This window comes from Pan paniscus, chromosome 7 (assembly GCF_029289425.2).
Source record: "Pan paniscus chromosome 7, NHGRI_mPanPan1-v2.0_pri, whole genome shotgun sequence".
NCBI lineage: Eukaryota > Metazoa > Chordata > Mammalia > Primates > Hominidae > Pan > Pan paniscus.
Window position 1 is genome coordinate 151014782 of NC_073256.2, and position 72089 is coordinate 151086870.

General features: G+C 44.9%; 1 long non-coding RNA gene and 1 other non-coding gene across 2 annotated transcripts; both read right to left on the bottom strand.

Moving 5' to 3' along the window:
• Positions 1 to 19420: 19420 nt before the first annotated feature.
• On the bottom strand, positions 19421 to 19548 carry LOC112440767 (small nucleolar RNA SNORA40). Its single transcript, XR_003028780.3, has one exon. It is a non-coding gene; the product is annotated as a small nucleolar RNA SNORA40 (small nucleolar RNA).
• A 19016-nt stretch (positions 19549 to 38564) lies between these two features.
• Positions 38565 to 59010, bottom strand: LOC130541779 (uncharacterized). The gene is made up of 4 exons (XR_008955898.1): positions 58764 to 59010; positions 58010 to 58090; positions 39506 to 39779; positions 38565 to 38737 (listed from the first exon to the last, which is right to left on the bottom strand). It is a non-coding gene; the product is annotated as an uncharacterized LOC130541779 (long non-coding RNA).
• Between the last annotated feature and the right edge of the window lie 13079 nt (positions 59011 to 72089).

Sequence of the window (72089 nt, forward strand, 5' to 3'; positions counted from 1 at the left end):
AGGCTCTGGGGGCTGCTTGATCACTACTTAGGGAAATGTGCCCAAGGCTGAAGCTTGCTGAGAGCGGAAAGCCAAGCCAGGAGGTGGAGAGAGAGCTGCCGTGGGGCCTGCGAACAGGCCTTTCCTTTGGCCAGATTCCTTGGGTCCATCCATGCCTCAGGCTCTACCTCTAGACTTGTTTACTTGGGCCAATAAATTCCCTTTTTTCGTTTAAGCCAAGTTGAGTCCGGATAAATTTTTGTTTAAGCCAAGTTGAGTCCAGATAAGTCCCCGGCAACAGAAAGGGTCTTGAGTAGGCCGGGCGCGGTGGCTCACGCCTGTAATCTCAGCACTTTGGGAAGCTGAGGCGGGCGGATCACGAGGTCAGGAGATCGAGACCATCCTGGCTAACACAGTGAAACCCCATCTCTACTAAAAATACAAAAAAAATTAGCCGGGCGCGGTGGCGGGCGCCTGTAGTCCCAGCTACTCGGGAGGCTGAGGCAGGAGAATGGCTTGAACCCAGGAGGCGGCGCCTGCAGTGAGCCGAGATCAGGCCACTACACTCCAGCCTGGGCGACAGAGCGAGACTCTGTCTCACAAAAAAAAAAAAAAAGAAAAAAGAAAAAGAAAAAGAAAGGGTCTTGAGTAGTTTCAGGTAAAATGCTTCCTTCCTGGGGGAAGCTCTTCTCTCTTCCTCTTCTTTGCCTTCCTGCTGTGTATCTCTCCTTGAGTGCGCTCATCATTGTGTTGTAGTTTATAATTGGCTCATTGTGTTGCAGGTTATGATTGGCCTATCTGATTCCCCACTAGTTGGGGTGTTCCTTGAGGGCTGGAACCATATGGGAGTCATTTCTAGACGTTCCATGCCTGCGACAGTCAAGCTCATAGACGAAGCCCAATAAATATTTGTTGAACAAACAGTTGAGTGAATGAAATCGACTTGTTCCATTCCTCTGGCCAAGCTTTATTCAGGTGTTCATCCATTTTCAAACATATCCGACCCAAACACCTTCTTGGTGATGAGCCTCAGACTCCTCCAATCTTGATGTGTTCCCAAGTGTGTAGCCTCTTAAAGAGCTGATCAGAGCCAGCTGAGATAGCTGCTTAATTCTCTACCAGATGCCAGCCCATGTCCTATAGAAAAGCGGCATTTCACACAGATTAAGTTCAGCAAGCTGAGCCCTGCAGTAAGTTAGAAATTTCTTTTGATTAAAAAGTACCTTTTATTACAAACACATAGAGGCCAGGAGTGAGTTTACGTTTTTAATAATGTGTTCCATGTTCTGAATCTGATTTTATTTCTCCAAGTGGAATGAAAGGAAAACTGGGGATTGGGGAATAATTTATTAATTTTTGTCCACGTGGCCAGAGGGGAGTAGGTGGGGTGAGAGTGGGTAATGTTTGGTGGTTCGGCGGGTACGGCATGCCCCTAAATCATAGACCAGTGAGCCAGCAGCGGGAAGGGGGTTGCTGTCTTGTTTTGAACAATGGAGCAATGGGCAGCTTCCGGACTGGAGGCTGCCTGTGGCTTCTCCATTCTCCCATCTTCCATTTTTCTTTAGTCACTAGAGTGCTTTGTGCAAATTCTGAACTTCATCACTTAATAATTGCCTGGTCCCACAGTCGATCCAGCCCTATGTGTTTAATGTGGCCTGTATGGCCCTGACCACCTCTATAGCCTCACGTTGCGCATCCTCTCCGGGTGCCGGCCCTGTGCCTGAGCATACCCTGCTCCCTTCCACCTTAGGGTCTTAGCTCCATCTGAAGATTTTCTCACTCCATTGGCTAACACCTGTTCATCTTTGGATTTCCTCTCAAATGTCTCTTTTGCAGAGAACGCTTCTGTCCTAGAATCATGAAACAGTTTTCTTTCCATAGCATTTGTAGAGTTACTACAGCTGCTCATATACATTTGTGTGTACAGTTGGTTGATTATTATCAATCTCCCTCACTATGGGGATAGGGGCAGTGTCTGTTGAATTATTGTCGTTGCTGTTTCTCTGCTGTTGTCTGTCCCAGTGTTTATCACAGAACATGACACGCAATAGGTCCTGCCAAGTATTTGCCATGTGATGAGTGGATGCAGCATGGAGCTCTGGGTCTGGGGCAGGGGTGGCCCACACCTGGATGGAGAATGGTCCGTGGGTCCTCTCTGCTGGTGCACAGCGGCACAGGGATGGGATGAGCTGATGATGGTTAGGAAAATTCCCTCAATTGTTGACAAATACACAGACAATGAGGGTGAGAGTAGGGATAGGGCTGAGGTGGGGGTATCAAGCTGATTTTCACTTTTCTTTTCTGTCCTGTTCTTTCCTTTTTTAAAAAATTTTTTTAATTTTTGAGGCAGATTGTCACTCTGTTGTTCAGGCGGCAGTACAGTGGCACAATCTTGGCTCACTGCAGCCTCAGACTCCCTGGGTTCCAGTGAGCTACTACCTCAGCCACCTGAGTAGCTGGGATTATAGGCACCCACCACCATGCCTGGCTAATTTTTTTTTTTTTCGGAGTCTTGCTCTGTCTCCCAGGCTGGAGTGCAGTGGCGTGATCTCGGCTCACTGCAGCCTCCGCCTCCCAAGTTCCAGCAATTCTCCTGCCTCAGCCTCCCGGGTAACTGGGATTACAGGCTTGTGCCCCCATGCCTGGCTAATTTTTGTATTTTTAGCAGAGACAGGGTTTCACTATGTTGGCCAGGCTAGTCTTGAACTCCTGACCTCAGATGATCTGCCTGCCTCGGTCTCCCAAAGTGCTAGGATTACAAGCATGAGCCACCGCGACCGGGCTCATTTTTATATTTTTAGTAGAGATGGCAGTTTCATCATGTTGGCCTGGCTGGGTCTTGAACTCCTGACCTCAAGTGATCCGCCAGCCTCGGCCTCCCAAAGTGCTGGGATAACAGGTGTGAGCCACCATGCTTGGCCAATTTTCACCTTTCTTTTTCTTTTTTTGGGGGGGTGGTGGGGGGAGGGTGGAGTTTCATTCTTGTCGCCCAGGCTGGAGTGCAATGGCTCGATCTCGGTTCACTGCAACCTCCGTCTCCTGGTTTCAAGGGATTCTCCTGCCTCAGCCTACCAAGTAGCTGGGATTACAGGCATGCACCACCACGCCTGGCTGATTTGTGTATTTAATTCGTGTATTTTTAGTAGAAATGGTTTCACCATGTTGGCCAGGCTGGTCTCAAACTCCTGACCTCAGGTGAGCCACCTGTCTTGGACTCCCAAAGTACTGGGATTACAGGTGTGAGCCACTGCACCCGGCCAATTCTCACCTTTCTTAAGGACCCACATTCCAGAACCCGCTACATTACTGTGAGGAATCACACATGCACATAACTTAGAGTCAAATCTTTTTTTTTTGAGACGGAGTTTCGCTCTTGTCTCCCAGACTGGAGTGCAATGGCATGAACTCGGCTCACTGCAACTTCCGCCTCCCGGGTTCAAGCAATTCTCCTGTCTCAGTCTCCCGAGTGGCTGGGATTACAGAAGCCTGCCACCACGCCCGGCTAATTTTTTTACTTTTTAGTAGAGACGGGTTTCGCCATGTTGGCCAGGCTGGTCCTGAACTCCTGACCTCAGGTGATCCACCCGCCTAGGCCTCCCAACATGCTGAGATTACAGGCGGGAGCCACAGCGCCCGGCCGAGTCAAATCATTTGTATCCACTCACTCTAAATATATAGGTAGAAATAATGCATATATGCATGCTTCTATAATTTATTTCTACTAACTGGACATGGACAGTATTTGCATCTGTTGCAAATAGGTAAATTATTTGTTTTCTTAAATTATAGGTGGCATATTTATGACAAGCACATATAAATTGTGAGTGCACATTATAAATATATAATCCTGTTTGCAGACATTTATGGGCTGTATGCTGTGTGCCAAGCTTTGTGCTGAGCACTTTACAGTCATTATTTCATTTTATCTTCATTGCTGTCCCGTGGAGAAGATAAAATGCACTGGCTTTCAACTTTCTCTTTGTAAAATAGAACCTATTTTAAAAATAAAATATAGCACAGAAACTTCAACATATAGAAGAGACAGAAGCTTTGCAGCATCCTGGAGATGCTCTTAGCATTCCTGCCTCCATCTCTACCCTACCCTCCAAGGCAAAGAGGCAGAGGCAAGAGGACTGGATTCCCAGGCTAAGATGCTCACCCCTTCCCAGCTGTGTAACCTGGGGCAAGTTGCTTAAATATCTGAGCCCCAGTTTCCTTACCTTTAAAAATCCCCAAACATTAATTATGAGAATACAATGAGATAATGTATTAAAAATAAGAAAAACATTATAACTCAGTGACTGGCACTTAGCGGGTACAAAATACCTGTTATCTGAATTTCCTTCTGCCTTAGGTTGGCTTCCCCAGAAGCAGATCCTGAAATAATGAATGTGAAAGTGGTGCATTAGGAAGTGTGCACCTGAAAACACTGGTGTGGTTTTGGGGCAGTGGGCTTGTGTAGGGGAGGAGACCAAGCAAGGCTGTGATGTCAAGCAAAGGCCCGTGGAGGTTGACTTTGGCTCAACTCCACAGAGGAGCTCAGGAAACAGTGTAGGTCATACTTCGGAGCTGCCCTAGGCAGGGGCCAGGGGGCTGCAGCATTGATAACCTATACCCATCAACCCAAGGCTATTCCCAGGGACTCTGTCCGTTGCATTGACCCCCAGAGTGGGTTCCAGCTGCCGCAGGGCAGCCTTTTATCAAAGTGAGGGAGCGATGTGGGTTCTGTTGAGAGTTAAATGCACTAGGAGCCGCATGCCTTGGATGGTCAGAGTTCCCTGGGTGAGGTGGGCAGAGTTCTGGCTAATGACCCCCACAGAGTCCTAATATGTGATGGTCTGCAGAAGGCTCTGGAACCATTTAGAAGAAGGGCTCTCTTCATCATCTCTGCCTTTACTGGACCAAGTCCAAGTGCCAAGTACAATCAGAGCCCTCCTTACTGTGGATTCACCCCTTGGTGTCTAGCAGCTCCTTCTCATTGGAGGCTTGCCTGGCAACACAGTGAAAGACCCAGTATCTCTGGGTACCAGGGTGCCTCTGCATAAAGTACCAGTCCTAGGGCACTGGAGATACATCTGTGCTTTTTGCTGTAGATTAGAATCAGGAGGGTGCATTTCTCCAAAGGTACCTGGAGGACAGTGACCAGACACACTCCAGGACTGTGCACATGGAGACAGCCCTTTCCCGAGGGCTCACTTCATGCCTTTTCCTGGGATATCACTCAGTCCTCTCATTTCACACTAACTCCAGGAGGCATTTTGCTGTTTTCATTCCCATTTTCCAGATGGAGATACTGAGGCTCTGAGAGGCTCTGCAACTTTAAGGTCTTGGAGTTAGTTACTGCCAGAACAAGAATTTCAGCCCCAATCTTTCAGACTTCCTCTCACCACTCTGCCCTTCAGTTAACCTAAGAGATTTGGGAGCCAGGAGGAAGATTCTGACATTGCTAATTAGAGAGATACTACAGGGATTATAACAAATCTGGAGAATGAACTCTAAGATCACCAGGTGGTGCCCCTGGAACTTGTCCAGCTGCCCAAATATGGAAGAGAATGAGACTTCAAGGAAGGATGGTCTCTTTTGTCTATGGAATTAACCTATGTTAATTTATTTCCTACTAAATTTCAAGCTACAGTGTAGAAGCTTTAATTAACACTCAGAACCAAGGATGGGTCCAGTGGGACTGTCCTGAGAACGTGTGCACACAAGCTCATCTCTAAACTCATCCCTAATACTAATTAGCCGCACAAGTTCTCCAAGGGCCTTGTCTGCTAATTTGGAACCTGGCGATGAGCTCTATCTCTGCCTAGCCTTGGAGAACAAGGACACAAATCTCTTCATCTCCATTATCAATGTCATGCCAACGGCCCAGGGGGACTCTGGAATCATTAATGACTCCTCATTGGTTGGCAGAGCAACTTGAAGCCCTTCACAAAGTGACTCTGCCTGGTTTGCTCCTCCACATCCAACTGTGACATAATGGGGTTAGTTCAGTGGACAACACTGCTGCAGTCTGGTGAGGACATTGGCCTCACCCCCTACCATGCTGACCTGGGATGGAAATGTACATTCTTGAGGCTTTGAACACAAAGATGAACACAAGAACACTTCAGAGGAGTGTGGGGCTGGCAGTTGGGAAGCCCAAGACCTCTTCCCAGCAGCACCAGTTTTTTCTCCCGTGGAGTTCGTCATTACTTCTCTGTATCCCAGTTGCCTTAGCTGTAAAAGGGGGCTGTAATTCTTACAAAACCCTTGTCCCAGGATGATCATGAGAATTCCATGAGTTAAAGCATCTGCAACACGTAGAAAAGTGGCAGACACATCGTAAGCATAAAAAATAAAAATAAAAAATAATAAAGTTAACCCTTGCTGTTATGATTCTTCCATCTTGGCCTCTGAGTTCCCCCCCAACTAGGCTTCCTGCAGGGACAGTGACCAATGTCTGTGCACCAGGACATGCCATGTCAAGGCTCCCAGACCCCAGGGACCACTGCTTCAGAGGTCTGCTCTATCATCTCTTGCCACCTGCCTCTCAAACTACATTGTGATGTCTTTCAAAAATCAATCTAATAATGCCACTCTCATTACTTGGAAGTTTATCCCAGGTCCCGGTCTACCTATAAGACCCAGCCTAGCCTAACCTGTGACTGCCTCTCGCCTCATTTCTCTTTCTCTTTTTTTTTTTTTTTTTTTTTGGAGATGGAGTCTTGCTCTGTCACCCAGGCTGGAGTACAGTGGTGTAATCTGGGCTCACTGCAACCTCAACCTCCTGGGTTCAAGAAATTCTCCTGCTTCAGCCTCTGGAGTAGCTGGGATTACAGGCGCTTACCACCATACCCGGCTAATGTTTTTGTATTTTTATTAGAGATGGGGTTTTACCAGTTTGGCCATGCTGGTCTCGAACTCCTGACCTTAGGTGATCCGCCTGCCTCCGAAAGTGCTGGGATTACAGGCGTGAGCCACCATGCCTGGCCCTCTCACCTCATTTCTGACTGCACTCTGCTCGGCTCATGCTTCTGTTGCGGCACTGTGCTCCTTGCTGTTCTAGGAGCTGTGAGCATGCCTCTGCCTCAGGGTCTTGCCTCTGCCTTCCCCTCCTCCTGGAACCTTCTCACAGTTATAGTGTTGCTCATTCAGTTCTTTCATCTCTCAGTTTAAAGCTGACCTCATTTGAGAGGCCACCTGAAATACATTCACAAGACAGGACAGGATGAACAGGAGGTTCAAAGTCATGGCTTAAAATAGCAGTTGAAGGGCTGGGTACAGTGGCTCAGCCTGTAATTGCAGCACTTTAAGAGGCCAAGGCGGGTGGATCGCGAGGTCAAGAGATCGAGACCATGTTGGCTAGCATGGTGAATCCCTGTCTCTACTAAAAATACAAAAGATAAGCCAGGTGTGGTGGCACGCAACTGTAGTCCCAGCTACTCGGGAGGCTGAGGCAGGAGAATCGCTTGAACCCAGGAGGCGGAGGTTGCAGTGAGCCGAGATTGCGCCACTGAACTCCATCCTGGGTGACAGAGGGAGACACTGTCTCAAAAAACCCCCAAAAAACAAAAACAAAAACAAAACAAAACAAAACAAAACAAAAAAACAGTTGAAGAACAAGGGCAGTTTAGCCCAGGGAAGAGGCACCTGGTAGTTGGGGGACAGGACTGAGTTGGAATTATCATGCTTCTTAGGGGCTATCGTGGAAAGACAGCAGGCTTGCTGTGTGAGGAAATTTGGGGAGAACAAGGATGAAGAGCTAGACACCACAGGGAGATAGCCACATCTTTAAGGTAACACTAGGAGAGAATATTCTCCCCATCACACCTGTCCAGAGCTGAGTTGAGCAGCCTCAGGACACTTGAAAGTGGAGGCTGAAGAACCACCGGGCAAGATAATCCAGCTATTCCAGTTGGAGGATGGAGTGTTTGTACATGGATGTAGGTACTGAATTTGGTAAAATTCCAAACTGGAGCTTCTGGGCTTCTTCACTGTTTTCCTAGGCATTTTGTCTCTGGAAGCCCTCGATGAGACTGTCAATGACCCCAGGAGGGGGCAAGTTTCTTGGCCAGGATCAGACCTTTGAACTTCACTTGCTGCTGAGACTGGGGAAGCGAGTGCAACCGCCTTTATTCTCTAAGACAATGGTCCTTCTACACTTATTAAAAGGAATCAAAATATTTTGTTTCAGGGTTTCTCAAACATTTCAAAGACAGGAAAATCTGTGATCTAAGGCACTGCACTGCCCCAGTCTCTCTCCCATGACCTTCCACAGCATTTTGCTTTGAGGTCTATCTCAGGAATTGTTACAATGTACTGTAAGGATGTATTTGACCCCTCCAAAAAATGAGTCAATGAGTTTTTTTTTAAAATTTTTTAATTTTTTTAATTTTTTTTTTGAGATGGAGTCTCACTCTGTCGCCCAGGCTGTAGTGCAGTGGTGTGATCTCGGCTCGCTGCAACCTCAGCCTCCTGGGTTCAAGCGATTCTCCTGCCTCAGTCTCCTGAATAGCTGGGATTACAGGTACATGCCACCACACCCGGCTTATTTTTTGTATTTTTAGTAGAGATGGGGTTTAACCACATTGGTCAGGCTGGTCTCAAACTCCTGACCTCAGGTGATCCACCCACCTCGGCCTTCCAAAGTGCAGGTATTGGGATTACAGGCATGAGCCATCGTGCCCAGCCCCCCAAATGAGTTTTTTATGTGTAGAGTTTATGTCTTATTTATTACTGTATCCCCAGTTGAGTTCAATGTGTGTGTGCGTGTGTGTGTGTGTGAGAGAGAGAGAGAGAGAGGCAGAAAGAGAGACAGAAAGAGAGAGCTGGGGGGTGAGGGGGTGGTTTATTCAATCTGTGTGCAGATTGCATAAGCCAGATGACATTTGAATGATAATCAAGATGCAACTTTTCAACCTTAGGCAGTTTTGGTTCCTGTCCTCTGACTGGGGATGAAAATGATAGGCTAATAATTTCTTTTTACTCACAGGAAAATTAGCAGACATTCCCTGCATTGCTTTAGGTTTTCACTTCGAAATCTGAGACTTCGAAATGTGAGAGTTGTGGTAATTCCAGTCCCACATATTCACCAGAACTCCCAGATGCCTTGGTGCTAAATCTCTTTTCTCATAGCTTGGGTTGGCTTTGGGGTGCAGCCTGCAGTGGCAAATGGGGGTGTGGCTGGCTTCCGCTTCTGTTCCATCTCTCTACCTGGTCTGCTCTTTTCTTTCTCTATGACTGGTTCTGATGTGCCATAGAAAATGCAAACAGACCTTCCGAAAAAGTCTCCCTAGAGCCATCCTAGTTATAAACCAGCTTTGTCCCCTCGGGCCTGGCTGTTGGCCCAAAAAAAGAGCTTTTCCTCCTGTGGGCTCTGGACGGCCCTCTAGGGCCTCCCTGCACCCCCCTGACCCAGGGAGGTGGCCTCCTGAATCCCCTTCTTCGGCCACCAGGTGCTCACCTGCAGCTTCTTGTTCCTCCTCTTCCCACCCTCCACTGAGAAGGATCTGAGGCTGTTCTAAGCTGCCTGCCATAGCCCACGTTTTGCAGAGTCACCGTCTGACCACAGCGTGCACTTACACCCCTGCCCGTCTATGAGCGAACATACTCCAATGAAGCAGTGCACTCATGGCCCCCAGGGCAGCTGCTCATCTTCTTTAATCACTTAGGCAGAAGTCAGACCTAGTTTATCCTGTTCCAGAGGGTAGAATAGAACAGGTCCTTGCAAGCCCCGTTGAAACCCCTCTTTCTGGAGCTGGGGTGGAAGGTAGCATCCTGTCCAGATGATGGGATAGGGGCTCTCACCTTATGGACTCACATCACTCTCTCCAGAGGTTTCTCCACTACTGTCTTTTCAGTTTCTTTCTCACCTTGATGTTTCCCACCGAGGGATCCAAAGAGCAGTAGAACAGGCTTTCCTTCATTCTTTTTGTAAATTTTGCAGCTGCCTGTGTTGGTGTGGGCTTTTCCCCACATCCCCTTTGGGATTCTGTTGGCCTTGTCCAGGCATGGTGTTTAAATTGAGGCAGGAAGAGTACCACTGGAACAGCCTGTTGCTTGTTTGATCCACCATGTGTCAGGCTCTGGGGAGTGAACAGGGCTGAAAAGGGGAATGAGGCCAGGCTTGTGCTCTAGAGGAGTGCTTAATCTGGTGGGTGGAGGGAGGGAGAGGGACAGAGAGAGACAGAGACAGAGTGCTTCCGTCAGCCCGTATTTACTGAGTGCCTACAGACGTCAGGTATGATGCTAGGTTCTAAACATGCACAGGTGAAGAAAATGGGCATGGTCCCTGGCATTAAACATAACATTGTAAGGTCCAGAGGGCATGCAAGGGAGAGCAGTAAAGCTGAGGGCAGAGAGGTGAGGGGGCTGGGGAGCAGAGCACTTACGTTCTTGTGGGTGATTGTCAAGGACTTTGGCTTTAACCATGATAGGGAGCCATTGGAGGGTTGAAAGGTGTATCATGATCTGATCTATGTTTCAGAAGGGTCATTGTGGCTGCTCTGCCCTTATAGGGGCACAGGGCAGAAGCAGTGAGACCAGTCTGGGGGCTAATGGAGCAACGCTGTTGAGCAATGTGTGAGTGATAGGAATGATGAGAAGCAGTCAGCTACGGGGTTTATTTGAAAGTACAGCCAACATTTGCTATGGATTCCATGTAAAGGGTGACTTCAGGTCTTTCCAAGCTCCAAAAGAATGAAATTACCATTAACTGGGATGAAGACAATTGTGGGAGGAGGAAGTTGGAAGAAGGGTGGGAAATCAGACATTTTTGGACAGGTAAAGTTTGAGATGCTTTTTATGCAATCCAGTGGAGATATTTGGGTGCAAGAGAGATATCAGACCTCTCCACAATAAAACTGGGGGAGTCATCAAGGAATAGATGATATTTAGGTCATTATCTTGAGGTGCTGACCTCAAAGGTGCATGTAGAAAGAGAAGAGGTCTGGGGAGTAAGGCTTGGGTCATTCCAGTGTTTGTTAGTGGCTGACATGGGGAAGAACTGGCAAGCGAGAAGTCAATGGAGGAGGAGGACAGTCCAGAGCCATGTCCTAGAAGCCAACTGAAGAAAGGGTTTCAAAAGGAAGCAGTGATTAACTTATCAAACATGGCTGGTACAGTAAAATATAACAAGACTGAGGCATAACTGTTGGATATAGCAATGTGCAGGCTATTGGAGTCCTTGACAATGGTTCTTTTGTTGGATTAGTGGAGACAGAATTAGGGTTGGTTGGAGTTAAATAGAGAATGAAAAAATGGTGAATGTAGACAATTCATTCCAAGAGGGGGAAGGGAGATGCATGGACAAGAAAGAATATTTGAATTAATATTCAATATTAATTCAATATTAAAATATTAAAATAATGATGCAAAAGAGAAAGATGAGAATGGTGAGAAGATGGGATGTAGGGGAACTAGCTTTATATAGGAGCATAGACAGTCTGTAGCATTTGAAAGGAAGGCAGAGGTTGGGAGTACAGGTGCAGGGAGGTACATGAGGTAGTGGCACTATGTGGAATTTATCTTCTAATTGCCTAACTTGCTCAGCAAAGTAGCAAGAAAAGGGTAAAAGTGGAGAGAACTTTTGGAAGTCTGAGAAGAGAGTAGACATGAAGTAGTCTAAAATAGTAGGAGATTGGATTGATGCGGGAAAGGCGGCAAGATAGCTGGGTAGCCTTAAAGACTCACTTGAGGTTGGTGGTCAGGTTGTCATTAATTTAAAATCAACATTGCTTTGGGTTGTCTTCCAGTGAAAGACAGTTGTTTGGGTTCAGGCAGAGAGTGTGAGCAGTGAGGATTTAACAAGAATTGTAGTTTTTCCAGGAAAGTACAATGACAAAGAAAAGGGCCGTGGAGATAAAGGTGTATGAAAGAGATGATTATAATGGTGCTCTGTGACATCTATGCTAGGCTGCAGGGAAGTGGCCACGTGAGTGGGGTAGGGGACAACAAAAATGTGGTAGGGTCAATGGATTATAGGGTTGTGTTGAGGCCAAGGACTTGTTAGAGTTAACGTAGTATATAGCAGATGGACTGCAAATAAGAGAGGTGGTGGTCTGAGAGAGAGATGCTTGAGGTTGGAATTCTGGAGGGGCTAAAGTCACTGTAATGACAAGGTCTAGGAGTGAGTAGGAGGTAGTAGAGGAAGTCAAGTTCAAAGGCCATGGCCATTGCCTAGGCAAACCATGGTGGTGGCTTGAGTTGAAATGGCAAAAAAGAAGATGGAGAAAAACATATGGTGATGAACATTCCAATATGATCACGGAACTCCATGCAGCATAACATTTTCAAGAACTCCAGAGTCTGATCGCTCGGGTTCTCTTCCTGGCTCAATCATGTACAAGCTCTGTGATCTCGGGTAAATTATCTTCAAATGTGATGTGGGTGGACAATAGCACCTACTTCATACCTTTGTCATGAGGATTAAATAAATTTGTACAGGCAAAGCACTTGGCATGTAATAAAATATCAATAGCTGATAATAATCTGTAACTCCTAGGCCTGGCCCCCTATTGTGGATCCCCATGGACTGGCCTACAGCAGAGGTTCTACAGGAGCACTACCTGTTCCCCTGGGGACTTATATCCTAAGAACAACTGGTATTTTAAACAAAAAAATGACATGGGGTGAGTTAGTTTTTATAAAGATTACTCTATTTACTGCAAGGAGAATGGTTTATTTCAAATTTCAGATGAAAAAAGGGCTTGGGACTTTGATGTTCATTGAAGTGAGACGAGCATTGTAATGCGTGTAGAAATGGGCCTATAGATAGGAGAAGGTGCTCCTTGTTATGTTGCTCAAGGTCCTTCAGAGTTGCTACCCTGCTTTTCCTGGTAGCTGGATCTCCAGCCACTGTCTCTGCTCAGCATTAGGCACAATTCCCCCAGCCAAACTCACACCTTGGTTTATGGGAGACCTCTCAACCCTTTCACTGGCCACACTCTTATTCATCCTTCAAAACTCAGTTCTCAGATCATCTGTGTAGACTTCCCTAGTGTCCAAAGCTTGAATGGTTCCCACTTGGTCTCTTCATTAGGATGTCCAAACTGGTTATATTTGCTGTATTCATAAAGGGATGTATCATAAGACTTAAGATTTTTAGGCCGGGCATGGTGGCTTACCCCTGTAATCCCAGCACTTTGGGAGGGCAAGGTGGGTGGATCACAAGGTCAAGAGATCAAGACCATCCTGGCTCACATGGTGAAACCCCATCTCTACTAAAAAAAAAAAAAAATGCAAAAAATTAGCCGGGCGTGGTGGCAGGTGCCTGTAGTCCCAGCTACTCAGGAGGCTGAGGCAGGAGAATGGTGTGAACCCGAGAGGCAGAGCTTGCAGTAAGCCAATATCTCGCCACTGCACTCCAGCATGGGGAACAGAGCAAGACTCCACCTCAAAAAAAAGAAAAAAAAAAAAAAGACTTAAGATTTTCCTCTTTTAGGAATAAAGTTGACCCCTAAAACTCATTGGCCATTTTACTCTTTAGCCTTGGAGGAGTCAAGCTTCCATGTTTGTTCAGGGAACACAATGGTTGATTCTTGTGAATGCACATACCCCATGGTCTTTTCGAGATCATGGCAGAAAATATTGACTCTCTTTTTGTTTCAGGGTTTTTCTCAGTCTCTGGAGGATTGAAGACAGTTGGTAGTCCAATGGCAGGGCTCTTATCTGGAAGCCTCTATCAGATTTCCCACTGAGGCCTAAGGCTGAGAACCCTTTTTTTTCTCTTTCACGCTTCAAGTTGGGAGTGATTTGTGTCTGCTGTCTATAGCTCTCAAAGACCTGTGGGTACTGTTTCTCAAAAAATAAAAAAAAATCACATTATTTCAACAGGGAGATCATGCAGAGCTGGTGCAGATTCAGTGAGATTGTCCTCGAAATCTTATGCCAACCTGCTGTTGGTGTTTCCAAGAGAGAGTGTGGGAGTGGCCTGAGACCCTCTTCCCAGGAATATATTGCGGTTATGGTCAGACTTCAGGTCCCAGCTGCAGAAGCCCTGGGTAGCAAATGTCCAGTTGTAGATAAAACCCTAAGGGTCTTTCCTCCTTCAAGTAGAGGTGGCGGAGGAGCGGTGGTGGCTTGAGATTTACTGGGACTTTTGAAACCAACGAACTTCCCTAAGCAGAGGGCTGGATCCTGGGGGTGATGTTTGAGTGCTGTCTAGAGAGAATAGAGGGGCTGCAGGAGAACCTTCTGGGGACTGCTCATGGCTTTTTTTTTTTTTTTCCAAATGGAGCTTCACTCTTATTGCCCAGGCTGGAGTGCAATGGCACAATCTCAGCTCACCACAACCTCCACCTCCCGGGTTCAAGCAATTCTCCTGCCTCAGCCTCCCAAGTAGCTGGGATTACAGGCATGCGCCATCACGCCCGGCAAAGTTTTGTATTTTTAGTAGAGACGAGGTTTTACCATGTTGGTCAGGCTGGTCTCGAACTCCCAACCTCAGGTGATCCACCCTCCTTGGTCTCCCAAAGTGCTGGGATTACAGGCGTGAGCCACTGCACCAGGCACCTCATGGCTCTTTCTGCTTTATTCTTTATTTGTTAAATGCTAACATTTAAAAAACTGTGGTAAAATCCACATAATGCAAAATTTACCATCTTAACCATCTTTAAGTATCCAGTTCAGTGGTATTAAGTGCATCCACATTACTGTGCAACTGTCACCACCACCTCGTATAAATGGAATCACATAATATTTGTCCTTTTGTGACTGGCTGATTCCACTTAGCATGACGTCCTCAAGGTTCATGCACGTTGTAGCAGGTGTCCGAACTTCCTTCCTTTTTGAAGGCTGAATGATATTCCGTGGTATATACATCCCACATTTTGTTTATTCATTCATGCATCCATGGACACTTGGGCTATTTTCACATTTTGGCTATTGTGAATAGTGCTGCTATGAATACAGGTATATTTTACTCTTTATTATAAAAGAATAAAAATTAGGCCTATTCCTAGTGGAGAGATACATCTGACTTTGCCAAGTGTGTAAAACTGGCCTCTGAGAAGGACTCAACATGGAGGGTTGGGGATGGTTCTCATCCTAGAGCCTTCCAGCCCCAACCCAAGAGTGACCTTGGAAAAAATGGCTCCCTGCATGGTGTATGGGTGTGGGGGAGAGTTCTGGAAAGCTGGACCATGAGGGCTACAACGTGCAGTGAACTGTCCATGACCAAGCACAGTAACCTGGAGAGAAGAACCCGTGACCGTCTCAGTGCACTCCAGTAGCCCCCTGGGGACTATGTGCTCCCTATAGAGTGGCAGAGGAGGGTACTGGGCAGTGGCCAGATGGAAGACAGGGGTGTAGCCAGGCAGCCTGTGTTGGTGTTCTGGCTATGCTGTCTGCTACCACCAGGACAGCTTGCCCACATGTTTAGCTCTCGGTTTCCTCATTTGTAAACAGGGATGATGATCACAGTGCCCAGCTCACCGGGTGGTTGTTAGGATGAAATGACAACATATGTAAGGTAATTAGCATAATGTCTAGGCCAGAGGACAATCTCGGTAAATATTCACTGTTTTTGTCATTATTATTTCCCTCTTCTTTGAGGCTGGAGACTCCAGGATCCACTGTGCCCTTTGGACAGATTAATCAGCCCTGGCCTGCTGGCCTGTTAGGCATATTCTAGGAGCTGGGGGAATAGACACAGAGTCAAGTGGGTTTTTTCATGAGCAGCTTAGAACTACTGAATGACTAAGTAAACCTTTCTCTGCCAGGCAACGATGGGCATATTAGTGCGTGCTGGTGGTGCTTCATCATCACTTTTTGCTTGTGTTCTTTTTTTTTGGAAACAGAGTCTCGCTCTTGTCACCCAGGCTGAAGTGCAGTGGTCCAAGCTCTGCTCACTGCAAACTCTGCCTCCCAGGTTCAAGAGATTCTCCTGTCTCAGCCTCCCAAGAAGCTGGGATTACAGATGTTTGCCATCACCCCTGGCTAATTTTTGTATTTTTAGTAGAGACGGGGTTTCACCATGTTGGCCACGCTAATCTCAATCTCCTGACCTCAAGTGATCTGCCCTCCTAGGCCTCCCAAAGTGCTGGGATTACAGGTGTAAGCCACTGCACCTGGCTGCCTGTGAGTGTTCCCCCCTAGGCCCCCAGACAGTGGTCCCTTGAGGGCAGGACCTGGATTTTATTCATCTTGTGCCCTTTGTGCCCAGGACAGAGCTGGCCACAAAATGGGCAACTTACACTCAAGGACTTCGGGTTTGGCCTTTTGCTTTCTGCGAGTCTTGCCCTTACCTGGATTTGGCCTCTGTGGGAAGAGCAGGCAGGCCTCAGTGAACATCAGCAGTGCTTTTTCCTTGAAGAAGCTCCTCAGCTGCAGGCCTCTCATAAATGAGAGAGGAAGACTCCACGGGTTTAGAGATTGGGGCCTCGGGGATGATTTTACAAAATTCTGAAATGTTCTGGGGATGGAATCTTCTCAGGATGGTTCATGGGGTCGGGGACACCTGGAACAGGGCCTAGATCTGGACATCCCATTGTGGAAGAGCCTGTTGCACCCTGTCCTGTCTGTGCCCAGGGATTTCTGTGTCCCTCTCCTAGAAGCAGGGCCAGCCCCGGCTATTGTCCAGCGAGGCCACTCCTGACACCTGTTGCGTTTGCCCAGCAGAGTGGGGAGTGACGGGTTTTGTTCTTAGGCAGGCACAAATGGGCCCTGTGTGCAAGGCCAGACTGGCCTGAGGCCCAGGCTAACTTTCCAGCACCATTTCCCCCTCTGTCCACGTGTCTTAGAGTTAGGCCCAACCTGAGTTCAGTTCCCAGCTTTGTTTTCATCACAGGTCAACTAGCCTCTCTAAACCTTATTCTTCACCTGAAAAAAAAAACAAAAAACAAAAACAAAAAAAGAAAAAGAAAAATCCCAGAGGCTTTTACTACCCTCCCGAGGCTGCTGTGAGGGCCAGATGGGAGAAGATGCCCAAAGCACAGACCCCAGGGTCTACACCACAGAGAAAGGGCTGGGTGGTTTCTTTCCCTTTCTCAGCTCCCAGCACAAAATGTGTCTCAGTATACGAGCGGCCCTTGTGCATCTCCTGCTGGACTCAAGCTGCTCCCTCCCTCCAGGGCCTGCATCTTCCATCGCCCCTAGAGAAACTGTGCTGAGTCTCAAGCTCCAATCCCTCTGTAAAGCCTTCTATGCCCGGCCCAAGCATAACTGATGGCTCCCTTCTTTCTGGCCTGGGCCTTTGGTAGACCCAACAGAAGATTTCCCTCCAGGTCTAAAATCTGGCATTTTCTATATTGCTAGGATTTCCAGAGTTTAGGCATTTTTAACTGAAACCCTGCCCAAGAGTACTAAAAGCTTCTTTAAGCATATGAGGTAGATATTTGCACACCAGTGTATACACACAAATGCAAGTCAATATTTTAAAACATTATTTCCTGTACGGGTCTTATAAATGACAAACATTCACCTCTCCTGGTAAGGAGCACCCATCCGTTGTTATCTGTAGCTCAGCAGAACACACACATCCTTGTGTGTCACTCATCAAAGCAAATTGCCTGTCCTTTCTTTTTTCTGACATTACCAAACTGTGATTTACGATAATAAAATATGCATTTTTCTATTGTGTAAGAATTTGGATGCAATCCCAGTGTGGAGAACAAAGATTGATTTGAGCCCTGACATTCAGAAGGGAAGTACAGGCCCCACCTGTGGAAGGCGGAAGGGGCTGGTGCATGGCGGTGCCTTCCTACAGTGCAGGTTGGAGGAGGCCAGTGACTCATGAGGGACATTCCAAGAGGTCAAGAGGTGTTGATTCCTCTTGACCAAGGTGTCATTCCAAGGTGTCAAGAGGAGATCCAGAGTTGGGCTCTGAGAGAACCTCACTAGAGATAGGAGGAGGAGGAGAAAGGCGGCTGAGCACCATCAGGGCGGATGCTTGTGAGCCTCTGTACACCGAGTTGTGAGAGCATGGAGTACTGGAGAACCTGGCATACATGTCCCAGGGTCCTGGGACAAACATGGAACACAGGCAGGTGGCACCTCTCACCTGGAGAAGGGAGAGGTTGGAGACAAGCGGAGCTGCGAGGAGACAAGGGGAGTGTTGTGTGAGCTGTATGAGGCAAGGATAGATAAATGGGTTTCCTGTGCAGCCTACTCAAAAGGGCTGCCCGCTAGGTGTGTGGAACCCACAAGAAGGTAGCTGCAGGGGGACTGGCCAAGACAGAAGCTGAATGCAGGTCCTCAAGTGTCAGGACATGGTTTGGTGCAGGGATGCTTGTCAGGGTCTCTAGAGAACCAGTTCAAGGGGCAGCAACTGTGAGCCTGACAAGCAGACACCCACTGCCCCAGCTAAGTGAAAAGACTTTTGTCTCTTCTGTCTTTCATCCTCATTCCTCTTAGCTCCTGACCCTGGAGGGCCCAGAGGCAGCAGAGAGAGTGGGAGCCGCAGCTAGGGGAGTGCCCAAACCCACTTGTCCCTGGCCTCTTGCTGCTGGTTCCCAAGGCGGCCCGACTGACTCGATTTGCATGAGATAGAAGTTTAAATATTACTCTTAAGTAATATTTTTTATTTTTTTAAAGTTAAAGTCAATAAATTTTTATTCAAGGAATTCCATGTTGTGATTTCTTCCACTGTCCATCAAGGTCACTTTAGATCCTCTAAAGAGCTGGAGTCAAAAGATTTATCTTCAAGTTAGCCCTTTTTAATGAAACTGAGGCTTATTTTAATCCAGTTGTCCTGTCAGTCCATAGTTCTTTTATTTCGGCTTCTTTCATCTCGTGTTAATATATAAATACTGATGAAGACTTCAAAATTCATCAAGAATCTTTGGGATCTATGTTCTTCAGCCAATTTACTTTAGAGTCATTTTTACTGTAGGTGATGGATCTCCCTGGTTCTCAATTTGACACCCTCTCTTAACATGAATGAGTTCAAATTATATTCATTCCTAAGCGATCACACTCAAGAATAGTGCAGATGTGTGGAATATGCCAATACCTTTAACTCCAGACATCATGTTCTGAAGATAAAAGCCTTTAAAACAAAAAGCCATGTATGTATCATGTCAACATGAAATTGGAATACAAAATTAATACAGCTGAGGCGTTCCCTCATATCCCATGCTGTTTAACTATCTATTCTACAGTCCTAGAATCAATCTTTTCTTTTTTATTAAGAGACAGGGGCTGTCTGTTACCCAGGCTCCAGTACAGTGGTGCCATCAAAGCTCTGTGCAGCCTCCAACTCCTGGGCTCAATCCTCTTGCCTCAGCCTCCCCTTCCTGAGTAGCTAAAACTATAGGCACATGCCCTAATACTCAGCTAATTTTTAAATTTTTGTGGAGACGAGGTGTTTGTTACTTTCTTGCCCAGGCTATTCTTGAACTCCTGGCTTCAAGCAAAACTCCCACCTTGGTGTGGGGATTGCAGGCATGAGCCACTGTGCCTGTCCTGGAACCAACATTTATGGCTATCAATACTCCCATCAGCTAACTGTCTCAGGTATCATAATTTCCCTTGTTATATGTATTAAAACTCATACTGAACAATGAGTCCTGGGTTGCAAAAGAGGATTTATTTTTTGTACTTATCCATAAGTCTTTGTCCACAAGTTAAACAAAAACATACATAAGTGCAGAAGTAATATTTAAATATTACTCATCAAAGTATATTTCCCGTCTTTTTTCCCTAAAATTACTAAAATATGATTTATGATAACAAAATACTGTTTTTCTATTATGTTAGAACTTGAATGAAATCCCAGCATGGAGAACAAAGATTGATCAGAACTCTAACATTCAGGCTGGGCACAGTGGCTCACGCCTGTAATCCCAGCACTTTGAGAGGCTGAGGCAGTCGAATCACTTGAGGTCAGGAGTTCAAGACCAGCCTGGCCAATATGGTGAAACTCCATCTCTACTAAAAATACAAAAATTAGCCGGTGTGGTGGACATGCACCTATAATCCCAGCTACTCAGGAGGCTGAGGCAGGAGAATCGTTTGAACTTGGTTCAAACATCCTCCCTCCGATGTTGCGGTGAACCAAGACTATGCCACTGCCCTGCAGCCTAGGTGACAGAGTGAGACCCTGTCAAAAAAAAAAAAAAAAAAGGAGCCCTGACATGCTGATATTCAGAAGAAAAGTGCAGGCCCCACCCATGGAAGGTGAAGGGACTGTTCCCTGGTGGTGTCTTCCTACAGCACAGACAGGAGGAGACCAGTGACTCATGGTGGAGGCTCTGAACTGTGAGCCTTAAGTAATACTTAACTTCCACCTCGAGCAAATTGAGCCAAGTCAGTCAGGCTGCCCTCTGACTCAGATGTTGTTCCTGAAGGGGAGCTCGAAGCCATGGTTTCTGCTGGAGCTGTCACTCGTGGGTGGGGTGGGGAGTGATGACAGGCTGCATCTGAAGAAGTCTATTTTGTAATTGTACCTTACCAAATTCAGCCATTCAACAGAGTCATTACCAAATGTCAATCATAACAGCATCCACCCTGAGTGAGTCTACTCTTTGGATGCTTCCAGCTTTAGGCTCTGGGATATTCAAACATGTCTATTATAGCATGTATCCATTTACAAAGTATGCATTTTTTTCATGCCCTCCTGAAACACGACTTTGACGATTCCAGTATGCTATGTGGATGTGAGAATGACAAGTGAGCTGACAAGTGAGGGGGAGATGGGACCTCAAACAGCAGGAAGAGCTCCTGGATGCTGTCAGGGCAGAGGGCTCTGAGTCACATAAGACAGGACCCTAATCAAACCTGGAGCAGTCAGGGGAGGCTTCTTGGAAGAGTAGATTTCTAAGTTGATTTCCCTCCCACAAAAAGGAATTATTCAGGAAGAGAACAGAGCACACGCATAGACTTGGAGGTGAGAAAGCCACCGGGTTTGGGGGAAGTGTCCCACATGGCTGGAACGTGAAGTGAAAGAGTAAAGGAGTGGGAGGGGCAGGAGTGGTGAGCTGGGGATGGGCTCCAGGTCTACCCAGTCCTTCTTCAGCATTCCGCCTCCTGGTGGCAGGTCCCTTCTACTGGAGACAGACTTATGAAGGCGCTTGACAAGGCCAGATTACATTGCCAAAAGAACACTCCAGCAACAATGGGTGGTGTGGGATGGGAAGCGAAGAGGCAGTGAGGCTAATTCTAGAGGGTGGAAAACAAGATAGGCCACAGCTGCAATAATCCAGGAGGGAGAAACGGCCTGAGCTAAGGAGGCGGTAACAGGCACAAAATAGATGAGGTTGGGAAGTAGGCATTACTTATCCCATTTACAGAGGAGAAAAGTGGTTTTTGGAGAAGATAGGAAACTTATTCACAGTCATAAAATTAAATTAGATAATTTTATTCTTATTCCTATGGTCTTTGGAGAGAAGGACATAGAAAAAAGGGACCAAAGAGGCAGAAAAGAACTGAAAGGAAAAATAAATATAATTTCATCAACAGAAGCATGAATTCATCAATGCATCTACAGGTTTATTGAGAGACTTCTGTGTGTGTCATAACAAAATATGGGAGATCAGTGCATGTAAAACTAAATCCAGTCCTTGGCTAATCCCATTTCTGACTCAATCTCCTCAGCTACCTAAGATTTAATTATTATTTTCATGTTGTCATATTTCTATGCTAATAAAGAGGGCAACATTGTCTGTGCAAAGAATTTTTCTTTTTTTTTGACCGAGTCTTGCTCTGCCCAGGTTGGAGTGCAGTGGTACAATCTCAGCTCACTGCAACCTCCACCTCTGGGTTCAAGCAATTCTCTTGTCTCAGCCTCCCGAGCAGCTGGGACTACACGAGGCTGCCACCACGCCTGGCTAATTTTTGTACTTACAGTAGAGACAGAATTTCACCTTGTTGGTCAAGCTGATCTAGAACACCTGATCTCAGGTGATCCACCCGCCTCGGCCTCCCAAAGTGCTGGGATTACAAATGTGAGCCACCACACCTGGCCTGTACAAAAGTTTAACATAAATGAGTTTCCCTGTAGAAACAGAACGCCCCTCTCCCCAGAGGTCTTCAAATGATTATGAATTATAAAATTCTGATATTCCGTTGACCCTAGAATTTTTTTTTTTCCCCCTAGATAGTAAGGTATTTGGAGATGAGCTTCAGGAGTAGCAAGTTGGGTGTAAGTAGGGAAGCCGTGATTCATTTTGCTAGTCATTACCTTTTAATCTCAATATACTTACACTTCTAATTGGCATCATAAGATGTCTCTGGAGACAGAGAAGCCCAAAACACTTAATAGCTATCATGGTCCTGGATACAAAATAATAAGCTGAAAAAAACTTCAGTTTAAAAAATATGCTCTTCCTTAAATGGTAAAATCCATTAGAATACATGGAAAGGAGCTCTCATTTAATACACAACTTCTATGAGCCAGATGTATTGCATATATTGCTCTGGAAATGATTCTCAAAACAGGATTCTAAGAGAGACAATATTATTCCCGTTTTAAAAGGACAAAATTGAGGCTCAAGAGATTTGAGTGACATACTCAGAGTCAAGCTGTTATAAAGTAGACCAATGTGACCTCAGAGCAAATGTTCTACTCATGAGACTCTACACATTTCCAATTGGGGCCACTGTCACATGGTAGGTTGTTGGTTTATACATTCAGCAGCAGTGGAGAAATTTAGGTAAGATGTAAGGAAGGACCTGCTGAGCATTAAATGGTAGAATGGATAGATAAGTTATAGATGGTTGCTATCATTTAGACATTCCTCTGCCAAGCCTCATGTTGAAATTTGATCCCCAGCATTGAAGGTGGGGCCTAAAGGAGGTGTTTGGGTTGTGACGGTGGATCCCTTATGAATGTCTTGGTGCTGTCCTCTTGGTGATAATTTATTGCTCTATTAATTCCTGCAAGAGCTGGTGGTTAAAAAGAGCCTGGTACCTCCCCATCCCTTAACCCTTGCTTCCTCTCTCACCATGTGATTTTTGCACAGCGAGCTCCCCTTCCCCTTCCACCATCAGTGGAAGCAGCTGGAGGCCCTCACCAGAAGCAGATGACAGTGCCATGCTTCTTGTATAACCTGCAGAACTGTGAGCCAAATAAACTTCTTTATCAATTATCCAGCCTCAAGTATTCCTTTATAGCAGTGCAAAATGAACTAAGACAATGGCCTTTGCTTATTATTTTGATTATGACTATAGGTGTTTGCCACAGCTATTTCCTTGCTAAAAGTTTTGTACCATTGTGTTGTTTTACTGGTATATCTCTATCCTTATAATAATTAATAATGTGCTAGACATTGTAATATTAACAATTACAAAGATTTTTAATCTGGCAAAGATGGTCTCTTTCTATTGTAACAAACTCTTTAAAACAGGTTTTATAGTTTCATCTAAATAATAAGGAGCCTGAATCTCAGAGATGCCAACTGACTTGGCTAGGGCCACACCATTTGAATACAACTCTCTATTCTGGGAGCTTATGTCTTTTGCAATGTCAAGAGAAACTGAATATGAACTTTCCTCCCATGATGGCAGGAAGATGAATGAAATAACCCATTAGTTGTCCATTAAGTCTTTGTTCTCTAAAAGTAAGATGGTGGCAGTCCAATGACAGTTTCCAAATCATAAAATTATGTCTAAAGATCAGACATGGACCTGACTTACCAGAGCAGAACCTGAGTGGGATACTGGTGTTGGGAGTGAGGATCCAAGGAAGCAACTTCTTGTAACTTTTCTGCACTCAAAGATACTCTTACAGCCTTGTCATAGAGGGATACCCTCTTCTGCAGGTCAGAAGGGCCTTCACATCCCTCAGTGCTGGCCCAAGGTCCATGGTCAACAAGAAGCCTCCTTTTTCCTGACTCCCCACCTCCTGGGGTGGCCAGTCCTACCAAGTCCAAGTCGAGAGGACTGGATCCAGCCTGCTCTTGCCCCTTGCCCCACCCCGTCACTGCCCTTTTTCAGGTTCATTTTCCTCCTTGAGCCTCTGACACACTAATTTATCTTCCCCATGCTGCCAGACTCATCCTTTTTAATAGAGTGTTTTTAGTCTTATAGTCAATAAATACACATTCATTCTAGAAAATCTGGAAGGTACCCCAAAAATCATTTCAGAGGAAAAAACAAAATCAGATTTTGGATAATTTCCTTCCAATTATTATGACAGGAACATCGTTGTGATAGCTAGAATTAAGTTATCAGTTGCTACTAGGGCAGGAGGCCACTGGAGCCCAGGGAGATAGGAGCTCAGAGGAGGAAGGCAAATGAGAAACCGAGTCATCCTTCCCACCTCCCCCACCCACAGGGAACCAAGATGTGGGGCATTATAGTTAAATGTTTTTTCTATGTACAGCCAGAGTGTTCCTAAAACCAGGAGGAGGAACTCTCAGTGGAAGACTATTATTTGTTCAAAATATTTTCTTGAATCCATCCATGCAAGAAGACTGTACTTCCCACTGATATAACGTTTGACCATGTGATTTGCTTTGGCCAATCATATTTAAGTGCAATTAATGTATATCATCTCTGGTGGCTGTTTTAAGGTTTTCTCTTTTTCTTCTCACTGTCATGAGGCAGGTTTGTGCTGGATAGGAGCTGCTCCTTAGTCCTGGAATAAAGAGGTGTGGAGCAGAGATGTTGCCCATGTGCATCTTGAGATGAATGTGATTGCAAGCAAGAAATAAATCTTAGTTGCTGCAATCCACCAAGATTCTGGGGGTCATTTGTTCCTTCAGCATAAGCCTAAGCTAACTGATACACCTCTGTTGATGGCTGAGCCAGTCATGCAAGGTGGTTACCCTCAGAAGATCTAAAAGCCGAGGGCTAGGAGCATCAAAAATAAAACATTAGTATTATGCAGTTCAAGCAGACATAGTAGTGGCGGTGGTGATACAGGAGTACAACATTCTGGGAGAGAGCTGCTCTTGTTAAAGTGGTGGTTACTCTAATGAGGACCAAGAAGATGAGATACACCATTAACAATGTGAGCCACCATTTATATGGTGCTTCCTGTGTGCCAACAGCCCTGCAAAGTGAGATTACAGGCATTATATCATTTGATCCTTCCCCAAGGACTAGAAGGGGGATATCCATGATTAGCAGCATTTTAAAGCTCAGGAAATTGGAGCTTAGGGAAGTTAGTAACTGACACACTCATGTAGCTCATACACAGTGGAGCAGTAATTCGTGTCCAGGTCTCTCTGATGCCAGCATCTACCTACTCATAATGGGTGGATTCCGGGCCAGGTTACCTGCAGGGCTGCCCATTAAATGGTAGCTCCTGGCCAGGACCTTGTGGGGAGGGAGGTCTCAGCGAGCAAGGTTTGTTAGAGCAAATTGCTCTACTGGAGTACCCAGAAAGCACGGGTTGTCCATCTTTCGTTCTGAGAGAAATCCCTCAAAGCAAAGTTTGGTGGGTTTGTCGCAGTTGCCGAGGCCTAGATCTGAACTACAGGAAAGGCAAGAGGCTCCAGAAATTTAAATGACATCCACTCATGTTCTCAAGATATTTTTGAGATTGTAAAAGGAAATCAAACCTATGAATTATAATCAGTTGGAGCATGAGTGGAAGGAATCCAACTGGAGCTTGTTTTTGCAAGAGAGAGAGAGTTGCTGGGAAGCTACTGAGGCAGTTCCCAGAACCAGGGACGGGAATATGGCAGTTCTTGGGAACACGAACTTCAGAAGCCAGAGCCTGAAAAACAACGGGATTCTTTCTAACCTACTCTTAGAGCTACCTCTTTGGAAAATAGCTTCTTTCTTTTCTGTTTCAGCCTCACCCAGCTGCCATCAACTCTCAAGCTCTCATACCTCATGTTTCAACCACCTGGAAAGGGTCGTCTCAGTTTCTTTTCCAGAAACCCTGTGGAAAAGACTTCGATATGGTGCAATCTGATTCATGGGTCCATATCTAAGTGGTGGACAGTAGCCTGGTGTGTGGTCATGTTGCACACGTGGCAACGTTTATGTTACTGAACTCATGAAGTGGAAGGTTCCAAATGAACAGCTGAGGATGGGGCGGGCAACTCCATAAAGGTTCAATTGACATGTGCACCAGAGAATATCTGGACCAAACAGAAAATAATTTGAACCAAACACAAAGAATCCTATCTTCCAGAGGCAACAAACTGGAATATCCTAGTATGTTTCTTTATTATTATTATTATTATTATTATTATTATTATTATTATTTGAGGCTGAGTCTTGCTCTGTCTCCCAGGCTGGAGTGCAGTGGCACAATCTCCGCTCACTGCAACCTCTGCCTCCCAGGTTCAAGCGATCCTGCCTCAGCCTCTTGAGTAGCTGAGATTACAGGTGCCTGCCACCATGCCTAGCTAATTTTTATATTTTTAGTAGAGATGGGGTTTCACCATGTTGATCAGGCTGATCTCAAACTCCTGACCTCATGATCCACCTGCCTCAGCCTCCCAAAGTGCTGGGACTACAGGCATGAGCCACTGTTCCTGGACTATTATATTTTTGGAGTACAGAGTTGTACTACATCGTTGAAACTGTATGGCATACACTAAGTTAAAGTGTAGTTAGCAGAGACAAATTCTAGGTCTTAGGCTGAAGATGACATGAAGAGGGTTTCATTGCCAGAGGCTATTCAGCACCAAGGGGCTCATTTGTTTTTCCAATTAAAAACTAGACAAAAAGCACAAAGTAAAAACTCAGTACATCAGTGATAAGTTTAAAGTCTCAGTGCATGTGCTTATGCCAAGGGATCACTTTAACACACTGAACTTAACACGCTCTTCCCCTGGCCGATTCTTTGTTGCTCTCAGCTAAAATCCTAACTCCTCGACACAGCAAACATGGTCTTTTGTCACCTTGCCCTTATGCCCTGCTTCATTCTGAAACTCTAGGCAGATTCATCTGACTGAAGTGTGCTCACTGATTTGTTTACTTACTTATTCATTCATCACACATTTATTAAGTTAGGCAATGCAGATACAGAAATGAGTAAGACTTCTTTTTGCTTGAGAAGCTCACAGCCTAACAGGGAAGGAAAATGAGTAATCAGGAAATATCTACAAGGTGACAAATACCAGGATACAGGGAAGCCCAGGGTGCTTGCAGCCATGCAAACCCTTGAAGAACTTGCAGGGGTTTTCAATGAGGAAGTGAGGAAGGTGTAATTGTAGTTGCCTCACAGAGCCAATAGCTAGTATATATATCACAGTCTTTTGCTGTTCCAATATTTCCACAAAACTGGCACCAAGACTTCCGTGCCAACTCCCCTGTGGACTGGCCTTCCTCTTTGCTGTCCATTTCTACAGTGTCCTCAGTCCCCAGTAAAGGAAGCGGCATGGAAGAAAGAGGAGCACCTTTGCTTCATAGTCACTGTCACCCCTGCTCTCCTGGGCCTGCTCCAGCTCGTGCTGCCCACTGGGTTGGCATCAATCCCGCTGTTTCCTCCAGCCCGCCTCCCCGCAACCCCGCCACCCCATTTTCAATGCCCACCAATATTGCTAGATGTCATGAGTCAGGCCTGCCTGCCACACTCCTGGGCTGTTATGCCATTGTCAAAATTGACATCTCACTTTTCCAGTTGTTGAGTTGCCTTCTGCATGTGTAATTGCAAAAAAAGATCTTCCTCCTTTTGGGTTCACTGCTTATTTAATCCTAGAGTCACAATAAGAAAATGCGTCTAGTCAGTGAAATTAATTATGGAGAACATTTAGTGCCTCTGCCGAGGTGTTTGTGCAGAGATCGTTCTGAGTGTAGCAGAGAAAAGAAGCTCCCGATTCTCAGATGAACAGGAATTGAGTGATTAAGTCTCAGAGTCAGGCAGGTCCCTGGACTTCAGCATTAGGTGGGAGTGTGTGTGCATGGTCTGTCTTTGGATGTGTGCACATCTCTGTGTGTCCATGCATGTGTGTGCAGGTATGCTTACATAGATACTTGGAGGCCTGAGGACTGGCTTACGTGTAGGTGATGCTGCAAGCACAAGGGATTCAGGAAGGTGAGAATTCATTCACTCATACATTTATTTACCAGCAGCAAAAGTATATTGGATGACTACTCTGTATAGGGTTTTATGTTTAGGTGTTGGGGATTTAAAAATGAGTAACTTGAGATTTCTACCCTCAATCAACACCTAGTCAAGAGCAGGGTTTCTCCACTTAGCACAATTGACATTTTGGATCAGTGAATCCTTTGTTAGGGACGGAGGTTTGTTTTGGGCACTACAGGATGCTTACCAGCATTCCAACTCTCTACCCACTCAACACAAGTAGGAAACCAACCCCCTACCCTGCAGTTGTGACTATCAGAAATGCCCGTTAGAGATCCCAAATGTCATCTAGGGGGCAAAATCACCCCCAGTTATGAAGCAGTTATAAAAAATGTTGAAGCAGGTAATTTTGATAAGGTAAAGGGAGTCAAATTTAAAGGAGATCTTCACCGATGCTTGGGAGCTAAGAGGAGAGGGGGTAAGAAAGCATAGGAAGGTTGAAAAGGAAGATAATATCATCACAGGTGACTATAGCCAATTGGCAAGCCAAGCTCCAGACACAGGGCTGCTCTGTAGATGGCGGACAGGACAAGATGGGATGGAACAGCACTGGGCCTGAGTAAAGACAGAGCTCAGTTGCTCGCTTGGTGCAGGGTAGGGCCCGTGTCATGGAAACTCAAATATCAGGTGCTCCCATCCAGGGTGGGGTCTGGGGTGGGGTGTGGGTGCAGGGCACAGGGAGAAGAAGGGAATGAATTCACATTACTGCAATCGTAGGAGAAGGAAAACCAGAGAGGGAAAGGAACCCCGCTGTCCTTCTGAGATGGACTTCAAGTGAGCTCCAAGGGGATGGATAGGTATGATTTTGGCCATCATCTGACAGTGGTGTCACGCACGATATCTGCATGGCCTCCACTGATGAGTGGAAAGCACGTGGCTCTTAGTAGGTGACAATTAAGCCAGAGGAGGGTGATATAGTTTGGATATTTGTCCCTGCCCAAATTTCTTGTTGAATTGTAATCTCCAGTGGTAGAGGTGGATTCTGGTGGGAGGCGTTGGGGTCATGGGGGTGGATCCCTCATGAATGGCTTGGGCCATCCCTTTGGTGATAAGTGAGCTCTTGCTCTGAGTTCAGACAAGATCTGGTTGTTTAAGTCTGTGTCACCTTCCCCTGCACTCTGTCTTGCTTGCTCCTGCTTTTGCCTTGTGACATGCCGGTTCCCGCTTTGTCTTCCACCATGACTGAAAACTCCATGACGCTTCACCAGAAACTGAATAGATGCCAGCACCATGCTTTCTGTATAGTCTGCAGAGCCATGAACCAATTAAACTTCTTTTCTTTATAAATTACCCAGTTGCAGGTATAGCAATTGAGAACAAACCAATACCGTGGGGCTGAGCAGATTCCAAATCTCCAGTCTGGATGCTGGTGAAGATTTCCACTTCCTTGTGTGAACTGTGAGATAAGGTTGCCTCATGACGGAGGGCTGGAGAGTTGCCATCAAGCCTGCTGTGTATTCATCCTCTGCTTGGGGCCACAAAGTTGCTATTTTAGGTTCTCTATCTGCCTCCCATCTGTTTCCACCCAGAAGGCTGCAGGGCGACCCTTCCCCATTGCTTCCTGAGAGTTGTTCCTGTTTTCTAAATGCTCTGGCAATGACATCACACCAGGTGGTTTGATCTCAGCCCATGAAGGTCACACCAACTAGGGCAGAGGTCACATCAACTGGGGGCCGGGGCAGGTATCACCTGTCACTGGGGGGAAAGGCGGGTCCCTGGAAGGAGCCCAGCAGGCAGAAGGGACTGGGTTTACTCTGTTTCGATTTTTCTCTTTTTAACATGAAGATGTCTGTGGTTATAAAAAGAAGGTAATGCATGAGTCCTCCTCATGGCCCCCAATTGTGAATGGGCCCCATCTACTTGAACGCTGCTTTTGATTTTTATTTCGTAGATGGGTTAGGATAAGTGCAGGTGGATTCCTCAAGGAGATCCCACAGACTTAGAGGAAAAGTCCCCTTCCTTATCCCAAAGTCCCAGTGCTCCTGTGGGTGGGTGAGGTAGGTCTAAGGTCCGTGACGGGGGCGCCATGAGGGTTCTAGTGGGAGGTCGGTTCCAGGGAAACTGCCCCCTTGGAACTGCTGAGGGCTGCACAGTTTACTCTGCTCAGAGTAACAAAGTGGGGGACCCCATAGGCCTGGGAGATACCCACACAGTCTGTGCAGGGCAGAGGGCAATATGGCCCCCATATCTGTCTGCCTACCTGGGACCAAAACTGTTCCTGGCACATAGCAGGTGCTCAGACGACATGACAACATTGCACTAAACAGACCAAACTGATCCAGTCTAATCCAAGGCACTAACCCCTTGTGTAATCTTGGAAGAGCCTCATTGTTCCCAGCTGTAAAGCAGGCATCTCAATAACATTAACTTTGGACTGTTTTAAAGTTTAAATGAGAAATGGGCATAGACACTCTTTATGAACTTTAACAAAAGATTAGAAAGCTGCCTCTCAGTTACTACTGTGCAACTCTTCCAAATGTTAATTTAGAGTCTGAACATGTCAGTTTCCCCATGGGAATTGCTCAATCCTAATAGTTCTCTATGCTGTACAAACATACATTATCTGCCTAGGGCCCGGTAAAGCTATTTTCATTTTGAATGAAAAAAGTTAGAGCTTGTAAGTATTTTAATTTTTCCTGAAGTAGCTTTTGTGTTAATATAGGTTGTTCTGAATGTATTAGAATGTCAGTATCTGGAGACAACATATGGAAAGGGAACAAGCTGGTGGGGAGGGAGCAGAATTTGTTCTTTGCAAGTCAGACTGTTTAGTTCCCTGGTATTCTCCTTAGTTATTGGCTAACAACATTTTCAGATCTCCAGTATGTCCCAGCAATACTTGACGGAAACAGGGCTCTAGTTTTAGGCTCTCCTGAGGCTGAAATGCAGGTGGCTAAGGAGGGGGTCAGAGGGTATATTGCAGCTTCCTCTTGCTGCTGTAACAAATGACAATGAACTTAGTAGTTTGAAAGACACAAATTCGTCTTTTTACAGTTCTGCAGGGGAAAAGTCTAAAATCAAGCTGTGGGCAGAGCTACATTCCTCCTGGATGCTCTAGGGGCAAATCTGCTTCCTTCCCTTTTCCAGTCTCTAGAGACAGCCTGTCTTCCTTGGCTCATGGCCACATCACTCTGACCTTGTTTCTGCTTCTTTGACTTCGGCCCTCCTGCTTCCTTCTTATAAGGTCCTTTGTGATGACATTGGGCCTACCCAGATAATCCAGGGTAATATCCTATTTGCAAAGTCCCTTTGTGTTATGTACTGAATGCTTGTGCTCCCTCAATATCCATATGTTGAAGCCCTAACCCTCGATGTGATGGTCTTTGGAGATGGGGCCTTTGGGAGGGTTAGGGTTTACACTGGATCATGAGAGTGGGCCCTCACAATGGGATTAGTGGCCTTGTGACAGCGATCACAGAAAGAAGGCCATGTAAGGATGCAACAAGAGGAGAGCCAGCCATCTGCAAGTCAGGAACAGAGGGCTCTGGTGAGTGGTCAGTTACAGGGAAACCTGCTCTCTTGGAGCTGCTGAGAGATGGACAGTTCACTCTGCTCAGAGCAACAAAGAAGCAGGACCCCATAGGGCTGGGAGATACACACGCAGTCTGTGCAGAGCAGAGAGCCACATGGTCTTTATATCTGTCTCCCTACGTGGGACCAGAACTGTGCCTGGCACATACCAGGTGCCCAGACAGCATTGCGTTAAATGGAGCCAACCGATCTAGTCTAATCCAAGTCACTAACCCCTTGTATAATCTTGGAAGAGCCTCACTGTTCCCATCTCTAAAATGGGCATCTTAATAACATCGACCTTGAACTGTTGCTGCCAGAAACTGAGTCAGCTGGCCCCTTGACCTTGGACTTTCCAGGCTCCAGAACTAAGAAAAAACAAATTTGTTTTTAAGCCACCCGTCCATGGTAGGTTGTTAAGGCAGCCTGAGCAGACTAAGACACCATGGAAGGCCACATAGTCACAGGTTCTGATGAGGGATTAGGACATATACATCTTCAGGTGGCCTTTATTCAGCCTCCCACCGGGCATTGTTTCCAGACAGCCCCAGGGCGAGGTAGGCTTGGGCAAGTAGCCTGGCCCAGAGAAGCTTCTCTCAGCATTAAACTGGAAGGTCTCAGGCTGATCCGCCTAAGGGGGTTCTCACTTCCTCAAATCTTGCTTCCATCCCTGGCCTCTATGTCTCTGGAATGAGTCTCAGAGACAAAGAAGTCCTTGTTCGTTCTTCTGCTCACTGAGGTGGAAACCCACATGCCTGGGAGATGTTCAGTCTGTGCAGGGCAGGGAGCCACACGGTCTTCATCTCTGTGTCCTCTCCAACCCCAGGACCAAAACTGCACCTGGCACATACCAGGTGCTCAGACTCCCACCAGGTTGGAGTCAGGCACAGGCCATGAGTTGAATCCTCTGAGGGCTCCAATTTAAAACTTGGGGGCTGGGTACTCTCATACTCCACCCCCACCCAGCTCTTGCCATCTTTCCATCATTCACTTATTCATATATTTCTTTGATGTATATCATTGGGTGCCTACTCTGTACTAGGCACTCTTCTAGGGGCTAGAGATACATCAGTGAACAAACCAGGCAAATAATTAATGTCTGTGCAATAAGCACACGTATCAGTGACAGCCTCCACTTAGAGGTTCTTAGTTCCTCTCATCACCAAGAAATGGAGGCCGACAAAAAAGTCCCAAAAAAAACAGAAAAAGAAAAGAAAAGAAAAAAGAAAAGAAAGAAAAAATAAAAAGAAAAAAGCCAAACAGTTCTTTGTTTCCCAAGGTCTCCTTGCAACTGGGGCCGCCAATCCTCTTTCATGCAGACCCAGCTTCCTGCACCCTCAGCTCTTCCTGCAGAGAGCTCATTCTAACCCACAAACCTGACCCTGCCAGATCCTTGCTTCAAAGGCTCCCCATCGTGGGCAGCACAGAGTCTGCAGTCCTGGGCAAAGTCAAGGTCGCCGTGGCTTAACCTCTGCTTCCCTCCTGATGCCCCCACTTCTGACTCATTTTTCTACATCCCCATGGTACCTCATATCTTATCTCTGCTATGGCACCTCTCCCTTCAGCAACACCGGGATTCTGAACTGCTGATACAGAAAGAGCGCTCCAAGACTGTCCTCAACATCTGTATTCACATCCTCTGGCAGGTTTCTCCTACCAAACTGCTGGCCTGTGGGAGGTTCACCTGATCCCCGTGTTAGAGTCCTGGTTTGCTGCATCACGGACTTCATCAGGGGCTGAGTTTGCTGGTGAGTAGTACTTGATGCCGTGGGGTCTGGAGTCAGCAAGACCTAAAATGTAGACCAGATTCCACTCCTGACTGGCTGAGATGGACAAACCACTTCAACTTCTTCACCTAGGAAGAAGGGATAGTGATCCCCATCTCTAATGAATCTTAGGGACACTGGATCCAACCACGTTTTCTGTTTTTGAGGAAATGAGGTCAATTTCCTCATCTCTGCAATGGGAAGCATGAAAGCGCTCTTGGGATGAATGGAGCTAATATGAGCACAATGTGTGACACATGGAAGGTGCTCCATAGATGAAAGTTATGATTGCATAATTATGTTTGTTGGTCTCAAGGATGTTCTGTATTTTGCCATTCATCTGAGCCTCTACAAGCAAAGTGTTCAATGGCCACAGCAGAAACTACTCTAGTTGTGCCTGAAATAATAAGACAATCTCCCTGTATCTGAGTTAGCACTGGTTATATGCATATTTGCCATTTTAAATTTCTGCAAACTCTGAGTGAAGAGACGGATTCTTTTCTCAGATAGCATCTAAACAACCACCTGGTAGCCAGAATTTGCCCAATTTGAGCTCATCAAACACATTCATTCTCAAGATCCTTTTCCATTTGAATTCAGCTATCATTCACAGACACCCTCCGGTGCTTGGGGCTGTTTGGTAGACTTTTCACGCCACGTGGATTTAACGCTGGTGAGCGCCGGTGGGTCAGGTGTTAGTCTCATCATCTGACAGGGGAGGAAACGGAGCCATGGACAGATGCTCATTCCACCAGGCCTGGTCTTCCAGAGATGACTGAGGGCAGAGACAGGGCCTGGGGAAACTGCAGACAGGGATCGCTGGGTAAAGTCCTTTGCTGCTCTTTGTCTGATGTCAGAAACACAGAGAAGCCTGGATCAGCAGCCAACACAAGTGCATTTTCCAGGTGGGAGAGTGATTTTGGTCTCCTCACTTCTACAACTGAATAAAATGCATCTGTTTCCTCACCCTGGTGATCATGGTTTTCATTTCTTCTTTGAAAATGCTTCTGGAGCAATAGCTATTTGATAAGAGTCATTGCTGAAATGAAAACTCCAAGGAGGTGAAATTAGAAAATATCTTCTGGGCTAGAGTGGAGTTTCTTGCAGTAGAACTGGCCTGCTGCTTGGGCAATGCTGGGGTTTAGTGGATGTGGATGAGGAAGAGGCATGGTGGAGACCCCCAACTCCATTCACAACTGGCATTGGCACAGCGTCCTTGGCCTCCCTGCCACACAGACAACACAAACACACACACAATCTTACGAAGGTTGTATTTTCATCTCTTCTCTTCTCAGGCTTTTGTTTTGAGAGATGATAGGAGGCCATAGTTGTACAAAGGTAGCAACTGTCTTGAAACAGAGACACTGTATAATCCTGAGCCGAGAAATTGTGGCTGACCTTTAGAAGAAGGGAAGAAGCATGAGCAGAGAGAAGCCTCTAGAAGTGGTTGGGTGGATAGATCAATAGAAATTGAAGGACATAGGCTCTCAAGCTGGACTTGTAGGTTTTGGTCCTGCTCCTCACCTCCCTAGAGGTATGACCTTGGGAGAGGTACTTACCTTTCTGTGTCTCAGTGAATTCATCTGTGAAATGGGGGTAATGATAATAGCACCTGACTCATCACATTACTTAGGACTGAATATGAGAAAGTTCAGAAAAAGGAACCTGTTAAGAGCAATGCCTGGCATATAGCAAGTGTTAAGAAAATGTGAACTCTTATTATAAGTGAATTAACATATCTAGGTAAAGCTAACAAGAGCTAAGAACACTGAGGCCTAGAAGGGTTTGTCATTTGTGTAGTCTCAAGATGACTCTTGAAAGAATATCTATGATGCATCTCCACTTCTGGACAGTCAGAGGGAAGATGTAGGAGAGGGTGTATTATTCTATTTCCATAATGCTGTAAAGAACTGACCATGGCTAGGTAATTTATAAAGAAAAGAGAGGTTTAATTGACTCACAGTTCAGCATGGCTGGGGAGGCCTCAGGAAACTTACAATCACGTTCTAAGGGGAAGGGGAAGCAAGGCACCTTCTTCATAAGGCGGCATGAAGGAGAAGTGCCAAGCAAAGCGGGGAAGGGCCCCTTATACAAACATCAGATCTCATGATAACTCACTCACTATCATGAGAAAAGCATGGGGGAAACCGCCCCCATGATTCTATTACCTCCACCTGGTCTTTCCCTTAACACACGGGAATTATGAGAATTATGGAGGTTATGGGGATTATAATTCAAGTTGAGATTTTAGGTGGGGACACAGCCAAACCATATCAAGGGGGGACAGGGAGTCTGCCTCCATGGACTTTGCCTGCATGAGAGGAAGGGTCAAGTGTAGCCCAGGTGGAGAGGATGAGGTGTTGAAGTTTTTTAGCATACTCTAGACTGGTATAAAATGGGGCCCAAATCCTGGCATTCATAACAGTATGTTATTTAGAGTGGGAAGGGACCTTTGCCAGCCTTTAATCCAGCCTCTTCTTGTTTTCTATTTTAGAGCTGAGGAGATAGACTCAGAGGTGTTAAGGGACTTGTGCAGAGACACAAAGCCTGTGGGTTGTCACAGGTAGCACATGGGCCCTGGGTACCTCGTCTCCCGGAGCACATGATTCTTGAGCTGAACCTCAGATTTTTCCTCCTCTTTTACCAACCCCATGGGCTTTAGGGCACCCACACCACAGGGTGCAGAGGCAGTTCCCACAGGGCCTAAGGACCACATGCCTAATGAAGACATGGTGCTTGAAAAGTCAGTGATCTTTCCCTCCCCAACTAATTATGAATATCAGAAAAACTTAAGTGCAGTCCTGTCTAGAAACCATAAATAAACCCATTTTCCTGACGCTCCTTCCCTCTGGGTTATTTTATTATCTAGATGCATTTGGTTACTGAGCAAGAGACAGACAAACAGAAAGACTTTCTTCTTCCACGAAGGCCCTATCTGCTTTAATTCTCAAATTTGGTTGTGAATTCTCAGTGGATGGGTTCTGAGACGGGGCATTGCTGTGATCAGGTTGGAGGGAGACACATGGTTTGGAGTGTGCGTGTTGTAGGTGATCCTGCTTGGCCAGGTGAGGAGGACAAGTCTCTGGGCCATGTTGCAGGATGGATCCTGGGGCTGAGATGACCCTCCTGGTCCCCAGGCCAAACCTCAGATTCCTCCTTCACCACCAGCCCCACAGGCTTTGGGGCCCTGGCACCACAGTGTGCAGAGGTGGTCCCCCTGAGGCCTGAGGACCACATTCCTAATTAAGGCTCAAGCTGTGTGGGAAGGACTAGGGCTGCCTGGAAGGACAGCTCTCCATTTCTGAATGGCCCTTCTACAGCTGCAATCCCCTGCAAGGCTGCCCCCGTGATCAGCCACCTCACGCGGCAGGGGCGTGGGACAGGTGGGCCCTCTATGCCCTATCATCAGCCCCTGTCCCTCTCTGTCTTCATTCTGACCTTCTTGGTTATTTAATGTTTGTTTCTCTCCCTCTCCTTTTCATGCTTATTTTTGCCCTTAATGTGGAGTGCTCCTCTGTATTAGAACCGTGGAATTGGTTTTCTGTGATGGGGTTCCCCAAGTACCAAAAAAGAGATCATAAAGTTACTCAGAAGAGGCACATGTGTGATTCTAGAATGTAGGGCTTTATGGGAAAAAGAACAACGGTGGCTGAAGTCCTTGAGTGCAAAGATAAATGCCTTCATATATAAATTAAATTACATTAAAAATAAAGTAATCTTAAAATGTATACATTTCTATATAACTAAAATGTGACTATTTTAAAATTCATGTATATATTAATAAAAATTATTAAGACAATAAAGATAGACTACAGGTAACAAAGTGTGAATAGGATTTGCTGTATCTGAAAATTGCAAGAAAAATAAAAACCAATTACACATGGAATACCCATTTAGCATCCTTTGTGCCCTGAAAGTCCAAGAGCTTCCTCTTCTGAAGCCTGAAGGAGACGTTCACGAATGCGGTTGGTAGTAATTAACATTGATCTTTACCAAGTATTTCTAGCTCTCAGCCCTCTGGTAAGATTGTATTTTCTTTTCTTTTTTTGAAATAGGGACTCACTTCGTTGCCCAGGCTGGAGGGCAGTGGTGTCATCTTGGCTCACTGCAGCCTTGACCTCCAGGTTCAAGCGATCCTACTGTCTCAGTCCCCCAAGTAGCTGGGACTATAGGTGCATGCCACCACACCCGGCTAATTTTTGTATATTTTGTAGACACGGGGTTTCTCCATGTTGCCCAGGCTGGTCTCCACCTCCTGGGCTCTGCTTGTTGAAAGTAAGTATGGGGAAGTGATCTGCCTGTCTTGGCCTCCCAAAGTGCTGGGATTACAGGCATGAGCCACCATGCCAGGCCAGATTGTATTTTCTAACCTTTAGGTGTGGCCATGGGATGGGTGTTTGCCAATTACAAGTAAGCAACAGTGACATGTGTTACACCTGGGTGGGAGCTTTGAGGGCCGGTGAGCAACTTGCCAACTCTTTCCCCTGCAATCACGGTCATGAATCTGACAGGGGCTGCCCTATCGGCCTGGCCCTGGAGGGAAGACAACACGGAGCACAGCCCTTGATGGGCAGCCAACCTAAGAGGGAAGTAAAAGTCGGTGGCTTTAGGTCACTGAGATGTTGCATTATTTCTTACACAACACAACCTCATTTATTCGGACTGATACAAAATACTATGATGTTTGCGTAGACACATAACTCTTATTTTGTGTGTCTGGCTCTTGACCATATATTTGTTACGTTTTTGATTTCCCACCACTCTGCCTTCTAGAAAGCAATGCCCGTTCATGGTCTGAAGGCCCTCAACACAAATTTTCCTTCTTTCTGCAGCATTTCAGGGAAAGTAGACCCCAGGATGAGAGTGTGTTTTGCTTCCTTTACATCCCAAGATCTCACTGGAAAAAATCTCTACTCTGGCTCTGACCCCAATCCCCTCACTGCCATCGTGTCAGTATGTTTTGTGAGTGCCCTCCCCTCTACACACTTGACCCACAGCATTGTTTAAAGTAACTATGGAGAAGTAAAGGTGAATGGATTGTAATTTCCCTGGATGGGAGTTTGAGGTTGTAAAGGGATTACCGTTGTTTCTTTTTTTTCTTTTTTTTTGAGGCGGAGTCTCTCTCTGTCACCCAGGCTGGAGTGCAGTGGCGCGATCTCAGCTCACTGCAAGCTCCGCCTCCCGGGTTCACACCATTCTCCTGCCTCAGCCTCCTGCGTAGCTGGGACTACAGGTGCCAGCCACCACGCCTGGCTAATTTTTTGTATTTTCAGTAGAGGCAGGGTTTCACCGTGTTAGCCAGGATGGTCTCAATCTCCTGACCTCGTGATCCACCCACCTTGGTCTCCCAGGATTCCCGTAGCGTCTTAATTTCCTAGAGACATAAATTTTTCGGGGACCTGTTGTTGTTTCCAGAGTCAAGTTTATTAATGCACCTTTTAACGAATCAATGTTGTTCTGGTTGAATCATGGGCATACAGAGTCAGCACCAACAATTTGGTAGGTGTTGTGCCAACGTTGGGGCACTTTCGTGAGAGGCACCATGGGTTCCAGAGAAAGTCTTCTGGCTGGGGTCCTCCTGAAATCAGAAGGAGCTTGGATGAAGACTTCTACTAGATGGTTTATTTGGCAGGTTATCAAGGGGTAAGGAAGCAGGTAAGAAGGGAACACCAGTGCCAGGTGTGTTACCAAGGATGCTGCTGTGGACTGTGGAGTGCGGTCTCTCCAGGGCTGTCTGTGAAACACTCAGGATGCTGCTGGGAAGTGACAGCAGGGAGGGAAGGAGGCTTTTGGTTCCCACCTTGCCTTCTTAATTGAGGGCACCCCCAGGGCTGCTCACACCCCTTTATGTCTGATCTATGCTTGTACATATAGCCTGGAGGAACATCATTGTAGGAGCAGTGCCCTTCCAATGGCACAGAAAGCAAGGCCATGCTGTGCGTGTTTGAGGCAAGGTGCTGCTAGCACCAGGGGAACAGAAGTCCCCTGGAAACATCCACACCAGTGGCAGCCATCGTCAAAGGTGAGGAAGAGAATGACAGTCACAGTGACAGTGACAGTCATGTCTGCTTCCATATTATGATGTGATTTGCAATGAAACGTGTGTGCCCAGTAGTATTGAACATGCTTGTGTTCCTGGAAAGGCAAGCTGGTTCTCAGTTCTGTTGCCAATGTGCGTGGATGTGGGTGAGGTGATGTGGGATGTGGGTAGGGTAGCGCATGCTCTCTAGAAGGTAGCAAATCTACCTTACCTTTCATAAGGAAGTCATCAGATCCTGAATGTTTATGACTGGGGAAACTGAGGGAATGCAATAAACTTTCCAGGCACTATGTTCTTGGCACTTACCTGAGGACAACCCTGCTCCCATTTGGCCTGGATTTGGGGTCCCTTCCTCCTCCATGGTCCGTTTAGGCCATGTTGTGTGTCAGTACGACCTACACGTGAACTCCAGAGGAAAGGCCTGCCCGGGATGTTGCTGCTGTTCTGATACAGAAACAATTGGATGCCCTTAAACGCACATGCCTTCCCATGTAATGTCTTGGCAAAGTGGAAATGAGCACTCAGAATTGCCGCTGGCAGGAGTGCTGCTGGGTTCGCGTTTCTTTATGCAATGTGCCATCTGTAGGAAAGAAATTGATTTTTTAAAATAAACAGGCTTTGTGTAAAATGTATACATATGTATGATGCCATAATGGCTTTGCAAATGCCTTTCTCCCACTGAAGAATTGCCAGCGCACGGGGCTCCTCCGCTGATGATACGCAGGCACTCATGACTGGGGTTTGCATGAGGAAGGAGGCAGGAAGTTTGTGACTCCTTTCACAACCTTCTGAACCCATGAGCCTCAGAGAAGGGAGGGCCCTGGGTGACCATATTACCTGAGAGGTATTTAATGGGGCTTTTCCAAGGCAGGAAAAGAGCAGTAAATGCTGTTCTGCTCTTGGGCAAAGGCAGACATAACCTGAAACATCGATATTGATATGGGCACTGGGCCGGGCACAGTGGCTCATGCCTGTAATCCCAGCAGCTTGGGAGGCTGAGCCAGGAGGATCCCTTGCGGTCAGGGGTTTGAGACCAGCCTGACCAACATGGTGAAACCTCATCTCTACTAAAAATACAAAAATTAGCCTGGCGTGGTGCCACATACCTGTAATCCCAGCTACTCGGGAGGCTGAGGCAGGAGAATCTCTTGAACCTGGGAGGCAGAGTTTGCAGTGAGCCGAGATCATGCCACTGCACTCCAGCCTCAGCAACAGGAGTGAAACTCTGTCTCAAAAAATATATATATATTGATATGGGCACTTGGGGCATCTGGGATCAAAACAGAAATGATACCCTAACATATTGGGGTCTTCATTGACCGTAACCACAAAATGGGTTATTAGCATGATGTGGCTGCTTACAAAAGTGGAGTAGCAGAATTCTAAGATGATCTCTGTGATGGTGACTTTCATGTGTCCGCTCAGCTAGGCTATAGTACCCAGTCATTTAATTGAAACCTAATCCAGGTGCACTGGGCAGGTATTTTGCAGATGCGGTTGACTTTAAGGAACACAGATTAGCTTTGGTAATGAGGGTGGGCCTCATCCAATTTGTTGTAGGCTGTAAGAGCAAACACTGAGGTTTCCCAGAAAGAAAGAAATTCTGCCTCAAGACTGCAGCATCAACTCCTGCCTGAGTTCCTAGCCTGCTACCAAGCCCTGTAGACTTCAGATTTGCCAGGCCCACAGTCATGTGAGCCAATTCCTTAAAATAAATCTCTCAACATCTATATATCTATACATAGAAAAATAGAGTATATGTCTTAATAGATATATCTAAATCTATGTCTCTCTATGTAATCCACACTCATTACTTCAAATCACTTCCACTGAATATTTATTTCCAGCCCAGACATCTATCTGATGCTCTCAATCAGGGGTCAGCATGCTGTGGCTCTCTAGCCAAATCCAGCCTGTCATTACCTTGGTAAATCAGTTTTACTGGAATACAGCCACATCCAATGATTTACACATCATCTGTGACTGCTTTCCAGCTGCAACAGTGGAGGTGAGTAGTTGTAGCAAGGATTGTACAACCCGCAAGACAAAAAACATCCTCTCCTTGGCCATTTTCAGAGTTTGCTGACTTCTGCTCTAGACCCAAATATGCAACTTCTCTGTGCAATTTACATGGCCTTCCCATGAGACCACAAACCTTCTTCTGTATAAGACCAACTACCTTCTTTTTCTTTCTGTGTCTCAGGGACAGCATCTCCCTCCACCATTTGTCCAGACCTGAAGCCCTAGAGTTGTCTTTGACTTTCTCTGCATCTCCCCACAACCCAACACCCAATACTACATCCAGTCCAACAAATCCAGTCTCCTGAGTAGCCCTTGGATATCTTCCCCAGCACCCTGGCACTCTCCCTGGGTCCCCTCTAGCCGCCTGTGACAGCCTTCACAATATCTTCTGGCTCCTTCTCCAGCCTGGTCCCCTCTTGTACTGCCATCAGAGGTTCTTCCTGGAAACAACAAAACAAAACAAAACAAAACAACCAAGAGGATCTTCTTGTCTCATTACAAGAGACTTCGATGAGACACGGTTTAGAAGTCTAGCTTCTCATTGTTCTCTCCGAGGCCATCCCTGCCTGGTCTCTCCTCCTTCCTAGGGATTCCCCCCAACCCTGTCCAGCACAACCCTGTGTTCCAGCTTTGGTCATTGTCTCTTCGTTTCCAGGATCTGCCATGTTCCTGCTGAACTCTGAGATTTGCACATCCTACTTCCTCCCTCTGTTCTGCTTTCAGCTCTCGCTTTGTGGGGAGACTCCAAGGGAACCTCAGTCCCTCTGGGGACATTGCTTTCTTTCTCTGGGGAACTTCCCATGTTCCTCTAGACTTGGCTCCTGCCTTGGGCTTTTCTTGTCAAAGATTTTATACCCCACGTTGTAACTTCCAGTTCTCTGCCTGTGTCCTCCAGTAGTCCACCACCTCCATCAGGGCGGGGTTCATCTGTTTGCTTGCTGTGGTACCCACAGGCATTTTTTGAGTAAACGAAAGGGTGAACGGATGGGGGTTGGTCCTGCCCAGCTTCTGAGAGGCAGAGGGAAGGACCGTTTCCATATCACTAAAGCACAGAGGAGCTCAGTTTTTCTCCACGGGACAAGGTGACAGGACGATAGGGAAATAGACAGAGATGTGGCTTCTGTGCCTGGGGAGAGGTCCAGTAAGATGCGGGAACTCCCTCTTCCTCCTCCTCCCACTCTGGAATCTTTAGGAGCAGAGGCTCCTCTTTCTGGTCAGATTGATAATCTCTTTGGTCTCCTCCCCTCCTCTTCCCTCCCCTTCATCTTCTCTTCTTCCCCACTTCTCATTTCCCCTTCTTTCTCTCCACTCCACCTCTCCCTTCTCCCTGTCCTCCTCTGCTTTTCCCATTTCCCATTCCCTTCCCTTTGTTTTTCACCTCTCTTCTTATTTCTTGCCTTCTTCCCCTCTTCCTTTCCTTAGTCTAGTCTCCCTTTCCTCTTCTACCTCTCCCACAGGTGGGCAGTGCTGAAACATGTCACCCCACTACTATGTAACCTTTAGCAGTTTTGTCTGCTTTGAACAATTTTAATCCAAGTTAATAACCTTGTATTACATTTATGTTGAACCCTTCCATATACAGGCGTGTGCTGAGCCATTGACATGCTGACATGTGTTGCCTAATCACATTCACAGTATTCCTTTGAAGTGGATATTATTATTTATAGATGAGCAAATTGCATCACCTGTGATTCAGTAGGTGCAAGACACTGTAGAGAATGGAAAAAAATGATTTAATACATGGTCTACTGCTCTTAAAGGACACATAGCCCAACAGAGGGCTACAAAAGCCCCCCACAGTCTAAGGCAGATTCTAAGAAGGGGGGCATGCCTTAAGCATGTATCCTGCTGTGCCCCCCCCCCACCTTCTCTGCTGTTTGCTTTTTCCTCACTCACATCATGGATCTTGCAGCTTTGACTGCTAGATTCTCATCAGAAACCTCCAGCCCCAACTTCTACACGAGATACTTTTGGGAATGCTTTTTTTTTTTTTTTTTTAATGAGATAGGGCCTCACTCTATTGCTCAGGCTGAAGTGCAGTGGTACAATCTTGGCTTACTGCAACCTCTGCCCTGAGCTCAAGTGATCCTCTCTCCTCAGCATCCTAAGTAGCTGGGACCACAGATGTACATCCCCATGCCCAGCTAAGATTTTGTAGTTTTGGTAGACACAAGGGTTCACCATGTTGCCCAGGCTACTCTCGAACTCCTGAGCTCAAGCAATCTGCTTACCTCGGCACCCCAAACTGTTGGGATTACAGGCGTGAGCCACCGTGCCCAGCTGGGAATTCATATAATTTTCTCTCCAGTTTTGTGGAGTTTCTGTAAGACATTCTCATTCCTTTTTAGAATAGGGGGTATGATAGAATCAATAAATGAGTAAAACAGTCATTTAGGCACCCGGAGTGCAAGGCATGACGCTGACACTCTGGGCTGAGCTGGAGAGAAGTCCATGCCTGCCGCTTGCCGAAGTGTCAACCTGGTGGTCATTTCCCAGCTCCAAGCCCCATTTCTACAAGTTGCATGGCACTGCTTCTCAGCAGATTGGTCAGAGGATTAAAGACCTGGTCAGGCACCTGGTGCTATCTGGCATTTGGTTGGTTTTCAGTTAACATTAGTGCCTCTTTAATAATTAGTCTGTTATGGGTTTTCCTTGAGCCTTCTGTTGGGCAATTCCAGCTAATCAAAGGCACTGCTAAAGGTTAAGTTAATGAAACCATGATCATATTGTAGCTTTTTACCTGCTTGCCAACAAACACCTTATTGAAGACAAGCCAACTCTGGGCCATGCTGAGGTACAAAGCAGCCTTGGGTTTACCCATTGGATTCCCTCGTGACATCAGACAGATAGACTAAAGGAGCAATTAGCATTGGACACCTCCGCACGACGCTGAGGACGGCTTTCAACAAGCCAGCAGCTGCTGCACTCCCATTAGTTAATGTCACCGTTCCTGCATTTATTCTGAATGATAATTACAGTATGTACCAGTGTGTATTTTTAACTGCTCCTCTTAAAAAAAAAAGGAAAAACTGTCATTCTCTTTCTACAGAGGCTCAGCTGCAGCATTGTTGCCCCAGTAAAGGAAAAGAAAGAAAAAAAAAACAACCCGGAACAATCCTGCCCTAGCCAGTGGCCAAGTGAAACCCCAGGCTGTCTTTTCTGAAGGGAAAATAATGTAGCCGTGTGTTTGGAACCAGTCTTAGCAGTGTGCAGTGTGCATGTGTAGGGCATGGTGTTTGTGAGGCCACACACATTCCAAGAATAACTGTTCTAGGTTTTCAGTGAATAGTGGTCTTCACACATATCCTCTTGGACCCCTGTTTTTCATTTTTTTTTTTTTAATTTTTGTAACGAGTGAGGGAGGCTGGGCACAGTGGCTCATGCCTGTAATCCCAGCACTTTAGAAGGCCAAGGTGGGCAGATCACCTGAGGTCAGGAGTTTGAGACCAGCCTGGCCAACATGGCGAAACCCCGTCTCTACTAAAAATACAAAAATTAGCCAGGTGTGGTGGCGGGTGCCTGTAATCTCAGCTACTCAGGAGGCTGAGGCAGGAGAATTCCTTACACCTAGGAGGCAGAGGTTGCAGTGAGCAGAGATCGTGCAACTGCACCCCAGCCTGGGCAACAGAGTGAGACTCCATCTCAAAACAAAACAAAACATAAAAGGAGTGAGTGAATTACAAGCTATAAGGAAATGGCCATGAAACGGCAGCTAAAGTTTTGGTGACCTGTTTATTTTTATTTTTATGTTACCTGAAACTGTATCTTGTAGTATTTTTAGATTTATAGCAAAGTTGCAAACATACCCTTTACCTAGCTTACCCTGATGCTAACATTTTACATAACCATGGTGCAACTATGACAACTAAGAAATTAATACTGGTCTAGTACCCTGAGCTAACAGACTTCATTTTGTTGGTACCTATTATTTCACTGATGTCCTCTTCCTCAACGGGATCCAATTCAATCCAGAATTGCATATTGCATTTAGTTGTCATATGTATGTAGTCTCTTCTGATCCAAGGGCTTCTTAATCTTTTTCTTTGATTCTCTAAAGAATTTTGAAGACTATTAGTCAAGTAGTTTGTAGAATGTCCCCCTGTTTGAACTTGTCTGATTAGATTGGGGTTATAGATTTTTGAGAAAAATATCATGGAGGTGAAGTGTTCTTCCGGTTGCGTGCTGAGGGGTATGTGATAGCAAGCAAGATAACTTATCACTGGTGGTGTTAACCTTGATCAATGTAGTGTCCACCTGGTTTCTATATTTTCACTTCTATACCTCTTTCTTTGGAAACAAGTTACTAAGTCTAGCCCAGAATCAAGAGGAAAGGAATTGAGCTCTGCCTTGTGGATATGTATGTGATACATTATTTGGAATTCTTCTAAAGGAAGATTTGGGGAGCCTGGCCTTAAAGATGGATCTGTCAGTATGTGATTTTGGGCCCATAACTCAACCTCTCTTAGTCTAACTAAGATTTTTCTTCTAAAAAAAGAGAAGTTGCGCAAAGATGCATCCCATGGTGTGGCCAGCTTGAATGCCCAGTGCTTAACCTGTTGTTAGGGTGAGAGATTCTGAAATTAGAAAGATGAAGCTTTAGGTTTCAGGTCTACCACTTGCACACATGCCTTTAGATAAGTTTCTTAAACTCTATAACATTCAGGTGCCTTGTCTATAAAATGCAGTGAAACTGATACTGAGATATCACCTGTAAGGCATTTAGCACAGAAGTTTGTGGGTAGGGACGCACAAGTTCCAGCTGTTATTTTGATCGAATAGCAGCTCAGTTATACACTAGTCAAAAGCAGTGTTTAATGGTATCCTATGACTGTATAGAATTATTTCTCTTCTTATGATATTGAGAAGTATTTTAGGACTTTTTCCAGCCTTGCAGAAACGTGGTATCTATAGTAGTAGCATCACAACACCAACCTTAGCTTAACTTCTGACTTTTACACAATTACAGTTTTGGCAAAGTCAAAAGAGCCCATCCTGAATGTCAGGTGGAAAACATGGCTTTGGGTCAGCCCAACCACTGAGCAGCAGAACATTTTCGTCTGTGCCTCAGTTTCTTCATCTGTTAAATAAGCATGACTATTGTAGCTCCTAGCGCAGTGGTGTTAGCTGTAGCTTCACCACCTGGTGAAGATTCATTCCTGAGCTCAATAGCTGGCCCACCCATCATAAACTGCTTATTGCAAAAGAATAGATGGGCACACAGCCATTAACTCTCAGAAGGCAGTGTTGTGCTGAGCCCCTGTTAGCCTCAGTGGGAAAAGCACCAAGTTCAAGAGGCCAAAGAAAGCACCCAGAGCCAGCAAATGAGACAAGGGGTTTAATTAGGGGCTTATGTACAGGGAGACGGAGTCCAGTGGTGGTGGGCTGGGCAGGAGAACTACCTTGTGTACAGAAAAGATCTAGTGGCAGTGGGTGGGAAAAGATAACCTCACGGCCCAGTGGTAGTGAGCTGAGCAGGAAAACCACAACTACCCACAAATATTATGCAGTTTATATTTGATTTTCACTTAACATCTGATATGGTTTGGGTCTGTTTCCCCACCCAAATCTCATTTTGAATTGTACTCCCATAATTCCTACGTGTTGTGAGAGGGACCCAGTGGGAGATAATTGAATTATGGGGGCAGTTTCTCCTATATTGTTCTTGTGGTAGGGAATGAGTCTCATGAGAACTGATGGTTTGATAAGGGGAAACCGATTTCGCTTAGCTCTTATTCTCTCTCTTGCCACCACCATATAAGAAGTGACTTTCGCCTTCCTCCATGATTGTGAGGCCTCTCTAGCCACGTGGAACTGTAAGTCCATTAAACCTCTTTCTTTTGTAAATTGCCCAGTCATGGGTATGTCTTTATCAGCAGTGTGAAAACAGCAGTGTGAAAGCAGCTGAGATTACAGGCATGCACCACCATGCCCAGCTAATTTTTGTATTTTTAGTGGAGATGGGGTTTCACCATGTTGGCCAGGCTGGTCTCAACCTCCTGACCTCAAGTGATCTGCCTGCCTCGGCCTCCCAAAGTGCTGGGATACAGGTGTGAGCCACCATGCCCCTCTGAGGATTACAATTTGACATGAGATTTGGTTGGGGACACAGATCCAAACCACATATCAACCTGCATACCATGCTTGGGACTGTGAAAATACATGAGCATGTAGACAGATTCTACAATGGAATGTGTAGAAGTGAAAGCATCCTTCTGTTAAGACAAATAAAATGTAATTTGGTAAAAGTTAAACAAACCTTTTATTTTAAGTTTCCAAACAAATCTTCCAAGTTAGGAAAAACAGAAATAAATGTGATCCAAATTTCTCACTCTTTTGGAATAAATAGATGTATATTCGTTCTGTACACCTGCTCCACATAAATATTTTCCAAATTTCTCTCTTCCCATATATGCCCCTCAAAGCTCCTCCATAAAATTAATACAGTCAATAGAACTGTTTGTAAAAGACAAAGAGAAACAATTTCAGGACTCTATACAAGAAGGGAAAGATAAAGCTTTTTTTCTTTTTTTCTTTTCATTCTTCAGCAGCTTGTTAGAGTCTCAGAGCCTGTGTTATTGAAACCCCAGGGTGACGAGCATTAAGGTGAATCTATTGCCAAGCTTGAGCCCTTTAATGAGTGCATTGATCAGAAAAGAGAGGCAAGAAAGCAGAGTCCGGTGACACCTGAATGAATATAAATTTAGCCCCGATTGAAGTTCTTCCACAGTCGGCCTGCTCCACGCTGACAGTGTCATCGAGAGGAGAGAAAAGCAATTTTGGTCTTCAGTCTTGATTCTCTTCATGCTGTTGGCAGTTTTTAAGAAGAACAAGTTATGACTATTTTACTTCTAAAAAGCAGTGGGAACGTGTCAAAGATTTCCTCCCTGGAAGTGACAATTGAGAATGCGTCTACTGGGTGCTGATCTTGAATCTGTAATCAATCCGATGGACTGGAGAAAGAAGCACTTTCAAACCAGTCGAATTGTCGGGAAATTGGTCAGGCTGCCTCAGCAGGAAGTGAGCATCCCGTCATGGGAAGAGTGCAAACAAGAGCAGGCTGGCTAATTGGCAGGATGTTTCAGAGGGGTTCACACATGAAAAGGAGGCCTGCAGGGAGGTGGAGGGCTTGATACTGAGTCACCTTGAAGATGGCGCCAATGTTAGCCTTCCATCGTTCTAGACAACCAGCCAGCAAAATGATAAGCATTACAGGTTTTTGGAACTAGACAGATGGATTTTTAGATTGTGGCTTCTCTCTTGTGTGACATTGGGCAACTTACTGTCCCAGTCTTTACATAAAGACTCTGTCTCTTTATAAGTCAAAGGGGGATGGAAATATTACCTAACTCGTAGGTCTGGAGAGTTTAAATTAGATAATGCCTGAATATAGACTGCTCATGTCAGTGCCTGGAGTATAACCTTTTCTCAGTGAACGTTCTTGTGATTAGGATTGCCCAGTGATTTGTCTTCAGATTCAACTTGGTATATTGAGCCCTTTTTGGATGCTTGACATTTTTGTCCCTGTTATCTTACATAAAATCCTCAACCACCTTGAGAGGTATGGCTGTTTAACTTCACTTTCCAGAAGAAGACACGGAGGTTCAGAGAGGCTCAGAGACACCTTCAAGGCCACACCGCTCACTCAAGTAACTGTTTGTTGTTTTCTGAGTTATCACACCTAAGGTGCCCAGCACAAGGTCTAGCACACAGTAGGAGCTTGATAAAGCGAGGGTCTCCGAGGACTCAACTCCACTCTGCTTGCACAACTCAGCCCCTTTCCACCATCAGCCCCTCCCTTCTACCCTGCCCTGAGATGCTGTCCCTTGCTCATCTGCTTCCCCTGCATTTTCGAGCCCCTGACTCTCCTCTCTTCTCTCCCCTTCCTCTCCCTTCAGACTTTGGCACATCAGCGCCTTTTGATTTCTGTAGCCTCTTCAGAAGTATTTTTGACACAAACAATAGTCCCGGGTTTTGCTTTTCCAAGAGGCATCAGCACAATCGGAGCAGACACTGGTGACTCATTTTGATCATCGCCTTTAAGCAATTCACTCTGTGAGCCTGGACTTGACAGGCCTCACTGTGCCGTGAAATCTCATACTATTTTTATGCCTTTTAATCTATCTTTTAACAGCCTCCTTGTTTAGAACTCTGCGCCCTGGATTCACGGAAAGCACGTTTTTGAGAGTGGTGAGGACAAACTTGGCCCGTCTTAATCAAAGGCTCGGGGAGACCCAATCTGGGGTCCTTACTCAATCCTCAACTCTCCTAATGCCTTCCCCCACTGCTTCCTTTTATAATGGCCTCAGCAGGAACCTTCCTGGCTGCTTGACAGAGCCTCTGGCTGGCTTCTTCTATCTTAATAACCGCCGAGCTCTCCAAACTAGGATCTTGTCAAAATGTTTCTAAAGTGCCAGAGTTGTTCTATTGAGTCACTGTCATTGGAAAGTCGTTATGGAAATACATGTTCTGGGTAAATGTCAGGGAAGGGGCTAGTCACTTCCTTCTGAAAGCCTTCCTAGATAGCCCCAGGCCAAGTGACAGGCTTCTCTCCCGGGTTCTTTAAGAACTGAGTGCGTATCTTTGTGCTTATATTTTATTTAATGTGACAAGCATTCATGAGGGATTTACATGATGCATTCTGTTATGTTTGTTTAAATGTCTTTCTTCTGGACTATACAGTGAGTTTCTTTGTCTTATTAGGAATTTAGGGTGGGGACGCAGCATGCTGATCCCAAAACTCACTTCTGCTCTCTGGAGATCCAGACCAAAAGAACTGTACGTACAAGAATGAAAGCCAAGGCTGGGCGCGGTGACTCATGCCTGGAATCCTAGTACTTGGGAGGCCGAGGCAGGTAGATCACAGGGTCAGGAGTTCGAGACAAGCCTGACCAACATAGTAAAACCCTGTCTCTACTAAAAATACAAAAAATTAGCTGGGCGTGGTGGCAGGCACCTGTAATCCCAGCTACTCGGGAGACTGAGGCAGGAGAATCACCTGAACCTGGGAGGCAGAGGTTGCAGTGAGCCAAGATCATGCCACTGCACTCCACCCCGGGCGACAGTGTGAGACTCTGTCTCAAAAACAAAAACAAAAACAAAAACAAGATAGATAGCCATACGGGAAGCAAACACATTTCATTCATAGAATCACTGGGAAAGCAATGTGTATTGTTTACTGCTGAGATTTCTGGGAAAATGGAGCTGGAGAGTGAGATGGAGGGTTGGGTCCTATGGAGATTCTTTGACTTCCCCTGGTACCTAACCCTGGAGCCCACGTGCTCTTGGCCAGGTCCCAAGAGGGATCTCGAGACCCTCAACACCACCATTGAAGTGGATGAAGGTCAAACAAGACCCCATGGGGCAAGCATGGGAGCAGGATATGAAAAAGAATGCGAGGCTCCAGGCCTGGACTTAAGGTTGTAGCCTTTCAGTTGGCATGTTTTTCTGAAAGCATTTAGAAGCTACCAACTGTTTAAATAATGGTCAGCTTTCACTTCCAGCCATAATGAAGTAACAGGGACTGAACTTATCTTCTCACTTTAGATAGCTAATCACATGGACAAAATATATGAAATAACAGTATTCATACACTAGAAAACAGGCAGTACAGGACAGTAATACTTGAGAAAAAAGAACAAATGGGGCAAGTTCTAGGAATATTTCTCTATTTGGCCTGGAGAGAGTTTCCAGGCTGCAGTGCAAGAAGCAGCAGCTCAAACTGAGTCCAGTGGTCTCCCTAAGTTTAGGAGGCAGGACTGAGAATTTAGGGAGGCCAGTGTGGCTGGGATTCTTTCAGCAGTGTTCCTGAAAGGAGCGAGCTTCGCAGAAAAAGAGCTTTGGAGTTTTGTGGAAGAGTCCTTTTTGAGTCTTTAGCTGAGTACTAATCAGCACATGCACTAAAGAAAACTACCTGAGGCCAGGGAGGAAAAAACAAACAAACAAACAAACAAAACACCCAGAAGGAGTAGATAGAAAAATTTCTGGAGCCATACAGGACTGGGAATAATTCATGTTCCTGACAGCCATTATAAGATACCTCATATGGCGCAGGGCATCAGGTTGAGTATTCAAAAGGGGATTGTCTCATTGATGGGGACAGATTAGTTTGTGTCTCTGTCTAGCAAAGCATAGAAACAGGCCTTGAGAGGATCAGTTTGTTCCCAACTACCTTAACTGGACCCAAGAACAAATCTGAATAATACTTATAGGGATACAGAAAAAATGTAATACCCCAAAATTAAAAGTCACCAATATCTAGCATCCTACCAAACAGCACTAGATACTCAAAGAAAAATATGACCCATAATAAAGATTTAAAAATCAATCCATAGAAACAGACATTAATTAAATGACACAGATAATATAATTAGTACATGTGGAAATTAAAAAAGCTATTATAAATACATTCTGTATATTTAAGAAGATAGAGAAAACATGAGCATGTTAAATGGACATGTAAAAGATATGACAAAGATCCAAATCAGACTTCTAGAGATAAAAAATACCTGAGATGTAAAATACATGAGATGCCACTAATAGCTAATTAGAGGCTGCAGAGGAAAAGATTAGTGAACTTGAAAAAAAAGCAGTAGAAAACATTTAAAATAAAACAAAAAAAAATACGGAAAATAAAGTGAACATTGATGTGCATTATCCCATCAGTGTGCCATGGGGTAGTTTCACAAGGTCTAAGATATGTGTAATTGGAGTCCCAGAGAAAAAGGGGAAGACAAGGATATTCAAAGAAGTCTGTTCAAAATTTTTACAAATTTGACAAAAACTATAAACCCCTAAATCCAAGAAGCCCAGAGAACTCTCCAAGCTGAAGAAGCTTGAAGAAAATGACACCAGTGCACATTGTAATCAATTTTCTTAAAACTGATATAAAGAGAATATCATAAAAGTATCCAGGAAAAGTAAATGCACTATGTGCAGGGAAACAACAATGAGAATGACGACAAACTTTGTTGGCAGCAACACAAACCAGAAGACAATGGGGCAACATCTTTAAAATACTTAACAAAAAGACAAAATACTTAGAATTCTATACTCAGCAAAAGTATCTTTCAAAAATGAAGGCCAAATGCAGGTAAATAAGAGGAGATATGTGTTTAGATATACATTTTAGAAGGATCACTCTGTTCACAGGGTAATGAATAGATGGGTAAGAAAGACTGAAGGGAAGAGAATATTTTAGTGATCTTGATATCAGATGATAAGAGCCTAAGTTAAGACAGTTATTGTAGGAATAAAGAAAGAGATGAGTTGGAGAGATGTAGACTGTTGTTTGCCTAGGAAATATTACTCTTCCTTCAATGCACATTTTCAATAGCAGAAGTTGTGACTTCTTCATCTCTGATTCCTCAGCACATAGAATAAGCACACTGGTGGCTCTTAGAAAATATCATTTCAATTCGAGTCGCCTTTCTTTGTGCTGACTCTTGTCTATACCTCTCAGTTTTGTTTGTTTGTTTGTTTGTTTTTGAGACAGAGTTTTGCTCTTGTTGCCCAAGCTGGGGTGCAAGGGAGCAATCTCGGCTCACCGCAACCTCCACCTCCCGGGTTCAAGCGATTCTCCTGCCTCAGCCTTCCTGAGTAGCTGGGATTACAGGCATGTGCCACCATGCCTGTCTAATTTTGTGTTTTTAGTAGAGATGGGGTTTTCCCATGTTGCTCAGGCTGGTCTCGAACTCCGGACCTCAGGTGATCCACCCGTCTCGGCCTCCCAAAGTGCTGGGATTACAGGCATGAGCCACTGCACCTAGCCTGTACCACTCAGTTTAACTAGATACTTGCTTCTTCTTGAATTCATGTTGGCCCTATATTTATAAATAATGATAATACAACCGAAATTATCAATTTTGAAATGCAATGGTTTGTTTTGAAGTCTTGCTCTATAGTAAACGTCATGAGATATACTTGCCAATCTTTTCTTCTAGTTTTCTGTGTTTTCCTCTACAAAGCAACCTGAATTTATTTAAAAATGCTAATTAAATTGGATACTAGAATGGAGTCAAAATAAGCAAGATTCAAAAATCTAAGTTAATTTTCAGTTTGTAGTATATATTTCAAAATGAAGTAAGTCCATGCTTTTTTGATAATAAAAATTCCTACCATTTAGGTAGCAAACATAACACAACTGAATTAAAATTATTATAGTAGCAATTAGATTATTCTTTCTGGACTAAGGATGACAATTAATGCATTAATATAGTTGTTCAACAAAAAGAATGAGAGTATTACCAATAATTAACTACTTATCCTTGAAGGTTCTGCTCAAATGCCCCCACAGCTTTCCCTGATTCCTCTAGGTAGAGATGAATACCTATTACTCTTGCTTCTGTTGTATTGTGTACATATTTTTATGTTTTTCCTCATCTTGAACTCTCTTCTCCAATCCCTTAGTGAGCTACTACTCATTTTATTTTTAGTTTAGAAGTTCCTTTTTCCAAAAAGCCTTCCCTGAATTCTCATGTCTGTGCAGATGTCCCTTCTTTGTCTCTCATTGACCCAGATACTTCCCCTGATATAGACGTTACTTAGCTTTGTAATTCCCTCTCTGTGTGCCTGCCCCTTCTCTCCACACTGCAAATACCATGAGGGAAGAGATCTTATTTCTCATGGTCACATGGATCTCAATGCCTATTAGAATTCTTGGCACTTAGTAGGTTCATTTTTGAATGAATACATGTGTCTAAATTATCCTAGATCCTCAATTTGTAATGTGCACAGTACTTGGCACACAATAGTTACTCAAAAAATAAGTATCAGTTAGACTAATTTAAAGCAAAGTCCTTGCTTATACAATCTGGTGAAAGACATAGATACATAAATAGGCCACAATACGACTAAGAATGTGCCAAACACTAAAAGAATAATTCATTATAATTGGAAGCTTTGGAAGTATAATAGAATATTGATGTTCTTAACAAATGGACATGATGGTTAAAGAGGGAACTGTTGGCAGACAAAACATCATGGCACAGCAGTATAACTTGCAGTGCAATGTATTGTGAGGACTGGTGAGCAGTTCTGTGCGATCACAGCATAGACTTCTCCGATGCCTGGGGCTGGAGTTGGGTGAGGAAGCTGTGGGAGCTGGGGCTGGGTTAGATCCAATTTTACCACTTTCTTTTGCAAAAGAGTTGTCTGGGTGCATAAGTAAGAAAACCATGGAAAGAAATATATATTTAGTGTCAACTTGTGTGGGAGTCTTTGTATATATTATTTTACTTAATACAACAGTCTTATGAGAGATTATACATTTTGTAGAAGGGGAAATTGAGGCTCAGAAAGTTAAAAGAAGCTGCCCAAGTAGACCCAGGTAAGAGGTAGTAAGTAGAGCCGGGATTTTAGACAGGCCAATCTGAATGAGAGAACTTCCCCTTTTTTTTACACAATCACTCCCTTGCCTGTGTCTTTTCACCTGTATCCCTGAATGAGATATGTACACAATTTTTGGTTAAACCAGTAACAATGTTTATGGAATTATGACTATGTAAATATAGGTCCCTGCTAAGCTAAGCAGTGCACAGTTAGATCAACTTTCTCCTTCAAATTTTTGTTTTACTTGGAGTTAATAATTGCCTTGATTTTCTATTGTTTATTTTCTACTTGCCTATTATTATCATTTTTAGTGTTTCCACCTTCCATCATATGCCTATATATAGCTCTTCAAATATTTAACCACAGTTATAAGCTTTCAGTTGTATTTATGTATTTTTTTATTTATTTTAAGGCACAGTCTTGCTCTATTGCCCAGGCTGGAGTGCAGTGGCATGATATCGGCTCGCTGCAAACTCCACCTCCCAGGTTCAAGTGATTCTCCTGCCTCAGCCTCACGAGTAGCTGGGATTACAGGCACTTGCCACCATGCCTGGCTAATTTTTGTATTTTTAGTAGAGATGGGGTTTCACCATGTTGGTCAGGCTGGTCTCGAACTCCTGACCTCAGGTGATCCACCCGCCTTGGCCTCTCAAGGTGCTGGGATTACAGGCATGAGTCACTATGCCTGGCTCAGTTTTATTTTTATGGTATTTAAAACCTGCCTCCTGGATCATGTTTTTATTTCAGTCTGCATAGATCACTTTTTCAATCTGATACACAATGACCATTCTTTTGCTAATATTGGTCTCCTCAGTTGGATCCTCTGTCTCTTGGATCTTGGGTCTCCCTTTTCTATTCCTTCATCTCAGTAAGTGCCTCCTTCAGTACTTCCTAAGAAAGGAAATATAGAAGGCCATTTTACATTTATTATTATTATTATTATCATTATCATTATTATAGTGTTGGCAAGTCTGAAACTGCTCTCATTTCCTTGGAGTTGATTGATAATATATTTCCAGGTTGGTAAATCATACCATGGATTGGCTCACACAACAGCCATTTCATCTTGCCTTTTCTGTGCTTTCCTATAATTTAGAGTCTGAGAAATTAAAAATATATTTCGCAGGCTTCTGGTCATGGTGCAGTGGCTGGGACTGGATTATCCCTCCTCCTGTAAACAAATATAAAACTGGATAAAAATATGAGATAACTATTTTCAGGCAGTGGGCAGTAGGTAATGCAAATCTGCAATTCTTGAGAGAAGGGAAACTTCTGAGATGACTCTTGTGAGTACCCAGCTCTGTGCTTAGAACAATTTCCTGGTTGCAGCACAATAAGCTGGAGTCCAAACAGAAAGCATGGCCCCAGTGAGCTGACCAAACAGAGATCACAATTAAGAGTTATGGGCTTGAGGCAGATGGAATCCTCAAGGTGGGCCTTGAGTAGAAGAACCTCTGTGGACAGGGGATTCCATAAATTGATGGAGAATCCCTGAGACTCTGTGGCTGAATTTTCATTGTACATGTACAGGATAAGCCATCCAGCCTTACCATATAGCACATACTATGCTGTTAAGAGCAGAACACAAATACGAGAAGTCAAGCAGTTCTTGGAAGGAGAAGTGCAAGGGAAGTTGGAGTTCTTGCCCTGTCAGAGTGGAGACATCTTCTTAATCCATCATTAATACCCTAGCATCTAGCCGAGACTCCAGAAAGCTTGTGTCTTAACAATAGGGATCATAGCATGGACCTGGCCTAACCAAGGTCACAGAAAACATCTCTAGAAAATACTGAGTTTAGTGTTTGGTCCCTCGAGGTTAGAGAGGTTTGGAAAACACCTTGAGCTTTTCACAGACTTGAATGAACAAAGTGTTAAACCAAGCATTTAAAAATGCAGGTGATTAACCAGTAATTGAACGACTTGTGAATTTGAGAGGACGATACTGAAGCCAGAGTCTCTTCAATGTCTTTTCTACAACATTCAGCATTCAATGCAAATTTCAGTAGATATACAAAGAAAGAGAAACATATGATTCATAGTAAAAAACAAAACAAAACAAAACTGTCAACAGGGACCAAATCTAAGACAATGCACATGTTGTACTAAGAAAAGACTTGAAAATTACTCCTGTAAAGATGTTTACATAAAGAAAAATTTGATTTTAATTAGTAAGCAGATAAAAAAATTCAATAGAAAAAAATGTAAACTATAAAATTAAATAGTGGCCAGTTGCGGTGGCTCATGCCTGTAATCCCAGCACTTTGGGAGGCTGAGGCAGGTGGATCATGAGGTCAGGAGATCAAGACCATCCTAGCCAACATGGTGAAACCCCACCTCTACTAAAAATACAAAAATTAGCCGGGCATAGTGGTGGGTGCTTGTAATCCCAGCTACTCAGGAGGCTGAGGCAGGAGAATTGCTTGAACCTGGGAGGCAGACGTTGTAGTGAGCTGAGATTGCACCATTATACTCCAGCCTGGGCAATAAGAGCAGAACTCCATCTTAAAAAAAGGAAAAAAATTAAATAGAATTTCTAGAACTAAAACAAATGAACAGAAATAAAAAGTTTACTGAACAGGTCTAATGGAAGATTGGAAATGGCAGAAGAAAAAGTCAGTGAACTTTACCATAGATAATAAAAATTGCCCCATTTGAAGGAAAGAAGGATAAAAGATTGAATAAAGTTTAAAAGAACCCCAGGGTTCTGTGTGAAAATAGCAAATAGTCTAACACATCAGCACTAAGAGAGAAACTAGTGAACAAAATGAAAAGAAAATATTTGGCCTGGCGCAGTGGCTCACACCTGTAATCTCAGTACTTTGGGAGGCTGAGGCAGGCAGATCATTTGAGTTCAAGACCAGCCTGACCAACTTGGTGAAACCCCATCTCTACTAAAAATACAAAAAACTTAGCCAGGCATGGTGGCCAGCTACTCGAGAGTCTGAGGCAAGAGAATCACTTGAACTTGGGAGGCAGAGGTAGCAGCGAGCTGAGATTGCACCGCTGCATTCCAGCCTGGGCGACAGAATGAGATTCTGTCTCAATAAAAAAAAAAAAAAAAAAAAAAAAATTGAAGAAACTATAGTCTCTAATTCTCCAAATTTGATGATTTATAGGTCCAAGCAGTTAAACAAACACCAAAACCTGATAAATACAAGAAGTTTCCTCTCCAGTAGTATGATAGTCAAATGATTGAGAAACAGAGATAAGGAGAACATCGTGAAAGAAGCCAGAGCAAACAGACACATTATACGTAGGGGACAAGCATAAGAATTATTGCTGACTTGTTATCAGAAACAATGGAGGCCAGAAGATAATGGAATAACATCTTTGAAGTGCTGAATGAGAAAAGCAATAACCAAACCAAACTATCAGTACAGAATTCTGTATTCAACAAAAATATCCTTTGAACGAGGGCGCAATAAAGGCATTTTCAGTTAAATTAAAATTTAGTGATTTTACCTCCATCAGACTTGTAGTACAAGAAATGCTAAAGCAAGTCCTTCAGGTCAAAGAGATGTAATATTCTATAGATGTTCAAATCTACAAGAGAAAATAAAAAGCACTGGAGATAGTAAATAAGTAGGTAAATATAAAAGACTTTTCTTGTTTCTTGTAACTCACATAAAACACAACTGACTAAAGCACAAACAAAAACACTAAAAAGTGAGGTATTACAATTATATCCTGAATTTAGTCATGAAGTAATAAGAAGACAAATTCTGATGTTCATCCTAAAAGACAAATGACGTGGAATTTTCAGAAAGACCAATGTCTTGAAAATGCATAAAGGTAAGAGAACTATTTTTCATTAAAGGAGACTAAAAAGACATGAGAATCAAATGCAATTCATAACCCTTAATTGGATTATGGCTCAAACACACAGATACACACATGTGCACATGTGCATGCACACCCGGAAAAAACAAGACTTAATTGGGATGATTAATGGAATTTGATTTGAATATGGACAACATGTCAGATAATATTATTGTTTCAAATAATTATCCAGTGTGATCATTGTATTGTGGTTATGTAGGAAAATGTTGAGTTGTTAAGAGATTCATATTGCTGTGTAATTAGTGGTCAAAATGCCATGATTGGTGATTACAACTTGCCTTCAAATGGTTTAGGGGAAAAAAAAGTAAAATATCAGAAACTGCTGTCACAGCCATAGAAGCTCCCTGCTCCAATTTCCCTTTAAGAAAGCACTTACCAGTCAGTTGCAGAATGTAGTCAGCTGGAAGTTTCTAGTCATTAGGTCCTTCAGGATCCGATTCTGCTTTTGAGCTGAGGCCAAACTCTTCCCCAGCAGTGCCCAGCCAGTGACTGATCAGTGCATGATACCAGCTGCGCAGTGGGAAATCTTTGCTCTGGAGCTCTGTGTTAGGTCGGCTGAGACCTTGTCAGATCCTTACCATAGTCTGAGACACTCCCTGCCAGTGCTGCTTCAATTCCCTTGATGTCTCATAAACTCTCCTCTGGCATCCTAACTCAGTCTCATCATTAGTGTCTTTTCAACTGGCATTATCAGTGACTCTAATTGAGGACTATATAGATGTGCATTATCTCACTCTTTCAACTTTAGTATGGTTTGAAATTTTCACAATAATAAAAAGTTAAAAGTCATAATACAAGAAGAAGAAGCACTTCCTTGTAGCTGGGGTTCCTGAGTAATTCGGGTTTTATTGATTAGAATTACTCGTGTGAACCTTGGAACAGGACGGAAGTTAACTGTATGATAATTCATTTTTAATAGGATGGATGGCAGATATAGGGAGGCTATTTTGGTCAAAAGCTCCCCTATTTGACAATCCACTATAGTGATGGCAGCAACTTTTCTATCTTAGCAAGACCAGTGTCTTTCTGAGGGCCAAGAGTTGTTCTGGAAGCTCAGCCTAGAGCTTGTTTTCCGGATGTTGTATCATATTTTTAAAATCTACACAATACCCCAGAAGTAAATCTCTGCTCTAGCAGCTTGCATGGTTTCTGTTGTCTTCAATGGAACCTTAGCCAAAATGCAGGTAGAAATCTATTTTTTTTCTCATATACGTATTTAAGAAATTTTCCTCTTATTTTCTAGGTACTAATGTTGCTGTTGAAAAGACCACTGTTGTTTTTTTCTCCAGGTTCTTTATATGTTACCCCCTATAAAAACTTTTAGAATCATGTCATTATTACTTGTAGTTTTGAAATTTCCTGATAAGGCAACTTCTCATTCATTATGTGAGTGCTCAGTGGGCGCCTTCATTTATTATACTTGTTACTGGATGTGCATGCCTTTCAGGTACAGAAATTTCCCTGTCTTATATCTTTGACAATTTCACCTTATTCTTCTTTTAGCTCATTTTGGAAGACCATATGTCGAACCTCTTGGTTTAATCTTTTAATTTTTATTTATTTTAGTCTTTTTTCTCTTTTTTCTTGTTATACTTTCTGAGAGTTTTTTATTTTTTAAACTTTCAGGCTGTCTATGTTTTTCCCTAGATTTTATTTTTTCTTCTTTTCTTGTTTAATTGCTGAAGACTTTTTTTTAATTTTGTTTCTCATTTGTTTCTTTTTTGTTGCTAACTATTCTTTTTGGACAGATATCATATCTTCTCTTACTCTTTTGGAGATAAAAACGAATTTTAGGCGCCTGTAGTCCCAGCCACTCGGGAGGCTGAGGCAGGAGAATGGCGTGAACCCGGGAGGTGGAGCTTGCAGTGAGCCGAGATCGCGCCACTGCACTCCAGCCTGGGCGACAGAGCGAGACTCCGTCTCAAAAAAAAACGAATTTTAGAAGAGTTTTCTTCCATCTCCTGCATTAGCTTCTTTTCTTCTGACTCTCTCCTTCCACTGCTTGTTTTTGTCTGTCTTTTCCAGTTTGGAAGCTTTCTTTAATGATTTATGATTTCTAGTTTCCATGTCCCAAGTACGAAGTGAGTGAATCATAAAAAAGATTATTGTGAGCTCTTTACGGGTAGACAGAACTTATGGATTATTGGTTTCATTTCAGGAGGACTATGTGTGAGTTGACTTTTTTACTGAGTGAAACTGAAACACCAGTATCTGACAATTACTAGTTTCTTAGTAACAGAACTTAGTATTAGGATTATTAACTTTTCAATGCCTCAGTTTGCTCATAGAAACAATGGTAATAATCATAGTACTTACCTTTTAAGATGAGGATAAAATGAATAAATGAATGTAAAATGCTTAGAAAAATGCTTGGCACAGAGTCAAGCACTACAGTAGTTGCCCCTTCTCTGAGGCTTCACTTTCTGTGGTCTCAGTTACCCTTGGTCAACTGTGGTCAGAAAATATTAAATGGAAAATTCCAGAAATAAACAATTGCTGTTTTAAACTGTGTGCCATGCTGAGGACAGTGAGGAAATCTCCCACTGCCTGTCTCCATCCCACCTTGGACATGAATCATTCTGCCCTGTGTCTCCACACTGTAGACGCTGCCCGTCATTGAGTCACTTTGGAGCTGTCTCAGTTACCGGATTAACTGTCGTAGTATCGCCAGTGCTTGTGTTCAAGTCACCATTACATTACTCAAGAATTGCCTCAGATTGCAAGAGTAGCGATGCTGGCAATTCAGATACGCCAAAGAGAAATTGTAAATTTTTTTTTTTTTTTTTTTTTTTTTTTTTGAGACAGAGTCTCACTCTGTCTCCCACGCTGGAGTGCAGTGGCACGATCTTGGCTCACTGCAAGCTCCACCTCCTGGGTTCACGCCATTCTCCTGCCTCAGCCTCCTGAGTAGCTGGGATTACAGGCACCCGCCACCATGTCCGGCTAATTTTTTTGCATTTTTAGTGGAGACGGGGTTTCACTATGTCAGCCAGTGAAGTGATTTTTAAGTAAAAATGTAACCCTGGTATTCCTTGGTTAGGGTTTGGTAGTAACTGTAGTTTCAGGCATCCCCTGCGGGGCTTGGAATGTAACCCCCATAAACAAAGGGGGATTATTGCATATAAATATTTTTCATCATCATCGTCATCATCATCATTCTTGTTGCAGTGTTGTTTCTTATTAAAAAAATCCTTCAGTACGCTACTGGGTGGTATAAACTTGGTTGCTGGTATTCTGAGAACGAGGCAGGAGTGGTCTCATCAGATCCTCCTAATTCTGTTTGATCCCTTATCACTCGTTTCCAATGTCCTGGTGTGTTAAGTCTGAGAACCCTTCAGTTCAATTTGTGTGGAAGATAAGCCTCTGATCTCTGTATGCCCATGCGCACGCACCGGTGTGGCTGGCTTCCTGGCTGGACAGGATCAGTAGAAATTGGGTGGATAGGTGTCTACCTGCTTTGCATATGGATTTCCGGACAATTCCACCCTCAGCCTTGCTCCTACCTTCCTAAGTACCCGGCGCTCTGCATGAGGGCCTTTCGGAGCTTCTGCAGGGTGATTTGACTCATTTCTCATTGTTCTATTCTACTGTTGCTGTATCTGTTTTTCTACTTTTCATCTGTCTTTCTCTTCCATAACCTGAAGTCAACAATCATCTTATTTCATATGAATCCTGAAAGAATTACATGAGGTTGCACCGGTGAGAAGCCTGGCATTGTGCTTGCCATATAGATCATTGATAATCGGTGGGGTCTATTTTCCTTCCCTCCCATCTTCCCTCCTTCTCCTCCTCTTCCTTCTTTCTCTCTTTTTTTATCTTTCCTCCTCCCCAGCATTATGCATTCATATGCTTCAACTACCCCAGGCTGCTTTCAGGACAGCAGTTTGTAATTACTGCAGCATGGTGTATAGTGTCTGTGGCAAATTTATTTCCCCTCATATTTCCTGTAAGTGTTGCTGATGCAGAATGAATGTCTCAAATCACTCAGAAGGAAACAAACAGGATGGAAAACCTGCTGGTAATAAGGCTGGATCATGAGGCATGCATGCCTAAAACAATTGTTCTCTTCTTTGTCTCAAGCTGTGCAGCCCATTAGAGGCTTGTCTGGGGAGATAACAATCTGCCCTCTCCTGGAGGTGTGTTTTTTCCTAGAAAGGCTTGGTCCTGAGCTGAAAGGAAGATGGGAGGACTAGAACCCTGACCTTAGTCAATGGCCTCCTTCTACAAAGTGCTTTAGAAATGAAAGGGAACTTAGAGAGGATTGAATTTGTAGGGAGAGAGGCTGGATCCAGTGACTAGAGTTGCCTTTTTTCAAGGTCAAAGCAGTTTGTGGCTGAGCCTGGACTAGAATCTGGGTCACACCTGGTCCAGGTTTCTTCTGGGTTCAAGAAACAGCCCATTCCTGTTCCCTTTCTTCCTTCTTCTCCAGCCTGTGATGGTTTCTAGCATCCAGCCAGTTGGTTTCGGTTCTGTTTTTATTTTAAATTAATTAGCTCAACCAATATTTGTGGTGCATTTCATGGTGCCAGGCATCATTCTGGGCACTGGAGACACAGATGAACAGGACTCTGTCTCTCCTCTCAAATTGCTCCCAGGTGGTCAGGGAGACTGACTGAACAGGCATTTTCAATTCTGTGTGGCTGGTGTCAGAACACAGGGTAGGCTGGGGGCAACAGGGAAAAAAATCCCTGAGTCTTTTCGGGGGCTTCCAAGAGTTTCCGGGAAAGGTGCTGCTTGAACTAAATTTTAAGGAGAAAAGAGAATAGAACTTGTCAAAAAAGAGTCAGGAAAGAGGAGGGAGAGGAAGCCAGTCTCAGTGGGAAAAGAACTTGTGTGTGATGGTAGAGTGGGATTTCAACTCATGTAGCCTGGGCCTAAAGCCCAAGCCCTCTCCTCTTGACCACACAGCCTTCTGGGCTAAAGGCCATACTGGTTTAGGGGCGAGGGTCCTTCTCAGGGCAAGATAGAGCCAGGACATCTAACACTTAACATTCAAAATCTCTCCACCTTCAGGAATGACTGCACCCCAAAAACTAGACCCTTCCTTCCCCAAACACAGTGCCCTCTTATCCTCAAGCAGTACCATGGAATCACAGTTATGAAGTGACTCATCCAGGGTCTAAGGTTCATGCTTCTCTCCTTCCTCTTGCTCAGCTTCCTCAGAGGGGGGCCATGGCAGGATGGTAACCAGAGAAATGGCACCCAGATGTGCAGGGCTTCTTAGGAGGTGCCCCCAGAGCTCACAAAGTACATTCATACACCTGGAATCCTCCCTGGGCAGGTACGCATGGGATAATAACAGCCTTTCACTGGACACTCACCCTGCGCCAGGTAATGAGAAAGTCTTTTATATTCTGTTTTCATTTGCTGAATCTTCCTTCCAGCATTCACAAAACAAGTGGATTTGATCATCCCTATCCCTTAGCTGAGGAAGAGAAGGGTCAGATAGTTTCTGAAACCTTCTCCAAGTCACACAGCAAGTAAGCTGGAATCAAAATGCAAACCAGGTCTACCTGACTCCAGAGATTTCACTCTGGAAAACAAACAAAGAAACAAACTCTGTGAGCAAAAATGTTTCTGGGATTTCACAGGGATCAGTGTAAAACCCCAGATTCAGTCTTGCAAAACCCATTGGCTTTAAAATAGATGGAAGAGAAGTGGCTTAGAGACAGATCATGTGTCCAGTAACTGAGGCTTTATTTGACCACATGATGGTGTGACCCAGATCCTCAAAGCCACACTAAGAGCAGTTGGTGAGTGGGTGGCCACCAAGAGACTAGAAGTGGCATTGGGCTGACCTCGGTCCAGTCCCTACCTATGCATGCAAAGCTTGAGAGGTCTCTGATGTTGGAATAGGCTGCCTGTGAGCAAGTGAGTCTCTGGCACTGGAGGTATGCAAGGATGCATGCTTATCAAGGAAATTGTAAAGGAGACTCCTGCCCTGGATAGGAGGTAGCTGAGCAGGTAAAGTGAAGCCCAGAGAGAGGAAGGAACTGTCCAGAGGGTCCATGGTGCATTGAGGGCAGGACCAGATCTCTGTCTGCAGAGTCTTAGAGGCATCATGAACGTGGAGGAAAGTGACATGCAGGTCACTCTTGGCTTGAGTCACCACTTGAATTAACAGCTTTGCATATTCTACCTAGTGTTTCCTCGCCCAGACCAAGGCCTCAGATTTGCAAAGTGGGGGGTGGACATTGTTAGGCAGTAGGGGGTTGGAATTCTCTTTTGCAGGCCAGGCTGTGTGAGCCATAAACATTTGTCATAGAAACCATGGATTTACAGGGACAAAGAGCCCTGAGCACAGGAACAAATGGACTCAAGGCCCATAACTCCTCTCCATCAATCTTTTCTTCTGGATTGTGCAAGACTCTGGCTATTGCATACAGCGGCTCCTGGCAGCCTCGAGTGATGGACAGGGGTAGCGATAAGAGGCACATTTCTGGGAAGAAAGAATGTGGTTGGCCTGGCAGGATGAGGTCGAGGGAGTTGACAGGGAGCCCAGATATAAAACAGACCCTACACACAGAGATATGTGGACAAGGCACTCCAGTATCCAAGTTGGGATAGGAGGCAAAGATTGGCCAAACTATCTCCAAGAGAGGGCAATTTGGAAGGGGCAGGAGTTGTAGCAGTGTTTCTTCTAACTATTGTAAAAATTGTATTTTCAGCTGCCACTTTTTATGGAATCAACAGCAAACTTTATTTCTTTTTGGAAAATGGTTTCGCATTGGGGGATAATGCGTGAAGGTGCTTATCCTCCACATGTAAAGGGCAGGCTCAAACTTGAAATTAGACATTATAGGGACTCTCCTGGGGCTTTGCATCTTGACAAAATAAGACAAAATCAGAAATAACGAGAAGAAGACAATCAACCACAGCTGGTTGCATGCATCTTAGAAGCAATCCTCTGCTACCTGAGAGCTCTTAAAGCACTGCAGTGAACAGAAAATGCAGCTCTTATCTGGCTTGAAACATAAATGTATTGGCTCAAATAACTAAAAAGTCCAGACATAGATGTTGACTTGGGGTTTGGTTTTTTCCTTCCATCATCTCTTGGCTGGGCCTCCTGTGACACTCGCTCCACCCCCTGTGACATTGGCTCCATTATCTACACAGGTATTGTGTTCATGGTGGCAAAATGGTTGCAGTAGCTCCTTCGTGCATCCCTCCAGGGTCAGACCTGGTGGAAAAGGGCAAATGCAGGGTTTGCTGGACTGAGGTTAAATTGCCTACCCTCTGTCTTGAGTCAGCCACTCTTCCCTGAACCCATCACTGAAACCAGGAAGAAGGAATGTACCAATATTTTTAGACAGAGGGCTTATGTTCCAGCCCAGGCATGGGGGTAAAGTCAGCACCACCAGAATCATGTGGATGGAGAATAGTGGGTGGATGGATCCACAAGTGACAGTTGAGGGGTGCTGGAATCATTAGTGTGAGAGAATGACAACAGGTAGCCAAAAAAATCAACAAAAGTCCATTGTAGCCTGGGCAGGTGGCTCATCTACAATCCCAGCACTTTGGGAGGCTGAAGCAGGAGGATGGCTTGAGACCAGGAGTTCGAGACCAGCCTGGCCAACATGGCAAAACCCTGTCTTTACTAAAAATATAAAAATTAGCCAAGCATGGTGGCACATGCCTGTAATCCTAGTTACTTGGGTGGCTGAGGCACAAGAATCGCTTGAGCCTGGGAGGCGGAGGTTTCAGTGAGCCAAGGTTGCGCCACTGCACTCCAGCCTGGGCGACGGAGTGAAACTCTGTCTCAGAAAAAAAAAAAGCCCATTGTACTTTCCAATATATTCTTTCTCCTTTTAAGTTAGTCATAGTCGATCGTACTTTCCAATATATTCCAATTCCAATTCCAATATTTTTGTATATTAGCTAAGATCAGTTTCTTTCGCTTGTACTCAAAGAACCCTGAATAATAACTGAAACTTGAGCTTTGTCAGCTTGGGTGGAGATTTGATCCTGTGTCACAGAAATAATAATTGCCATCCCATAACAAGTGCATCTCTAAAATCTTGGCTCATTTGGGAAGCAACCTTACTCAACAGTTTCCTGACTGGTGCTAGCATGGGGTTAAAATACCTTGGCACCAACAGGCACCCTCCCATGGCTTTCAGTTAAAATAAGAGAAGATACACACCGGAAACCCATCCCAGCCAGAGCTCTCTGATAGACAGAATCTAAGTCTTGGAGTCTAAAAGAAATCAGTATGAATCCTGACTTTCTCAAACTCAAGCCATGAGACTTTAGGTAGGTCCCTTAATCTCCCCAAGGTTAAATTTCCCCCTCTGTAAAGTGTGGATGATAAGAGTCCTTACCTTGCCAGGGTGATTGTGAGGATTAAATGAGAAACAATGTGTGAAGTGCTTGGCACATTGCATAACCCATGGAAACAATCTTTTTTTTTTTTTTTTGAGACGGAGTCTCGCTCTGTCGCCCAGGTTGGAGTGCAGTGGTGCCATGTTGGCTCACTACAAGCTCCAACTCCCAGGTTCATGCCATTCTCCTGCCTCAGCCTCCCGAGTAGCTGGGACTACAGGCGCCCACCACCACACCCGGCTAATTTTTTGTATTTTTAGTAGAGACAGGGTTTCACTGTGTTAGCCAGGATGGTCTCGATCTCCTGACCTCGTGATCCACCCGCCTTGGCCTCCCAAAGTGCCGGGATTACAGGCATGAGCCACCCCGCCCAGCCAGAAACAATTCTTAATCCATCAGGCATGCTATTACCGTCATCATTGTATTAGTTTCCTCTTGCTGCTGTAACAAATGAATACCAAGGCAGTGGCTTAAGACAACACAAATGCATTGTCTTATAGTTCTGTTGTTGAGAAGTCCTAATGGGTCCCACTGGGCTAAAAATAAGGTATCAGCAGGGCTGGGTTCCTCCTGGAGGCTCTAGGGAAAAATCAGTTTTCTTGTATTTTCCACCTTCTGGAGGCTACCCATGTTCCCTGGCTTAGGTTCCCCTTTTCCCTCTTAAAGTCAGCAATGTTGCACCTCTCTGACTTGGCTTCTGTTGTCATGCCTCTTTCTCTGACTACAGCTGGGAAAAGTTCTCTGCTTTTAAGGATTCATGAGGTTAGAGTGGGTCCACCTGGATAATCTAGGCTAATCCTCCAATCTCATGGCCCTTAACCTTAATTACATCTGCAAAGTTACTTTTGTCAGGTCCGTAACATATTCACAGGATCAAATGATTAGAAAGTGGACATCTTTGGGGGTCATTCTGCCTAACACACACATCATTACTATCTTCAACTTCATTATCATCATTACAAAGCAGTTGGATTACCCAGAACCATGCGTAGTTTGCATATCGCATGACTATAAAAGATAATTTTACAAAATACAATGAAATCTAGCAGAAGTGGTTCTAAAGGAATGACAAGAGGACAATTTACTTGGTAAGGTGGCCAGTGGGCAAGACTGAGAAACTGGTTGCAGTGACAGGAATCACATTTCTGAACCAAAAGCAAAACATCAAAAGGCCATGGTCTGACAAATGTGAATACTTAAGTGGACATTAGGTGAGCATACTGGGAAGATGTAAGAGGGGAAGTGGCCACAGTTGTAGAAGCAGATTTTGGGGTGATCCCATTAAAGTAAAACTTAAAGGCTACTATGCCAAAGGGCCAATTTAACAAATGGAAAAAATATGTATCTTTCAAAATGTCAGACTTCAAGGAGAAAGGTTTGTGACAAATTAAGAGTGTGAGATTTGAATATTTTACACTAATAACCACAGTGTTTCATCCCTCAGTAGTGACTCATTTTGTTCTCTCTCTCTCCACACCAACCCCATCTCTCTCACACAGACACACATGCTCCCTAGTACCCAGGGCTCCCAGGACTCATGCCTTGGGAAGTGAGAGGACTCACCCTGAATTCATGAAATTCAGATAAAGTGGGAGGCGCATCAGGTTGAAGGGAATCCAAGGGCCATTTCCTTGGGAATTTCAGAAAGAATCTGGGAATGTTATAAACATGGTTGATGCTTTGAGAACACAGGTTCTAATCTGGATGAAGTCTTGGCATGTTCTTAGAGTTGCCTGGGGCTCCAAGCTTTGGTGATTGGGAGGCTTTCATGGATGCAGAGAAGAAACACTACCCTGTGACAAGCATCACTGCTGAAATCTATCTGTGGGCTAAGCCTCTTCATTTACTTAGTATCTGAGAAAGGAGGAGAAGAGTGGCTTCCTGTCATTTGTCCAATCCAATATATACTTGTCAAGAGTCAAATATGCTGAAGTCATTCTAGGCCCTGGAATACGAGGTGAGCAAAGCAGACTAAATCCCTATGCGCTGGGGCTTATTTTCTACTGTCCACCTCTCCTTGGTAAAGTTCTACTCACCTTTGAGACCCACCATGGAAACCACATCAGTCATTCATGCATGAACACATTCCTATATTCCATCAACATCTCTTAAAAATCTACCATTCTAGACACTGAACCTTGCAGAGGTGTGAGAAAGTCTTTCCCCCAGAAGCTGAAGTGCAGAAGATAAGAGGTGATAGGTAAAGATGTACACACATGGTGTCATGGGGGCAAGGTGAGAAGCAGAACCGGTGCTAGGAGTATAGATTGGCCAATCCCAGACCAAGGGCAGAGGCATCCTTAGAGGAGGTCTCCCCGGGGCAGAATGTCAGGAAAGGCATCCCCAAGGGATAACTGGGTCAGGGTGGAGTGGGGCTGGTGCTGTGGAAGCCCTCAGTGTGGGACGGCTCATGGGGTTTCAGGGAAGCCTGGGAATCCAGGTAGGTGGAAGATCAGAATGGGCAGTGGTGGGGAGATATGGGTGACAGGGAGAGCTGGAGAGTGGAGGGCAGCTACCGGGGGCCCTGTGGCCACATTGCAGATACTCTTTTGGGACAGAGGGCCTGGGGGAGGGTGAAAAGTGCCTGTCTTGGTGACTCCCACACCAGTGATTATGCATTATGACAGTTTGACCACAAAAAAAGCACCCCATCTACCCCCGACCTGTTTGAGGAAACGGTTAGCCACAGAAACCCTGAGCCCTAATATTGAACAATCCTTCCTCTTTTGAAACTGGGTAGCTGCTTGCCTGCCTTTGCAGCTAAGGGCAGCTGAATCTACCTGAGGACCTATTAGGATGTTTCCTCGCAGCTAAAAATCCCGCCTTAATAGTATACTTGTCAATCCAAGATTGTCTCAGCATTTCCTGTTTTTATTCTATAAAACTGACTCTCCTTTCTAACACCTTTGAAGCCCTGCTGAAATGAAGGCGACAGCAGGCTACCTCCCTTGCTGCAATTTTATGGATAAATGTCGTTTGTTTATTTGATCTTGGATGCAGTGTTGTCTTTGGCACTAGAAAGCGCGACATGAAAGATTCTATCACGATGAGAATACTACTTACTGAGGATTCGCAATGGGCCACTGATCAGCACTTCATATAATCTGCACAAAATCTCCCATTAAGTAGGTACTCTTGCCTTCATCAGCATCATTTTCACTTTATAGGTAAAGAAAGTAAGGTACAGAGATGATAATGAACTTGCCCAAAGTCACACAGCTGGTAAGTGATGAAAATGGGATTTGAACCCAGACAGCCTCAAGATTCTGCACTTTTCCCCACTATACGATGTGGTTCTAATGCTGATGAGGTTTTCCTTCACATTTTTGAGGGCCTGTAGCATTTTTTGAGTTCGGAAATGACGCGCGAGAATTTAGACCTCTGATGGACTGCCTCACCATTCCTGAGGGATGATTGGGTGAGGGTGGGAGGCTGAGGCGGGTAGTCCAGACACGAAGCCCAGGCAGAGGCCCCAAACCAGTGCAGCGGCAGCTGGGATGGAGGCAAGTGTGAGCCATGAGAGACCTTATCCAGTAGGCTGACACTTTTCCAGGCTGGAGTCTTTAATTCCAACCACAGAACTTGGAAGGACAGATAGGTAGGACAGATAGCATTTTACAGAAGATGAAGAAACTGAGGTCAATGGTGGGTCACTCGCCTAGAGTCACTCAGCAAACTTGTGGCAGAACCAGATTCCAAGGATTCACTGGCTCTCAGTTGTGGACCTGGAGGGAAGGTGCAGCCCCAGACACAAAGCTGGAGTCCCAGGACATACCTGTTGCTTCTGCCTGTGGGGTGTTTGAGCAGCTCATGCTCTAGCCTACCTGCGCCTCATCACAATAGTTCCTGAAAGGGACATTGGAGTTAGAGTTTGAAAGGCACATTTATATAAAGTGTCACTTTGTCTTCAGGCCAAATGTGAAAACTGGATTGTGATTTCCATTTTGTGGATGTGGTTTGGGGGTTAAGCGATAAAGCCAAGGAGACGCAGCTGGTAGATGGAGCAGCTAGGTCCAGTTCCTGGCTTTGAAGTCGAGGGGGCATTGACTGCATGAACTGCCTTCATTATCCACTCACCTCATTAAGAGCATTGGCAAGACTGTGAAATTGACCCTAAGCATGTGCGTGCTTTCTTTAAAACATAACTTAAAGGGTAAGTGTAAAGATTCACAATGCACTGGAAAGTGGGGGTGAGGTCTAGCAGGGCCTTTTCTGATATTCTGAGAGGTCATTTAATCTTGTCTGGTCTGTTTCCAGGCCCTGCAAGGCACCAGGCTTGCTTTGACTGGCTGCCCTCAGAGTGTATGAAGATGAGAGTGTTATTACAATCCAAAGTCATTCATTGGCCAGTGCTGGTAAACTAAAATCCGAAACGTGTGCAAAATGCGTTTTTTCTTTGGAGAAGGTGACATCTCATCTGAGTGCCTCAGGCCCCTGGAGGATGTTATCTGCTGAGAAGAAATCACACATGCCAGGTTACCCGTCTTTTGGTGATTTCTTCGAAGTGTGGCCGCACCTCCCTTGATGACTGCTGGGGGGTGTAATGAATTACCCACTTGCGGGAGAAGGCTGGAGAATTTGCTTTACCAGAGATACAGAAGTGGAGGGAATGCACAGATATTGAAGTGTGTGTGCACGCATAAGTGAGTTTACATGCTTTGCATGCCCCTGTGTGCGCACATGAGTGCATTTGTGTGTGCACAAGTGCATTGATGTACACACATGTGCATCTCCAGCCCTACTGAGGTCTCACAGAGGGGCAGATCAAGACAGTTCCTTAGAAACAACTACTAGCAAGGCCTTTATGGAAGTGGCCTGGCCCTGGGAAGCTCAGAGCATCAGATTGTGAAGCAGAATTTTACATAATGACTCCAGGAAAGGATGTGGAGTAATGGAAGGAATACCGATTTAGAAAGCAAGGGACTAAGCCCTGTCTCTGCTCCCAGACTACTAGGCGACTTCAGGAGACTCATTAACCTCCCGAGCCTCGTTTTCCCCACTTGCGAAGCTGTGAAACCCAAACTCCTTGCCAAGGTGTTCCAGGCCTGTAGTGGGCGCTGCGGTGCGTGACTCTCCTTCAGGACTGAGCCCCCTGTCTCCCAGCTGCCGGAGTGTGGGCAGCTTGTGCTCCTCAGAAACGAAGAGTCCTTCATCCAAGGTCACACTCCCATCCCTAGGGAGCAGCTAGCCGGAGACACACCCATGCAGGTGTCAGGCCCAGCCCCCGGCCTGATACCTCTGCAGGCCCTCCCAGCTCTATGCTCCCTGCGGGGCCAGCAGAGACCTTTCTTGTGAATACAAGGCAGCCCGGCTTCTCTGCTAGACTTCTGCTTCCCTTTCACTCCTTTTCAAACGGACAGTCCCAAGAGCACGTCCCGAT